Source organism: Phyllostomus hastatus, unplaced genomic scaffold (assembly GCF_019186645.2).
Source record: "Phyllostomus hastatus isolate PE091 unplaced genomic scaffold, TTU_PhHast_1.1 phas_contig_34, whole genome shotgun sequence".
Taxonomy (NCBI): Eukaryota; Metazoa; Chordata; class Mammalia; order Chiroptera; family Phyllostomidae; genus Phyllostomus; species Phyllostomus hastatus.
This window is the reverse complement of record NW_025333857.1, coordinates 35070953-35143041: the sequence shown is the minus strand read 5'-3', so window position 1 is coordinate 35143041 and position 72089 is coordinate 35070953.

Sequence of the window (72089 nt, the reverse complement as noted above, 5' to 3'; positions counted from 1 at the left end):
CTGAGCAACTAGAAGGCAAGGTGTCATTTCCATTTTCTGAGATGGAAAAAAATATAGGTACAGCAATTTTATGGGTGAAAACCTGAATTCTGATTTTGGGCAAATGTGAGATGTGTAAAAAGACTTGGAGCTCTTGACAAGGTTATTAAGTATAGCAGTGTAGAGCTGGGGAGGGGGGGGATCCATGGTGAAGATAAATATTTTGGAGTCATCGACATAATGAGGTTATCTGAAATTATGAAACTGAATGAGATTACTAAAAGGGCAGAAAAGGGTCCTGGAGCATTCCAATGGCAAGAGATGGGGAAGAAAGAAGAACCACACAAAAACCAAGGGAATGTGGTATCAAAAAGTCAAACAAAAGGGAGTTCCCAGGAGGAGTGACCAGATGTCAAATGCTGTTCATGGTCAGATTCGAGGAAGGATCAGAGTTCACTAGTAGATTACACAGAGTGGGGACCAGCAGTGTGAGTGGGGTCGGGGGAGAGGGGAAAGCCTCGTGGGGGTGGGGTTAAGAAAGTAGTGAAAGAATGGGAAACAGTAAAAATAGACAAAATTTAAAGGAGCTTTGCTGTTAAGGAAAGCCGGGAAAATGGTGCAATGGCTTTTAGCAGAAACGGTGTCAAAATAGGTATTTTTAAAAATAAGATCTGAGAAATGAAAGATGGCAAAAATACCAGCCTGTTCCTATGCTGATAGAAACTGGTTCTTGTCAATATGATTACTTTGCCATGGTACTCTGCTATTAACATCCTATTTTATCAGAAATATCTTTATATACACACCAGATAGTTTAATGCTATTCATAGAATAAATGATTTGGGATTATTTTAATATTAAAAGAACCTGGTGGATGATAAAATGCAAGTTCAAAAGTTAAAAAGTAATCCTTTAAGCTGGGAAAGTTGGGCGAATACAGATCAACAACTCAGACGATTCTAAAGAAGGTGGAGGAGATAAAGCTATCAGCCAATAAACAATAACGGTATGTTAATCAAAAGTAATAAATTGCCATGTTAATAGTTTATCACCACAGGGACTATGTCATAGTGGTCCCTAATTCAGTTATAACTTCAATATCCAGGAAATGCATTTTCTAATGTATTAAAAAATAATCATGTTTTTCAAAAGAATCTCCTAAAACTGAAGTGAAGTTTCTGGAATGGCGCAAATCTTGCAGGCACGAACTCATAACTAACACAACTGCATGCACGATATATCACAGTTGTTCACTGTTCTAAATCAAACTTTTAACCTTGTTAGAGCAGTAAAACACCCAATCCCAGTCATTGCTGAGGCTCCTGAATCCTGCCCCCCAGGTTAGGCTGAAGTCCTGTGGGGGCTTACTCAGGCCACATCTTTCAGGGAGACCTCATTGGTCTTAGATCCATGGCCATGGATCACGACCCTTGAAAATGGGTGCTTGAATGCATCTTTGAGAAGTCTAGAAGCTAACCTTTATACTTAAATGGGCTAAACTGTTTGTTTTACTCAGGTCTGCCCTCTATGCTACGTAGAGAAAGGGCAAGACAGGAGGAGTAGCTGTGGGTCCCTGAAAAAAAAAAAAAACAACCAAACACTATTTTTCAGTCTTAAACAATTTCTCCCTCCCCAGACTGAAAATTTCTGTCTTTGCCCAAACTAACACTCTACTCCACCTCCCTTGCATTGGTCAGCTTATGTAAGCCACACTGCAGTCATACACGCTCTCAGGGGCTGACAGCACAAAGGTTTACTTCTTGCCCAGGCTTCAGGTCAGTTGCAGATCAGAGATGGCTCTAATTCATATCTTTGTCATTAGTGGATCCAGGTTGCTGCAGCTGCCCCTAACTGGCCTCCAGGCAGACGGAAGAGAGTAGCACGCCATGAAATAACCAGTACAGTTTTTGTTTAGAAGTTTCATATATCTCTTCTGCTCACAGTGTATCATCCAAAATACTTCACAGGGCCAAATGGATGGGTAGGGAAGTAAAATACTCACTGGGAGAAATGTTTAAGAATTGGGAACAATGACAAAATCTATATATTCCCCCTCGGGGACATTTTACAGAAACAAAGTGTCAAGTCTCCTGGAGGCCAAGTAACAATGGGAAAATAAACCAATTAGCATTTTGTTTCCCACTAACAGTTTGCTATGCTAGCGGGCACTTTTAAGGGTACACAGATGCTAGAGGACTTTTGGAGAGAGGGGTCTAATGACTCTGTAACATTACCAATTAGGCTCTGATCAAGCATTTAACACATATTAACTCACCTAAACCTTAAAAGGTATCTGCCATGAGGCAGATACTGTTTTTACTCCCCCTCCCATTTTTATAAAGAAACTGAGGCACAGTAAGAAAGTCACTTGTTAAGAAAAAATCAAGTAATAACTTATGGGTGCAGGACTAGGAATCTAGGTGTTTAGCTCTAGGATCTGAGCTCTTAACTACTGTCCTGAAGGACTATTGAAAATTAGACTCAGTCACAATTCTTAGGGGGTTCTAGAAAATCAATGGCCTATTTTATTCCATATAATATCCTTCTATACATGTTTGAAGAGGCAATTTTCACTGTTTCCTTTGAAAAAAGTCTTGCTGTGCCATTTTAGATTAAAGCCCAATTAAGGGAATAAAATATCCGTGCTATTGATCTCACAGTAGGCAGGTCACAGCTGCAATCATTTACTCCTCCTGGAAGGCAGCTGTCTTTCTAGATGCTCAGTTGTGTCCTTCATTCACCTGTAGGGATTTCTGAGTCCAGTCCAGGCCCTGACAAGTCTTCCTGTGTGCCAAGAATTACATATGAACTCTTAAGATTGTGCATGCAGATCTCACAGCAGATATGTCTGCCAGTTGCCCACTTCCTTCCATTTCCCCTTCTTTTCCCTACACCTGATATGAGTAACTGGGGTGACTCACTGAATAGAGTTTGTGAAAGCAATAATCCAGCACGCATGGTTACTAGGACTCTCCTTCTCTGTCACCTGCGATTGTGATGTACTGGGGGAGGGTACATCTTTCAGGATGAAATGCCACACTGCATGCCTGTATTTTCCTTCTTATCATACACATGTGAACTTACAAAGCCCAACATAAACACACAAAGACATGTGTGTACACATGCAGGCATGCACACACATTCTTCCTGATCTTTTGTTTTCTAGGAGCTTCCCTTCTGAGTGTTAAATGCCAAGTTGTTGAGCACAGTGCTAGGCAGGGCTGCTTCTAGAAGTCACGTCTGAAACAGAGAGGGATGGTGCCAGTTCTATACATCCCATTTCTTCCTTTCAAAGGAGTTTAAAATTTGAGTACTTAATTAAAATTGGTCAGTTGCAATTCCTTTAGAAACTAATTAGTGTAAATATAAAACAGAAATGTGCTTTCTTCATTCCTCTACACCAGGAGTGTCAAACTCATTTTCATGGGGGGCCATATCAGCCTCCTGGTTGCCTTCAAAGAGCTGCAATAATTTTAGGACTGTATAAATGTAACTGCTCCTTAACTGTTAAGGAGTCAAAATTCCATTGGGCCCTTCGAAGGCAACCTCGAGGCTGGTGTGGCCCCCAGTGAGAATGAGTTTGTCACCCTGCCCCACACCACAACTCACGGCATGTTCTTCACAGCATCAGGGTCTCCCCTTGCTGTTACGTACCTCATCTTCTATCTTTCGGAAACAGTATTCTGTAATTAAAATATCCTAAAACAGGAGAATTTTAAAGAAATATTTCAGATCCATATGGAAAAAAAAGAAACAATCCCTACTCCACAGCTTCCACCAAAATCAATTTCAGGCACATCAAGGGCTTCAATGTAAATTCCAAAAACCTTAAAACTTTTAGAAAGAAATCCAAAAGTATACCGCCATGATCTTGGAGAGAGGGAATGATCTCTAAGAAACAAGAAGTATAAACTATCAAGGAAAAGATTGACCAATCTGACTTACTAAAATTAAGAATTTTGCTCACTGAATGATTATATTAAAGAAAGTGAAAAAATAAGCCAGGATAAGGAGATGGTATTTCCAATACCCTGCAATTATATACAGAAAAATGAGAACTTACCTGGATGAGATAAACGCGGAAGCCCTCTGTGTGGTGGTCATATGGAAGTGGAGGTCACAGGACAAGAAGGACGTGAAAAGAAGGGGAGGAAGAACATCATAGGGAGAGGAAAGACTAAGTTCAAAGGCTGTGAGGTGGAGAAAGAACAGTGTGGCTGGGAAATAGAGAAGAAAGGGGGGCGATGGGCTCGAAGAGGTAGGCAAAGGCCAGAACAAGCAGAGTGGTATAAGGAGAAGCTGAAAAGTGGTTGCATTGAGCACACCTGGCTGCTGTGGACTAGGGACTCAGAGTGCTTGTGGGGGAGACCAGGGCGCCTCCTCCTAGCAGAGAAACTGTCATAGAATCTCAGAGAGCAGCCACAGGGTTAAGGGCATGGACTCAGGAAATACTACCTGGCTTTCTATCCTAGCTCTGCTGTTTATATGTTCTTTGACCTGGGGCAAATTGGTTAGGCTGTCTGTGCCTCATTCTGCAAAACTGTGAAATGGGGAGTAACAGCGGCCTCTAGGCATTCTTAACCTTTTCTACTCTGTGTACCTTGAGCAATCTGGTGAAACCTATGGATGCCTTCTTAGAAAAAATATTTTTCAATGCATAAAATAAATTAGGATTACAAAAAATACCAAATATATCAAAATAGTTATCAAAATATTTAAACAGATCATATATTAAATATATATATATATCTTTATTAGCTATTTTGGTGTATAGTAACTACTATAATTCTGAAGTCATTGTAAGTAAAAATAATTTTCAAGGCATCTACAAGAATCATAATGTGATACAAAAAATCACAATTTTTACAGGTTATAAAGTCATAGATACTGCCAATTCTACTCTGCAGTTTGTTGCTTACATTCACAATTAAAGGAAATATTAATTTTCAGTTAGAGGTTACATACTGAAACATAAGATATACAGGGGTGGGCAAAGTAGGTTTCCAGTTCATAAAGAGAAAGACATGCAGGTTATGATTATTACAATATTATTAACTCAAAAGAATGTCACAGTGGCACTGTAAACCTACTTTTGCCCACTCTGTATGTGCATCTTTAGATAGAGATCTATATTTAAGTCTATGTACCTATTACTTATCTATTTCTTCCTATGATTTCTCTGTATTTCCAAGTTGAAGGACTCTGAATTCTAACCACTGACCTCGTCTTGGTCTGTCCAGGCTTCCATAGCAGGAAGACACCACAGACTGAGTGGCTTATAAACAACAGAAATTTATTAAAAAAAAATAGAAATGTTTCTGGTGTTCCAAAAGTAGAATGAGGGAGCATAAATACACTCTATGCTGGGATAAAATATGTTCCTTGACTTGCCTATGGTTCTTTATTTCATGACTGCAAATACAGTCCTCTGATCTCTGGTAAAAGTGAATCATGAAACTGCGACGGCAGCGCAGTGCTTCAGGGTCCCATCCTCGAACCCTGTTCCTTTTGGAACACTACAGTCTTTCAAGCTGTTAATTAGTGTTTTGGGTTAAACCTTAGGAGCATAGTAAAGGGCTGGGAAATGAGACAGGAAAGGGAAGAAAGTCAAGAAAATGTGTGTAATAAAGCAGGTTTCCACTGTGGGAAACTGGGCCACCCTGAGAGATATTTTAAAGAACATGCTTTCCAATCAAATGTTGTTTCACCCAAGGAGCAAGGAGGCTAACTCTTCTCTTGAAGAACTCTGAATTCTAACCACCAACCTCTTGGACATATACGGGTCCCTGGGTAAACACTGTGATTCACTGATGAAGGGCTGTGTCCCGGGGCCTTGTATCCCCAGCACTCTCCCCTGCAGATCAGGAGAATGCTCTCAGCTGCTGGCAGTTCTGGGAACGCACTGCAGGCTTTGAGTCTTGAGGGGGTATGGGCAAGGCACAGGTAGTGGCACTGCAACTGGAACAACATTATAAACAGACTTCTGGTTAGATAATTTTGGAATGTGTCAAAACAATGGCTAGGCTGTATAGCTCTTCCTGTCCTTTTATGTGTTTGTATAATGAATCACTGAGAGGAGGTCACTTTACTTCAAAACTAGTTTGTCATATAAAGTCTACTACGCATTTTACTTTATCAGCTTTTTAGATGTGTTATGATCTGAAATTACAGCGTCTATTTTTGATAACTTGTGTACTGATTAGCTCACCCCTACTGGACTATACATGCCATGAAGTTAGGACTTTGTTTTTTTTTACTATATGTGATTTATACCTCACATACAATATAATTAAAAATGAAAAAAGAACTGCACCCAAATATTAAGAAATGGAAATTTTCACTTCTCAAAGGAAGAAATCATAATGAAGATTAGAATATTAAGAAGTAAATGGCACTAAAAACACTAACATAAATATTCACTGATGTAGCTGTACTTAGAGGAAAACTTAGTACATAAATATATATATATTTGAAAGCAGAAAGTTTAAAAATTAAAAATTAATGAGCTAAACATTTACTCAAGAAAATACACTGGAAAAAGAATAAAATGATCCCATGCTCTTCCTTGTACACAAATTGTGAGGTATGCACATTCAGAAGAGTTGATGAGACAGCTCTGATGTTTAGTCTCTCTGAGCTGCTGCCCATGTGGCCTTGCCCCGAGGCCGTGGTCCATCGAAGGCCAGCAGCATCACTTCTTATAATGATACTTGCTTCATATCTGTCTGGCAGCATCACTTCTTCTTTTTTTAAGATTTTTTGTTTATTTTTTAAGAGGGAAGGGAGGGAGAAAGAGGGAGAAAAATATCAATCAGTTGCCTCTTGCAAGTCTCCAACTTGAAACCCAGGCACGTACCCTGACTGGGAATCGAACTGGCAACCCTGAAGTTCATAGGCCAGCACTCAGCCCACTGAGCCACACCAGACAGCAGCCAGGGTGAGCATCACTTCTTATAACAATGTTTGCTTACTATTTGCTTGGCATATATTTTCCATCCTTTAGCTTTTTCCCTTTTTGACATCTTATGTCTTCATAACATTTTCTCTAAATAGGATATAGAACTACATCATCATCATCATTATTATTATTATTGCATTATTATTTAGTCCCCTTATACCCTCCTCCTGCCCACAATCATCGCACTGTTGCCCAGGTCCACGAGTTCTTTTTCCTTTTAGCTACCTTTTTAAAAATGCAAACTGAGACTCTGTCTTTGAACTGGCAAGTTTAGCACATGGATATTTATCATGATTAATGGTATATTTAGATTTATTTAATACAATTATACCTTGTATTCCCATTAAATATTGTTTTTTCTTTGATTTCTTTCCTGTTTTCTATTGGCTTGAGTTTTCTTCCCTTCCATTTTCATCCAGTTTGTTTACAACTTATACAACTTGTGACTATTTTTGAACCTGTGAGGTTTTCTAGGATATGTGTGGTCTTGCTGGGGGAAGCCCTAGCTAAATTGTGTCCACAGAGCTTTACCGCAGACAAACTTCTTTAGGTTCGTCACTTCTGAAATGGCGCTTGTGGAGGGGGCGTCCTTCAGTTCTGCCCAGATGGATGCAGAGAACAACCACAACAAACCTCAACAACAAAAGGCTATGAAAGAATGGAAATTATATCTAAAAACAATGAAAGTAAATATCTGATGACTCATTTTTTGCCATTTTAGTAGAGAATAAATGGACTTGTTGAAAACCATTTTGACTAATGACTTTTTCTTGGATTTCTAAGCCTTTCATTTATTATCTTATGAAAATAATCTTTTAATTGCATTGAATGATGGCACAGAAGAGAGAAACTGTTTAGACTTTGACCAACAATTCTCTTAAACAATGTGAATTTATATTTATTTAAACTCCTGGGGACTTGTATGCATGCTACCAGATACATGCATGTCTTTCATCTTTTCTAGAAACGTTTTCAGTCATTGAATATTATATTGAATATTGCCAATACCTGTTCTCTCTGTTCTCTCTTTCTTAACTCCTGTTAGATAATGTTGACCCTTCTTACCATATTTTCCATGGTGCTTAGAATTTCTTACGTTTGTTCCAAGTCGTCAGATGTCTGCAAAATTGCTCAGACCTCTCTTCAGCTGTACCAGGTCTGTCTTCAGGCAGCTCTGATCTGCTAATGAGCTGGCCTATTCAGGTTTTATTTAAACCACTCTATTTTCATGTATAGAAATTCTAGTTCAAGTTTTCTTCCTACCTGCTTGTTGTTTTTTCCAGTGTTCTATTCCCCAATGTGTCCTATCTCTGCCACAATTTCAGACACGCACACACGTGTGTGTGTGCACAATACTGTCTGAGCACCAAGTTTCGAGGGGCGTTAATCCTGTTGGTGGTTGTGCCCAAGGAGTCTGACTCAAGGTGTATCTTTTCAATGTATATTTTGTAATTTTGGCTGAGAATCAATTTTCAATGTCTTGTTTTCCATATAGGCATCCTTCATCTTTCTTTTAGTTCTCTCTCTCTCTCTCTCTCTCTCTCTCTGTCTCATATGTGTGCACATAAGCCTATGTGCATGTATATATGTGATTTCCTGTTAAGTACATTAGGGATTTCACATTAAAAATAAATCCATCCAGCTCTACAACTAGTTGTTATGTGAGAGTCTCTAAATTAGCTTAGATTGCCAAATTGCTAGAATTGGAAGTCAAATTAGATTACTGTCTGCATTTTTCAGATCAACTCTCTTAGTATTACTCACAAATCTATATTTTGTGACACTCATTACTTGGATCTATTCTGTGGGCACTTCAGTTATTTAACTTGGCTAATAAAAGCACTTGGTTGTAGCATAGTGGTTAAAAAAAAAGCTTTGGAGTTAGATTGTCCCAAATTAGAATCCCAGTTTTATTCACTAGCTGGTAACTTTGGCCAAGTTACTTAATCTTACTGATCTTTGGCTTCTTTATGTGCAAAACGATAAAAGATATACCGTATTGAACTGTAGAAAAGCTGCACATGAAGCACTTAGCAGAATGCTTGGCATATAGTATAATTTCAAAAAATGTTAGCTCTTCTGCTCTTGAACAGAGATGGCTTTCCGAGCCATCTTAAGCATCTGTAAAGTGGTAGGTCATCTTTGTTGCATTCTAAGTTAGGATCTAAGAGCATACATTCCAACTCAATTAAATCCAGCTGAAACTGGTTGAGTACTTATTGTACACCATAGGTTATGCAAAGCTCCAATTCAGACTATTCTACTGATTAACTGACACGTTATGTCACCTCCTATGGCCACAGTGTCCTTAGAGTAAAGGAAAGATGATCCTCCAGGTCTCTTCTAGCTCTTAAACATTGTAAGATTCAATGTATTGTCAGAAGAGTGTAATATTCACAATGTATTTATAATGGTTAAACCTATTCCACAAATAGATTCAGAAAGCTATAAAACTCATGTCTTTCCTTTTTTTTTTTTTTTTGGTAAGTTCCCAAAACTCAGCCTTGGAGAATTGAACTTGAGAACACCAGGGAGAGGCTGGGGAGCAACTCTGCAATTGAGCGATTATGGAGTGTCCAGTGCAATCTGATGATGACATTTCAAAAATCAATTCAATGACTCCCATCCATCCTTTATCTCCAGGGAGGTGTACTTCTTGTCAGTTGTAGCTTTTCAAGAAGTTATTGCCCAGATTTTTATAAAAAGAATAAGATACATTTGAGTTGTCATGACTGAAAGAGCTTGGATCAACTGGCACTTCACTCTAGCAGGAGTTAATTCAAAATAGACATTCATCACCTTTATCGTTTTGCTCAAGAGAAGTGCAAAGCTACAAAACATGCTAGCAAAACCCCTACCGAAAAAAAGAACCAACTGTTCAGCAACCACTGAATTATTTGCTGATCTTTTATGCGTGGAATGCAGAAATATAACTCTACTTTCAATATCCCCTTGACTGAAATATGTATTATTTGATTTTAATGTAGCAAATCTAATCTATAGGCTTCTGACAAGAGGAGTAACCTCCCGCAGGCAGCATTGCCTTTGGTTTCTTTGAAACACTGGTATTATTTTCACACTTGTGTGTCTTCACAGCAGAATATTTGCTTTCATTCTATTCCCAAGAAAAATTTAATTGTTTTTTAAGCCTTTCAGGGGAGAAAGTAATAATACAGGTAATCAAAATATAAAACAAGGTTCAATTTCACTATCATCCCCTAACATTGCTCCCAATGTAATATGTACCAAAAGGGACTAATTCATAGATAAACCCAGCAACTATATTATGTATTAGACACATCAAAACAACATTAGTTTGCAAATCACTCCTGAACCCTAACAAAATCATTTCTAGTAACAGAACACAGAACTTAACAGTAGCTTCTTAGAAGAGTATGATTTTTGTCTATCTAGATTAAAATATTTCCCTAGTTAGTTGCCATGGAGAATTAATTTATAATGAGGGTTATATAAAAAAGGTTGTGATAACTCCTTAGAGAAGACTATTTTATGGCTTACAACCAGAGCCAAACAATTCAAGGCCTTTGCTAGTACATCAGATTTATAATAAAAAGCAAGTGACAGTCTTTTGGTTCACAGTATTTTTTAGCTTCGATTGGAAACATGTTTTGTATAAGATTTTTTTTGACTCTGATAGCACATTTGTTCCTTTCTAAATCAGAGCTACACAATTTTTTATTTATTTGTGTGTGAGTGTGCATCTTCTATGCTGTATTTAAAAGTGATCAAATTAGACAAGTAAAAATCCCTAGTCAGCTACCCGGATGAGCCAGGATGGGCAGGCTTACCCTCAACCCTAGGGTTGCATGGCCTCATTCTGAACTTCTGTTCCCCTGTGGACAACAACATATTGGGTCAGGCTGTGTGTGTGTGTGTGCACACACTTGTGTGTATTGGAGGTGAGGAGAAGGAGATAAAAGTGTCTCAAATGTATAATGACAAATGTGAAGGTTGGAGTCAAGGAAACTCATGATGTGCTTGGAATATTGAAAAGTCTTAACTAGAGTGAGGGAAGATACTATTAGATGAATGGGGAGAGCAAAGCTGGGGATAGGTAAATTTGCACCAGAATCTGGAGATATAAGAAAAATCATATTGCTTTATAGTCTAAATTTTTAAAAATGCCTCAGTTTTTATCTGCCAAGGACTGAAGAATATCCATTCTCAGTCACATTTTTTGGGTAATCCTTTCCTGTTTCTGAAAGGATTCATATTGCAGAAAGGCTGATGGGGGGCCTCTCCTGTGTCATCTGACCTCGCTGCTGCCTCCAGTGCTCTTGGCTTGGCTTCTCTCTAGCTGAAGGCCAGGGTCTCTCCATCCACAACAAACCCTGAACAGACAGGCACATTTCCCATGGATCCCGAGGTATGGGGCTCAGGGCCCAGCATTCCAGAACACATATGCATGAGGTCCTACCACCCACTATGGCCATGCACGTAAGCAGAGTCCTCCTCCCTGACACTCATGAGACTCACAGATCCTCTGTACCTCCAGATTGGGCCACATTCCTTTTCTTTTCAAAGTGCCTGTTCCTATCTTCTCTTATATAGGCCCATGCCTTCCAAACACAGGCATTCAAAGATATCTTTAGTGGCATTTGGGGGAAACAAAGGAATCATTAATATCCACTATTACTAAGGCAAAGAGTCCAGAAGACAGATGCTTGGTTGCCCTTCCAGAAGATGAATGGAAAGAATATTAGCTTTTCATTCTTTTGAATCTCCTACAGTAGACTTACCGTAAGATAATAAAGTGGTAGCAAAATGAACCCAACTGCTATCCAAGTCATGTTAAGAAGTTTGAGCTTTATCTTTAGGGCTGGTCTCAGTAGCTTACTGTCAAATGACATGAGAGGAAGGAGCACAAACCGTGGTATTAGATACATCCTTTTGGGAGTCATATATAAGGGTTTCCAGAAACCTCCATCTAGAATGTGAAGAACCATCTAAGGTAGAGACAAATACAGACTCAGGAAAGGAGCCTACATTAGCACACAGGGCAAAGGAGAAGCAGGATGTAACAGGGGAGGACCAAGCACAGAGGGGGAAATGACAACAATGGGGCACAGAGGCCAGGGGTAGGGAAGAACAAGGGAAAATTCCCGCTCTTCAAGCTGATGAAGATGCTGAACAAGGGACTTAGGAAGAGCAGCTGTTACTTTTCAGTGTGGGTTAGTAAAAGCATCATCACACCAGAGGCACTTCAGTGCTCCCCCGCAAGACAGGGAGGAGCTGGCAGTTCTTTCTGCACCTTCTGCTTCAAGAACAGGGTGTTTCTCAGGTCTAAGCCAGATGCTGAACCCGCCTATGTCAAATGAGGAGAGTGAAGCCTACTACAGAAAGTATGTGTGAATATAAGAGATGCTGTGCCTAAAGTGCCTAGCAGAGTTCTGGGCACACAGCAGGTACTTCATAAATGATCATCTTATTTTGCTGTGTCGGCAACTCTCCAAAGCCCACACGCACACATACATACATGACCATTTCCCATTACCATGTAAAACACAATTGTCTTTTTCCTGTTTTTCTTTGATTGCTTCCATTTAAAGAGACTGGCCAGTTCTATGTTTCTTCACATTAAATACACTTTTCTTATGAATTTCCACTAGGGAGGGCAGGTGCTGTACACCACCAAGTTAGTTATAAGAGAATTTTGTATGCAGCTCACTGGAGCATCCATCTCCGCATTCCACACCTGCATAAAGAACTATTTTGGGATTTTACATGAGTCCATGAATGCGCCATAACCCAATCCAAACACTGAGCCAACTGAATTTACTTCCCTGGACACTCAGGCCCAGGATTTGCCATGTGCTTTCTTCTGACCATTTGTCTCTTTGAGAGACTAGATGTTCTCTTGTCTGAGATAAACCCAAAGGAATTAACCAAAGAAGCTGGGCATGAAATTAGAGGAGGGGTGTGTTTCCACGCCTGCCTCTTCGTGGGTGTCACGTGACCTCCATGTGTGCTCCAGAGCAGACAACGACATTCCACTCGGCTGCCGGAGCTGCTGAACTAGTGCCGCTTTCAAGGTGAGACTGACCTCTTCCTTCCCCAGTTAACTGCGTGTTGAGAAACACATGTACTTACTTGTGCATCCTTCACGTGCTCAGTATATGAGCACAACGAATGTTGGTCACAGATGCAGAAGGCCTGATGGAAACAGTGACATCTCCCCAGACCACCAGTCTTCAGGCCCCCAAGGAAGCATTAACCTCTCTCCAAGTCCTTTCAAAGTTGCAACTTTTTTGATGAAAAAAACTCTTTCATTGAGCAACATAACATGCATATAAAAAAGGTTATATGATGAGTGTACATTTTAAAGGCTAATAGGGTGCACATTCATGCAGTTTACCACCCTGGATGGAGCAACAGAGCGCTGTCATAAACATCACGACCCCACACATGTCCCTTCTGCACAGAACCCCCTCTCTGCTGCTAGCAGATGTGACTACTGTCCTGCATTTTTTGTTAATCATTCTTAATTTCTTTTTTAAATGGTTGTGTTATTCAGGGTGTACCAGAAAAGCAGAAACAATGGGATGTATGCAAATATGGAAAACAATTTGTTGTAAGAAATTGGCTCACGTGATTGTGGATGCAGACACGTTGCAAGAGCTGCAGGATGTGTTGGTAAGCTCGAAGAGCTGCTGGTGTGGTTCCTGTCTGAAGGCCATCAGGCTTGAGACCAATGTTTCAGTGTGAGTCTGAAGACAGAAGGGGAAAAACATCTCAGTTCAAAGGTCACCAGACAGGAAGGATTCCCTCTTATTCAAAAGAGAATCAGCCTTTTGGTTATATTTAGACCTTTGAGTGGTTGGATGAGGTCCACCCACATTAGGGAGAGAAATCTGCTTTATTCAGTTGACTGATTTAAATATTAATCTCATCTAAAAATACCCTCACAGAAGCACCCAGATTCATGTTGGACCAAATATCTAGGCACCTCGTGACCCAGTCAAGTTGACATGTAAAATTAACCATCACAATGGATATACCTCCTATGAATGTGTACCTAAATAAGTCTTTTAGTTTTACCTTATTGAAAATTTACATAAATTCTGCCTCATTCTGCATGCATTTTTCTATGGGTTTCTTTCACTCAACATCATGCTGGTGGCATGGTCGATTCATGTAGTTTATTCTTGTTTTCCTCCGTTACATTGTATTTTGGTCTGACAAACTACAATGTATTCATTCATCCATTCTGTTCTTGATGGATATTTGAATTACAGGTTTCTTTTTTAACAATTCTAAAATTATCCACTAGGACCATTCCTCTGCATGTTTCCTGTTGCTTTTTGATTGTTATTCAAACCTACTCTATCCTCATACTAATTAAGATACAGGCCAGCCTGCTATACTAAAGGCCTGACAGGTCTGGACTAGGGTATTAATTAAGGTAAGCTCTAAGGTTTTAGAAGTTATTTCTATCTCCCCAAATAGTGTGAGCATAAGCAATCCTGGGTTGATATGATAGACACTCAGTATTCCTACCTAGTTATGCCCATACACACTTCTTACCACACATAACCCAACCTTCTCTCCCCATGAAAAACAATCTATCCATGTAAAGTAGACTCCTGAGTGATGCCCCACTCATTCCATCAGGCCTGGCTCTGCAGGACCCAACCACCAGTGAAGCCTGTTTATATGCTCACCCTCATCCCCTCCCTCACCCCACATGTGGCAGAGAATGAATAGGATGTTGCAATACAAACTCCTCGCTTACCAATAGGACAAATTAAATGCTGGTGGTCAGGCCTTGTGATTTCCTGTCCTGGCAGTGGAGGAGATCCTTGCTTAGCCCATGTCGCATCTACTGTTTCATGCATCTGGCAGGAACCCTTTTGTCCTTTGCTCTCTGGCTTTGCTGTTAGAAAGTGCTTCCCTGCCTGTTAATTGTCACATGGCCTTATTGAGGTGACCATTGGAAAATTTGCCTCCTTGGTGAGATAACAGTATTACAGCAATTCCTGCTCATCCAGATGTGAGGACTGGGAATTGTTTGAAGGATTAATAAGGACATATTTGTACAGGCTAGGCTTGTGGGTTCTTTGGCACAATTTCCTAAGACTTCTTAGGTTGCTTGCTTCTGGTTAGTTCCATCTTTGAGTGACCACAGCCAAAGCTCTTATGTAAAACAAAACCATTCAAGCAGTGCACTGGCACACTGTTTAGCCACAAATAGGCTACAAACACACCCAAGATACTGTTCCCCTTAACCCCTGTTTGGGGTGATTGGAGCATGCAGATGGTCACCCTGGCTATGAGTAGCCTCATTCATGCACTCCTACGGGCTACATGGATATTATATTATGAGGGTGAGATGTGAGAAAGGCTAGAAAGTACTAACTTAAGCAGAGTTTTTGGTTCTGGAGTTTTAGTAATGATCTCTGTGCTCTGCCATTCTCGCTCTGTTTCAACATATTGACAGCTTCCTTGAAGTCATTCAGAGTAGAGGAATGGAGAGGAAAGCCCCTGTCAGCATGTGAAAACCTGCTAACATATCTGAGGAGACAAACTGACTAACTGACCTGCTGCAGGCCCCAGATCCCCAGCCTGTGACATCTGCACTCTCAGGGCCTGCAGTGCACCCTCCAAGCAAAGGTCACCTTGAATCTGTTCCTGCAGCTCCACTTCTACAGACTGAATTTGTGTTTGTTTTGATACAGATTTATCAAAGATGCAAAACAATGGTGGCAAGCACCGCACAGTTTACTTCCCTTGCACATGACAGTTATCACAGAAGCAATCCAAAGTGTTTGTAGTGTTTGGGGCCCATACTCCTATTATGTTGCTCTTCCTCTTAACACAGAGCCTCCATCTTGTGGTCCATCTCTAGTTCTTACCTTCATGCTTCCGTTCTAGCCAGCTGGAACAAATGAGAGGTGGGCCCTTTCCTTGCAAGGGCATGATCCAGAAGGTGTACTTAGCACTTTGTACTTCTTTCCTTCAGCAAGAACTTGGTCACATGACTGCACCTGGGTGTCAAGGACATTGGGAACTGTAATCTTTACTCTGGAGTGCCTATTTCAAACAACAAAAATTAGACATCGAGGGAAAGTAGCCAGCTCTACCACAGTCTTTATGATTTTTCCTCTGCTTGATCTGCAGTTACTAAGCATGCTGTTAAAAGTCTTCCATGCTGGTGGAGTTGTCAGTTTCTCATTGGATTCTAGTAAGTTTTGCTTTACATATTTCTAAGCTCTGATATCAAGTGTATACAAAGTTAGAAATGTTATCTCTTCCTGGTGAAATTAACCATTTATTAACATGCTGTGATCTTTTTTGTCTCGTACAATTTTTATCTTTATCTCATAATATTTCTTATTATTTTTGTCAAATTCTAATTTATCTAAAACTAATGTTTTTAACCTCCTTTCTTGTGGTTAGTATTTGCCTCTTATATCTCTAGTATGTCATATTTAATCAGTTAAATTTATTATATAGTTTTTATAAACAGCACACAGCAGAAATTTTTATTGATATTCAGTTACCTTCCTAGTACCCTGTTACAGTAATTCATTCATCTAGTGTGCTATCAGCATGTGGGCTGTTTCCAGTGTCTCGTTATCACAAACAGAGCTGCACTTGTTGGCCATGGACTGATACCAACGCGTAGGTGTTCCTGGTGTATGTGTACAGGGTCAATGTCTGTGTAATTTTACGAGATATTCCCCTCCACTGGGGTCGGAGCATTTCATAACACCGTCAGCAGCACGTGAGAATGTCTGTTTCCTCCCAGCCTCACCAGCAGTGGGAGAAGAGGCCCTTTGGTCTTTTGACCAATTTGGTAGCAGCGATATTGTACCTCAGTGTGCTTTTATTACGATTGAAGTTTGTCATCTTGCTCTGTGTTAAACGGTCATTGGCATTTATTTTCTTTATGAACTGTCAGCCATACTTTTTGGCTTGAGGATCTTTGGTTTTCACATCTAAATCCAAGGCCCAGTATGAGGTGATTGAAGGCTGCAGTGATGAACTCTCAGAGGAGCCTGTTTGCACTTTCCTGTTCCACCCAGAGCCAGGGGTGAGACTGGAATGACCTCATCTGTGGGACGCAGTCCGGCCGGTCCCCCTGTGGCATCGCTCCTTAGGGTTACTCCTCTATGCGGTTCTCACCTCTCTCCTCCTTGAGCCCCGGGTTTGTTTCCTGTCCTCCTCTCACGTGTGGTCTGTTGAAACTGGCCTCTGCACCCCCCAGGATGCAGACCTTGATGGCCATGACAGCTTATGTTGGAGAAATTACACAATTTTTTATATTGAGCCTATCATTTTCCCCTCTTTATCAGTTACTTAACTATGGTTTTTAAAAAAGTGTTTTAAAAATAATTTTATCCACTATTTTCAAGGCTTCAGAGTTGTATTCTTACAAATATACCAATGAGTGTTTGATTGATGTCTGTCCCCTCTGTTCACACAGACTACAGCAACAGCTTCTTCGCTCACCGCTGGGTTCCCAGGGCCTAGCATAGACGAGACCAGTAGAAGCTCCACGGTAGTTTTTGAATGAATGAGCATGATTGTGAACAATATAAAGACCTTGGAGATGAATGGGACAGGAATGACACCAGGGAGGGTCCTAAAAAGCAAGTTTAAATGCTAGGAATACAGCAATACCTTGAGACGGGCCGGCAACTCGGGGAGCTGTATGTTTATAACAGGAATCAATACTAAACTGAAGTGGTGGCTGATGCAGCAATTATAAGCAACATAAATCAATGGGAAATGGGCATTACCCATGATTATTGACCAAATTAAGATAATAAAGTTATTCCCATCCCCAATTTACAAACTGGAGGTGACCTGACAAGAAAGGAAATCTGAATCAGGCATCGTTAGGGGACAAAAGAAGAAGATATTGAAAGACTTGCCCCATGTGTGGCTGAATAAGAGGATGATAGAATCAAAAAGCAACCAATGACTTGCTTCATGCAAAGGTGGAACACTGAGAACTGGGTTTATACTCACTCCCCCTGACACACACTCTCAGAGATATAGAAAACAAGAAAAACATTTTAAAAAATGTTATTCAGAGAGTAAACAACAGACAGTGTAGGAAAGTGGCCTCTGAGAGAGGAGAAAGAAGTTAAGTGAGCTCTACCATTGCCCCAGCTTATGGTTTGGAGGGTGTTTCCAGGCTCCAGTGTGAGAAAGGGATACCAAGTAAACCCTGGATGTCTCCCTGAGGTGAGGAGAGAAAGATGGGGCTTGCTGAAGGCCAGCACAGCTGGAGTGCGCCTCCCAGAGCACCGGAGAGGAAGGAACTGCACAGAGCGGGAGCTCTGCAGATCTGCACACTAGCCGGCTATGCTTGTGAGGAAGCTACCAAAGGACAGAGAGCCAGTCACAGGAAGGGACAGGTGGGGCCACCCCTGGGGTTTACACAGGCCTACGGTGGCTCCTGTTCCCACCAGCAGAGCAGACAGCTCGGGTGCTGGGGAACATTCTCAGGAGGGTTTTACCTTCACAGAGGGGCAAAATCAGCCCTACAACAAAGGTTCCTCTGGTCCCACTTCACAAACCTTAAAAAGCAAGCTGCAAAAATATCTAAGAATTTCCAAATAACATATCTGGATCCTAGCACAAAGTTCATGGGCTCTTTTTAAAATATAAGAATAGCCAGCACCAAGTATGTAAAATTCAGAACATCTGGAATCCAATAAAAAATTATCAGACATGCAAAGAACCAGGGAAATATGACCATATGAGCAATCAAGTCATTAAAGCTGACCCAGAAATAACAAACTTGATGGAATTTGTACCAAGTACACTGCAACAGCTATTATAACTATAACTTATACTATCAAGAAGGTAGAGGAAAATGGCAGCATGGTAAGGAGAGCTATGGAGGATATGTAAGTTTTCAAAAGACTGCAATTGAACTTTTAGTTATAAAAACAAGAAGTCTGACGTAAAAAAATGCATAGGATGGGATCATAAGTATACAAAGTCATGCACAAAAAAAATCCGTGAATTTAAAGATACATCAGTAGAAACTATTCAAAATGAAACAGGGGGAGGAAAATATCTGAAAATAATAAACATCAGTTGTGTTTCTAATATACAAGGTCTGTCCAGAAAGTATCCAGCCACATACTATGAAAAATAGACACATTTATTGAAGAAGATACAAGAAACATTGTACACAGGACAATGATGCCTCAGTGCCCTTCAAAGTAGGCACCTTAGGACTTCACACAGCTCTCCCAATCGACATCAGCTGCCCTATAGTACTTTTCTGAATTTCATTGACAGTCTGGAATCTCTTCCCTTTCAAATGTGATTTTAGTTTTGGGAAAAGCCAGAAGTTGCAGGGTGCCAAAGCTGGGCTGTAGCGGTCCTGAGTCACCTGGGTGATTTGATGTTTCACCAAAAATCTGCATGAGATATAATGCATGAGCAGGTGCATTGTCATGATGAAACTGTCAGTTACCCATAGCTGGAGCCTTCTGAATCATCTGAATAGTTTCCATGGACTAATGTTCAAAATTAATGCAAAATTTCATGTAGACTGGTTTCTCTACTCTCTCAGTCACTTTGAATGTGATAGCCACACAGTACACATCTCATTCAAAGGCATCTACTGCCCCCACTGACTTGTACAGTGAAGTCATCATTGTTCATGCATGTGCATTCCAGTTCACTCTCCTTGGCTGCCAGGTTACATCGATGTCACACAAACCATTCTCGTTATATTAACAATGGCTGGACTTTTTCTGGACAGACCTCATATGTATAATTTTAATGGAAGTGTTGTCTTTCTTGATTTTGGTTGTAGTTATTGGATTATAAGTGTTTTCAAAACTTGCCAAACTATACAATAAGAATAGAGTGATTGTTCTGTAGATAAATTATGTCCTAGTTTTCAAAAACTGAGAAGGAAATGTGGTCAGTAACATGGAACTGGACAAAGCTGAACCTCTGGCAACATAATCCAAAGGAGTTAGCCTATGGTACATCCTTGGCCATGTGCAATATTTATTGCTCTCCTTTTATTTACTACCTCATGGGCCAAAAGGTCAAGGTTCCCTATTCTGTCTCTCCTCTTATTAATGGTGGGAACTAGACACATTACTTAACCTCTTTGGGACTCACTTTACTTATTTTGAAAATGGGAATGTAGTTGATTCATCCCTTCATGGATGTAGTGCCGCACTGAACAATACTTACTGAGTGCTGACCGCATGTCAGGTACTATGCTAGACACGGAGTGAAAAGAACACAGTGTTTCCTTTCAAAGGCACTTGACCACAAAATTACAGAATAAGTGAGATTGACAGAAACACTCAGAAGTCACCTGGTCCAACATAGCAAAGTGAGGTCCTACAAGTGAAAATGACTTGCTCCAGGGTTTTGAGTTCATTAGTGAAAAAGCTGTGAGTATAACCCAGATCTCCCTGTATAGAATGCAGGCCTACTATTAATACAGCTGAAGGTAGAAAGTTGTGATTTGGGTTTTTGTTTTCTAGTAAAATGGCATTCCCTCTTTAATCTTGAGATAGAAATTTTAAATCAGTGGATGCTTGCAGAAGGCGAGCTTTATGGGTTGTTATTATTATTATTATTATTATTATTATTATTTTACCTATAGGGTGCTTTTAAAATTTTTAACCCATACTCTATGTTTTAGAAAGCAGGAATTTCACATAAAAGTTGAGATGTTCTGTTTTCCTTAAAGAACTTTAATATGTGGCTCTACTGATACTGAAACTCACATGCTGATGGGTCAACAATCACCAAAAATAGCTGGCAGCTTCTCCAAACATCCGGGTTCTGGAGTCTCCAGTGGCCACAGCCCTCAGCCAGACCACCCCTTCTGTTTATGCTACCTGCTTGGTCCCAGGAGACATTTTGTTTTGCAACCCTTGCCTTGAATTTATGAGATTAATGGGTTTAGTTATCATTCAGCACAGATTATAATTGGGCATCTCAATCTCCCCAGGGGCTTTGCAAGGTAGCCATCAACACAAAATATCAACAATGCGGGCCCCAGCCAGTCTATAATGAGTCTCAGTGGTCAGGAACCTAATGGTGACAACTAGACTTCTCCAGCCACACTCATAGATACAGGATGTAAATCATTAGGTATAAATAAATGCAAAAGGCATTGCTCTCCTGTTTTGATTTGTAAATTAATTTTAAAACCTTGGATTTTACTTGTACTTGCAATTCAGGAGTTTATATAACAAGAACTCATTTATTTTGCCCTTTACTGGCTTTTTCTTTCTGGTTTTACCTTAGAGTTCAATCCAGTTCCATAAACCTGCATTACTAGGCAGCCTCCCAAACCCGGAAAGATACCAGTAAGTCAAAGTGACTCTAAGAACAAGGCTCTCCCTTTATTGGTGCCACAGAAATGTTCAAGCCATTGTCAAACAAGTCTGCCCACATTCTCTACACTGTTTTATAAAAGGATAAAATAGATTGTGCTTTGGACTTGATGGGCTCTGTCTGGATGACTGGTTACCCTTAGTGAACTGTAAACCCCATTATTACAACTAAGTCAAACTGATGCAGCTGTGCCAAAATATGTCTCCACTGTCTCCACATCCCATGGAGTGAATGCCTTTCTGGAAAAGGCACAGCTGAATTCACTGCCAGAGCAAGCTGAGAGCCTAGCACTGCGTTTTAAAAATAGAAGCAGCTCAGTGGGTCATTGTGCAAATCTAACTTGCATGCCTACTCTTGGCCATAGACTCAATGGAACAGGCAGTCTTAGTGTGGTGCTTGTGGATGAAGGGAAAGAGTTTGTTGCATGGAATTGTACCTGCCCCTAGATTCATGTCCAGCTGGAACCTTGGAATGCAACCTTATTTGGAAATAAGATATTTGCAGACATAATTAGTTAAATTAAAATGAAGTCACACTATATTATGATAGACTCCAAAACCAATCACTGGTGTCCTTCTAAGAGGAGATAAACATAGAGAGAAGAAGGCTGTGCAAAGACAGAGGCAGAAGTTGGAGTGACACAGCTACAAGCACTGAACCAAGTACTGAAGCAAGGAAGGGGCAGGAAAGACACATCCCCAGAGCCTTCAGAGGGAGCATGGCCCTACTGACACCTTGATTTTGACTTCTAGCTTCCAGAACTATAAAAGAATACATTTCTGTTGTTGCAAGCCATCATTTTTGTGGTTATTTTTAAGGCAGCCCTAAGAAATGAATACAAATTGTTTCATAAGCATGCAATCTGAAGAGAAGGGCTGCTGATGCTGTTCAGTACTAGGCTTGGGCTGGAAATGAATTCAGGGTAAGATAAGGCCCTTAGAGTGTACTTGGTCATGACAGAGAAAATGAAGTAGAATAAAGACTTAGCAATATTCATTAGGACTGTAATACATAGTCCATAATAGATGATATGTAATATTCAAAAGCCAAAAATTTAAAACCAAGTACCTGAGATGATGCCTTTCATCACCACAGTCTAAATTTGTGGGTAGGATAATATCCCAAGGCATATAGTGTACAAATCTGTAAAACCCACTTGAAAAGCAACCCCCTGATGAGTTGGGAGGAAAAAGGGGAGCAATCAGAAGGGAAAAGAAAAGAGATGAGAAAAGGTAGAGCAACAGATGTCCTTTCAAGGAGAGATATGGAATTCTTACATGACATTGCTTATATGGTTCAGTCTCAAAATAAAGTTGCAGTTAAAGAACATGGTCCATGCAACCAAAATCAAGTTAGAAACATCTTGAGTCTTTTATGTGGACACTGTTGAACAGCCCTGCCCCCGACACATACACACAAAGACACGATTTCCAGCAATACTTGTTTAAATCTCCCATTTTTTCTTGTTTAAAGTTCCCATTTTTTCTTGCCCTCACATGCCACAGTTGCTTTCCTCAAACTTGATTCCCCAAATCCCTCTAACTCTTCCTTTTATGTATGTGCCTTTTTCTAGTCTACTTTCTCATTCTCCTCCAGATTCTCCACCACAGCAGCCTAAGGATCAGTCTGGTCAACCAGGGCCTTCCTTAGGGCAGGATGGGACATGGAGGGTGTTGCAAGGAAGTGGATAGATTGAGCAGGTCAAGACACTGTCCTCTTGACTAAGTGGGGACATCCAGAAATGAGTGATTTTTACTTCTAACATATAGACTGTGGAGGAGGGATACAGATTATATTTTGAAACATTAACTGATGCTTCTTTTGATGACATGCTCTGCTACTCCGATCCTTCTTTTCCCACATCCCGCAGTTCAAGGTGGAGTTGTAATAGCAGAACTGTAAGAGGAAATAAAGAGATAATACTCAGCATTCAAGTTTCAAAATATATGTTGTAAATTGTGAGAGAGATGATAGCTTGAAAGAAAAGGTTTTGATCTTTGTCCCTTAAAGAAAGTAGATCTTCAAATGCATGATATATTAGTGTGTTAAATCCTGTAGCTGAGGTGATACAGGTCTTCTGGGCTTGTTGGAATGGGGGTGGGAGAGTCCAAGGGAAAGCAGAGTAGTGAGATGCTGGCAGATGCACCTGAGCGCTCCTTCCTCTAGGGTGTGGCTAGAAAAGGAATGTAGCCTTGGGGCCAGGGGTCATGTCCCTCCAGGCTACCTCTGCTTTCAGGAACAGTTCTATAGAGTAAGTGCAGAATCACCTTACAATGGTGGGGTGGCATCCTATAGCAAATGACAAGCTTCCTCTGTTAGTCTTTCAGTTTCTGCCTCAAGGGTTATGTAAGAGAAACAAAAGTATAGGGAAATTAACACTTCCAGGGGCAATGGTTATCTGTCCATTGGGGTGGGGGTGCAAGAGCCAGCGAAGGGACCCCAAGAAGTCTCTTTAAATTTTTCACCTTAAGTATCTCAATTGCTCCACCCTAGTCCCAGTTACACATAGCTCTACACTTTCTCTAGGTCTCCGTCTCTTCATTCCTAGCAGTGGTAAAGGTGCTCTAGTGTTACCAGCATCAAGGTATTGCACTCCAGCTCATGTTTCCCTGGCATTCTGCCCACACCTATGTAAACACTCCCTCTACTAAATTGTTAAAGTTACTTGGTTTGAGTATACTGACAAACTGGTATTCTGGTATTCTGACTAATATATGTAGTTTAAGTGTTTGATAAGTAATCTTCAGTGTTATTTTGGTGGGACAGCCAGCCCCCATGAATGGCCAAGTATTCCAGTCATTTTTAAAAGAGTGCTATTCAAATGGAGGAACTTCCCCAGTACCTGTCACGATCAACTGAGACGCATTACTCCTGATCTTCGTGATGGAAAGCTGAGGCTTGCACGGCCTTTAACTTGTACCTTGAGGACTTTGTACCCTATTATAAGACAGACAAACACAAAGAGGACTGAGCACAGTATCACTTTGACAAATTAAAGAATGTATAGCTTCTCAATCAAGGAATTTTTTTCAACCACAGAGTGAAAACTTCTCTCTTAATCTTAACACAAATGCTTTTAAAAGCAAGCATATTTGATTAGGGGAAAAAGAAAGAAAAATTTGTATTAGCCACCATGAGATCTATTTTCCATACTTGCTCTGGTTAGTAAAAGGTTCAGGTAATGCCCTCCAAGGATGATTGATTATAATTTTATTCATAATGTTTGCGCTTTTATTATGTGATTCCTTATGAAGGTTTCTTTATGAAGAAATAGCACTGTCAAATTCATAGTCCCTGAATGAGACATCACTCCAAATATGAAACAAGATTAAGTTTGACAAGCTTCTCCCCTAAAGTGCTTTGTTCTTGTTTTCATGCATATCTAAAATTTATATCACGGGAATTACACACAAATATAAATACAGTAGGTTTTATGATGTGATGATTGGAATTAATTTATGGAAAAATATTTGCTTTTAATCTCAAATATATTATAAGCAATTTGGGGGGAAGATTAGCTATGTACATTTTGAAAAAAGAAATCTAAATAATGAATAGATTATAAACTGGAATGGGGTAAAGATAATACCACTTAGTTGAAAAAAAAAGACCATTTAACTGTGTGACCATTAATTATCTGCCAAGGATCAGAGTGGGTCATCTGATCCTTGGAGGTGAATGCTCTGGTGGGAGGGGATGGAGTCCAGATCCATCAAACTGACCTCTTTCTTCTGCATCTTCATAGGTGTCTTCCTCAACTTCCCATGGTTGGCTCTAGCAGCAATGGAATTAGTTAATTGATTTTGATCAGGACTATGCCAGAACCCGAGTCTCTCAAGTGGTAAAACCAGAAGTTGTCTTGTGTTACCAAACAAACCACACTGCAAGCTACCCAGTCTGAATCTCTTAAGTGCTGACAACCATCCTCTGAGGAGACAGTTCTCTGCAAGAGGAGAGAGTAAGGCTGGCACCAGAAGGGACAAGTGAGCCTTGGCCAGTGTGGCTCAGTTGGCTGGAGCATCATCCAGTAAATGAAAGATTCCTGGTCCGATTCCTGTTCAGAACATGTACCTAAGTTGTGGGTTCCATCCCTGGTATGGGCGTGTATGAGGAGGCAACCAATTGGTATTTCTGTGTTGCACTGAAGTTTCTCTCTCTCTCTCTTCTTCTCTCTCCAAAAGCAATGAAAAAAAATGTCCTTGAGTGAAGATTAAAAAATAGAAAAAGTGATGACTAGAGCATGGTGACCCCAACCATCACCATTATGAAGTCAACAATTCTCCTGTTGGCCTAAATTGTTTGTTTGTTTTTTTCTTTAACTCTCAACTTGTATAATCCTAATTCAAAGGCAAGAGACCTTCACTGGAATTTAGGTTTGTTCATTCAATTATAGGACTACATGTCTTAAATGTGCCTCAGGTGGGTCTGCTTGTTTTAATTACACCACGGGGACCCTGTGGCTCAATGTCAGGCCCAGTCCTCCTCAGAGAGCGTGCTTCCCTTCATGCAACAGTGAAGTAGACCCCCAAAGCTGAAATGAATATTTTCCTTTGAAACCATAGATACAATTCAAAACATAGTGGGCCAGTGTAGAAAAGAGATTATATCTGAGATTACCTTCAAAAGTGAATTGGAGTTAACCCAGCTGTAAAGGCAAAGGGAGAAAGAGATGGTAGGAGAGGTAGGAATGGAGGGAAAGAAGTAGGGAAATGTGTCCTAAACTTTAGTGTGAATCCAAATTCCTGAAGATCTTACTAAAATGTATAATCTCATTCAGTAGGTCTGGAGTGGGGACCAAGATTCTACCTTTTTCAGAAGCTTTTGGGTGACATCAACACTGCCAGACCACACTTGGAGTAATAAGGTGCTTTAGAGTACTTTAAAGGAATGAAAGTGCTCTAAAGAACAGACCAACAATAATGACCACAACAGCAATACCCAACTAATATTATTATGATATCTAAAGAAAGAATACATCAATCACAAGGGTAGAGAAGGGAGTCTGCAGAATAACACAAGGATAAAAAAGAGTTCAAAAAGAAAACATAGTCAGAAAAGCAATGTGCAAAAAGTGTACAGGGTCTTGATAAGAAGATACCCACTCTGCAGTTACCCACTGCTGTGAATATGGATCACTGGGCTCTGAATTTCCAATGATGTTAGATTTTTGTATCCCACAGTTGACTTTCCATGTTTGTGAAGCAAACCTTTAAATTTTATTTGCCTCTTTTGTCTGGCTTTTCAATAGGAAGGAAATGGGCTCTTCAAGTTAAAATGCATAATCTGTTCCCCACAAAAGTTATGTCATTTATAGTAAATTATTAAACTGTCATTATGCTTAGAAAATAACAGTGTCTGTGAGTTTAGTTTATGTGATTTGGCATCCCTAAATCCCTAAATCCAATTGTATTTGAAGCATCAATGAATTGGAGTCTCTGGCACTCCACCTGAATAAAAGAAATAAAACAGAGGGGTATAAATCATCACTTTTAAATGCCACTACATTTAAATGTCATTACATTGGGGTCTATTGGCAACACCCCTCCGCACCCCACTCACATCTGATATTGAAATTCACATGTCCTATAAAATTGTGATATAAGACACTGATCTTCAATTTCTTATTTATGTCATTTTATGATTTTCTTTGTTTTCAAGGTAGTTATTTTTTAACTAATAAAAAGACTAACCAAGTAGATCCTAATATTAGAAATAGCCTTTCTCTATCTTCCTCATTCTCTTCTGATGGTCTTGGGAGGGGGGGTGTTGCTTTATTTGCAATTTGCTTTTCTTCACAATATCTGGACATTTTTAGTTCTATTGTATTTTATTCCCCAATTCTTCTTTATTTCTCCTTTTCTGTCCTTGACAAAAACAGGAGTGTTGTTTGAATACATTTCTACATAATTGGTTGTGTCTGTGGTATTAAAAAGAGACCAGTCAAATTCACCTGTTCCATTTATAAACCTCCTATCAGCATGTCACACATAATTAGGAACCGTTGGAAAAATATGTGCTCACTACTTGAAAGGCAGATACACTTCGGCTAATGGCTGTCACTGATCTCCTCGCTTTTGTGTCCACACGGATACTGTTCCCTCAAACTGAGCTGCCTCGGTGGAATCTTGTCAAATGATTCATCGTGGAATAAAAAGGGGAGTGGGTTGGCCTTTAAATCTCTCATGCCAGTTGACTATTTCATCTTCTGTATAACAGGAAGACCAAATTATTGATAGTTTTGATGCTAATATTTTCCTTTATTAATTTATAAAAATAAGAGGAACAAAAATTATGAAGATAGGTGAAAAAATTAATGGCTTATTATAAAGCCTCCTGGGAGAAAATGAGAATGGACTATCAATTTATTTTCCCCTCTGTGGGTTCATTGCTTCTGACTTTGATGCGATACAGCAGCTGAATTTCAGTTGTGCACACTGGTCATCATGTGAAAATGTAACTCAATTTTCATCACACGTATGTCACTGAAGCATTTGTTGTTGACTTTGGTCCTTCCTCAACAGTGGAGAAGTTAAAGATTAGTTATCTGAGTTTTCTGTATCTCTTGCAAACAAAGCCAAATTTGTGTAAAAAGTTTCAGGCATCTGACTTTCTGCTAATGAACCAAACTTTTAGGCTGCATATTCAATATGTCATATTTACATTGCACATTTATTCCTCATTTTCTTTTTTTCTGTATGCATGCATAACCCCTTTTAAGATAAGATTTATATTCTAGTTTGTGGCAGTTTTAACTTAACAGGATATTAATTGCTAAAACTATCTACTAATTGTATCTTTTAAAAGGACATAAAACTATTTTATTAAGTGGCTAAATACATCCTCATACATTGTTAAGATATCTTTAGATCAGACTATCTTCAGGGGAGGGTTCTGAGAACTATCTTAGTAGCTGAAATTCCATTGCAACAGTGAATATGATGTCAAGTGCCCAAGATCAATGACCCTGAGTGGAGGGCTTTGGGAATACCAGTTCCTATTCCTCAAAGAGGACAAAGTTCAGAAACAGCCCCCCCCCCAATAAAACATGGAGTTTCTTCTTATAAGCTCGTAAGAAATCTGACTTTCAGGTCACAAACATTAATGTACATGGAGAATATCAGGAGAAGAGGGGAAAAGATGTGAGCCAGACTATATCGAAATGGGGTAAGAAGGAGAATGGGAACGAAATGAGTGTGAGGGCCAGCAGAGAGGGCAGAGGATTCGTGAGATGTGGGAGGAAGTCTTTGTTCTATACACATCGCACCATATATGAGCCCCAGTTAAGTAAACATGATGGATGGTAGCATGGACACCAAATTCACTGGCTCATTGAAAAGTAGTTCTGCTGACCAGGAGGCCAGATGGAGGGAAGTCTCTCAAATATACCAGAATATTCCTCATTTGGTTAGAAGTGGTTTCTTAGCCTTTTCCCCCACCCTTAAAGAAAAGGCACTAAGGTGCTAATTAGATCCAAAGGTGGGAGACTTCTGTAGCCAGTGGAAAACATTCACAGTTTTAACAATAGGACAACAGTAAATGGTCACTATTAAAATATGTTGATTTCCTTAAAGACAACAGACAAATGTATCATGATAGTTCCATATCAGGAAATAGCTTACACTTGAGACTGGTAATGGTCTCTCCAAATCCATTCTGACCTTCCTTAGTAATGAGAACTCTAATTTTTAGCAATCATTAGAGCCAACCACATAAAAGACCACATTATCCATTTGGCATGTCACTTAATTCAGACCAATGACAGGCAAGTCTAAGATCATATGGAAATGAGAGGAAATATCTTGGGGATGCCCTGTTTATGCCTCCAAATCTACTCTACACCCCTTTCCATAATGTTTTCTGCCTTGGAAAATGGGCTTTTATAGAATCTGTCAATGGGCTCCCTTGACTTCTGACTTTCACTTGGGCTTGGCCAATGAGACACCAAAAGAAGACCCTGAAGGATGGGATTGGAGACAGACAGCACTACTACTAACTATAAAATCATCAAACGCATCAATCATTTATTTGTAGTTCTTTGTCCCCAGTATATATCCAACTAGGAATTTACATTCAAGCAGTTTAGAGGAGGAAGATGTTGGCATGGTAGGAGGGAGCAGATTCCATTTCCCCCTACACACAAGAGAAAATCCTAGCCGACCTACTGAGGAACAGAACAAACAGCCAACAGTACCCCAGCATATATGAAAATAAGAGACCAAAAATTGTAATGGACACTGAACAGCCAGACAGTAAGGAGAGTGCTTCAGGACAATAAGGTCCCAGGGACCATCGCGAGGACCAGTGCAGCTGCAGCCCCAGGCCTGGTGCCCTCTGGGTCTGCCACAGAGTCTTTGAGAGAGAACAGGGTCATCTGCTCCCTCCCGGCCAAACAAGGTTTAAGCAGCAGCAGGAGAGACATGGTTGTTTGAAGTCGCAGACAGGGGAATAAGGACTAAGTGGCAAACACACAGGGGCTGTGAGCACCCACAGAGCCTGTGGATGCCGGTTTGGGAGAGTTGAGAGTCTCGCAGTGACAGGCCCTGACTCCGATAGTCACCGGTCTGGCTGGAGAATTGGCTGTGCAAGAAGCCAGGCTGCTGTACCCAGCAACAGGTTTAAGTAGGAGGAATTTCTCAAAAAGGAAAAGTGAAAAGAGAAACACTCTTTGAGGAATTCTCCTGCAGCAATCGCTCCGGCCTACTCCCCACCCAGCCAGGCAGTAATCCTGAGGTTGCTCAGAAGGTTGCACGAAAGGCCTTGTGCATCCCCATAGCACTGGGGAGGGTGTGTGCCCAACTTGTGGGACCTTAGGCAGCCTGGCCAAGTGTGCACCTGCACCCCAGCCCACAGCACTAACCCTGGGGAAAGTGCGTTCTCAGGAAGGCCTGGATCCCACACCCAAGGTGCCTGGGAGAAGCACCAGACTAGCTCGGGGGAGAGTGTGCAGAGGCTGACTGAATGCAGATCAGGAAGGGAGAAAAGCCATATCAATCGACCCTCAGCCGGCTGCAGCCAGCAAGACCACAAAAACCGGTTTGGCCAGTATGAAACCAACAAGAGGTGTTCTTTTTTTAAGTAATTTTTAAATTTTTATTATTTTTTATCTTTTAATGCCTTTTTCCTCTCTTTCCTTCTTTCTTGTTTTATTCCTTCTTCCTTGCTTTCCAATTTTCTCTCTTCTTCCTTACTTCTGCTTTTTTTTTAAATACCTACAAGTGAGACAAAAAAAAAACTTGGAACTGTGAAAAGCCAAGAGTTAGACCCAAAGAGAAGGCATCCCAACAGTTGAGATAGTGAGACAAATTTCATTTTGCTATTACAGAGAAGCTGCAAGTTATTGCATATTTGTATTATTATTTTTCCATTATTCTTACATCTTTTATTTTAATAGTATTTTTGTATCCCTCTTCTTTCTGTATAGTCTGCTTTGCTAGGCTGGTTATATTGTATCATTTGACAGGTTTCCCCTGATCTCTCTTTCATAGTGTATTGCTAATTTACTGTCCTTCACTTCACTTGTGTTCTATTAGCACACTACTCAAGGTCTTATACTCCCTCTTTTTGATATCCAGATCACATAGATTCTGTCATATGATTGTTGCTCTAATATTATTGTAAATAATAGCTGTTCTATACAATTGTAAATACTTTACAGCACCCCTCCCAGATCTTAGCCCACTTCATGGTTTCATGAACTCTATTACTGTAGTGGTTAACTCCATTCTCTCACACACTACACCTACTCACTATCCTTTACTCTCACCTTGCCTCAGAATCTGACCTCCCACAATCTCACTGCTTTCTAGATCCAACTCATAATCCTTCCTTCCTTCGACAACAAAAGTCTTATCTTCTTTCCATCTTTTCTAAAAAGGGGCTAGTTGGGTGGAAGATGACGGTTAACACTATACATAGCCAAAGGATCTCCCATCCTTTCTCTACTGGCTGCTACTGTAAATATCATAGAATACTCTCCTTCTGTCTTAAACCATTTTGCCTCCCCCTCCAACTGATCACAAAAAAAAGAGTAGGTGGAAGCAGTGAACACCAGGATACCCACTGAAAGAGGAAACCCAACAACAAAGGAACCATTAATAGATAACAACAGAAGAAGGTGAAGGAGGGAGTGGAAACCACACAAACTTCAATCCAGGACCTATCTGGAAATACAACTAAACAGTGGAGAAACTACCCAGTACAAACAACTGAACAAGAGCAAAAGAGAATCCTCAAAATCTTGTACACACGGAAGAACCAGCTTCGACACAACCTGCCCTCACCAGCACAACAAAATACAAGAGGTGGTGGACAGAGTGACCCTCAGTTAACTAGCTGGTGGGAAGGACCCACCAAAGAAAGAGACAACTACATTCAAGTAGTTTGATTTAAAGTCATTTGAAAAAAATTGTGTGAGTGTGCCAGGCTGTAGGTTGGCATGGTGCATTTCTTCATTAAAAGCCAAGCCTCCTCTATGGTGAGCCTTTAGAATGCTACAGCTCTCCCTATCGCTCTCCAGGTCCCCCCAGGCCTAGTGGTGGCAATGGCTCAGCAAGTTGATAGTCTCAGGTATCTAGTTACTTTTCTCCTAATTCTGCTGACAGTCTTGTCAATAGCCCTTTTATTAAACTCTGCTCACTTACCTTATTTAAGTATACCATTTATTACCTGATTATTTCCTTAAAAGGGTGGGGGTGCACGCTTGCCCCCTCAGTCTTCTTCCCCTGGGCTGGAATGCAGACAGGATGAGTAGAGCTGAAGCAGCTGTGTTGGACAATATGGAAGAGAGCAATGGATGGTCAGCAAAATAAAAAGGGCCCTGAGTTTTTGATAACCATGGAGTGGCACACCAGCTCTTGATTACTAAAACCTATCATTTCTTTTTTCACAGCTTGGTCTTGCCCCTGAATGTTCTCTGTGTCCATTGCTCATGTGCCTGAAGGTCTGTTTCCTCTGTATCAGTCATCTCCACTTCTCAATGGAACCCTCCTTAGCTCTGGAATGGTAGATCCCCTTGTGTATGGCTGGGACTTACATTTGTTCTTCGGTCCTGAAGGGCAAAGTGGCATTGTGGTCTTTCCTGCTTCCACAGTCACAAATGGAAAGTAAAGCGAAAACCTCTCTGGCATTTCCCCTTGATTTATCTATAATACCTTCTTGCTCCAAGACTGTGGCCAACAGTCGGGAGGGCAAGACAAACACGTCTTGCAGCCGATTCCTTACTTTTAATTTCTTCTACCTATAATCGACTGGTACTGGAAGGCATTAGCAGTATCCCTTTTCCTTACATTATACTTGGAATTTTCTCCACTCTAAGGCTTATGGAAGAGCTTCAATATTAAGCCAGACAGGCCTCATGTACTATGGGGAATGTAAAGAAATTTAGAAAATTCAATAGATCATCTTGTAATACACTCAGAAACTATTCTAATTTTCCAATCAAAGGGAAATCTGCCTGTCTTCTAAAGCACTAAAGTCCACTGTTTTAGTCAAGGTAGAACCCCAGGACAATAGAACTTAGGTAGGAATAAGCACCTAGAAACATTTAAAAGGATACGATCCAATTATATTAATATCTTTGGAGATAAGATAGGCATGTTTATTGAATGAACATATGACATTAAACCACCAGACACTGTGAACATGACATTGGGTACTCAAAGAGCTAGAACTCAAGATCACCCTCCTCAGGAGCTTAAAATCTATTTGGGGAGACTGGGGCTAAATACCAAATGTATTTAGCAGTCAGTGTTTAAGACAGTGTTTCTTAAAAATCCATGTATTGTACATAGGAACCACCTGGGGATCTTATTAAACTGCAGAATCTGATTCAGTAAACCTCAGGTGGGGCCAGAAAATTTGCATTTATATCAAGCTTCCACATGATGCTTATGCTGTGAGAACATGAACCTCATTCTGGTAAACAAAATTAAAGAAAGCCAGGGAAAGAGAGGCTTCACAAAAAAAGAGGGGACTGATCTGAATCCTAAAGAATGATTCCACCAAGAAACTACTACATTTATCAGTTCCACCAAGAACTGATAAGTGAATTCAGCAAAGTAGCAGGATATAAAACTAATATCCAGAAATCAGTTGTATTTTTATATTCCAAAAATAAACTAACATAAACAGAAATTAAGAAAATAACCCCATTTACAATTGCTTCAAAAAGAGTAAAACACTTAGGAATAAACTTAACCAAGGATGTAAAAGACCTGTACTCGGAAAATTATGAGGAACTGAAGAAGACACAAATTAGTGGAAGCATGTACCATGTTCATGGACAGGAAAATTAACATCATTAAAATATCCATACTACCCAAAATGATCTATAGGTTCAATGCAATTCTTATCAGGATTCCAATGTTGTATTTCACAGAACTAGAACAAATATTGCAGATATTTATATGGAACTACAAAAGGCCCTGCAAAGCAACAATGATCCTGAGAAAGAAGAACAAAGTTGGAGGGATCACACTACCTAATATGAAACTATACTGTAAGGCCACAATAACCAAAATAGCATGCATTGTACTGGCACAAAAACAGACACATAGATTAATGGAACAGAATAGAGAGCCCAGAAATAAACCCACATCTTCATAGTCAATTAATATTCAACAGAGGGGGTAAGCATATACAATGGGCTAAAGATAGTTTATTCAATAAATGGTATTGGGAAAATTGGACAAATACATGCAGAAAAATGAAACTAGACCACCTTCTTACACAAGACACAAGAATAAATTCAAAGTGGATCAAAGACTGAAATGTTAGCCCTGAAACCATAAAAATCCTAGAAGAAAACATAGGCAGCAAAATTTTGAACATTGCTCATAGCAATTTTTATCAGATATATCTCCCCAGGCAAGGGAAACAAAAGAAAAAAACAAATGAGATTACATCAAGCTAAAAATTTTTGCACAGCAAAGGAAATCACACAAAAAATAAATAAATAAAAAGACAGCCCATAGAATGGGAGAACATATTCACTGATAGACCTGATAAAGGGTTAATATCCAACATTTATAAAGTATGTACAAAACTCAACATCAAACAAACAAACAACTCAGTTAAAAAATGGGCAAAAGACCTGAATAGACACTTCTCCAAAGAGGACATACAGATGGCCAACAGACATATGAAAAAATGCTCAGTGTCACTAATCATTAGAGAAATGAAAATTAAAACACAATAAGATATCATCTCACCCTGTCAGAATGGCGACCAGCAACAATCAACAAAAAACAAGTGCTGGTGAGAAAGTGGAGAAAGGGGAACCCTTCTGCATTATTGGTGGGAATGAGGATTGGTGCAGCCACTGTGATAAGCATCATGGCAATACCTCAAAAGATTAAAAATGGATCTACCTTTCAACCCAGCTATCCCACTTCTGGGAATATATCAAGAAAACCCAAAACACTAATTTGAAATAACATAATCACCCTTCTGTTCATTGCAGCATTGTTTACGATTGCCAAGATATGGAAGCAGCCCACTTGTCCATCAGTAGATGAGTGGATAAAACAACTATGGGACATTTACAGTATGGAATACTACTTGGCTATAAAAAAGAAGAAAGTTTTACCCTTTGTAAGAGTATGGATGGACCTGGAGAACATTATGCTAAGTGAAATAAGCCAGTCAGAGAAAGACAAATGCCATTGATTTCACTCATATGTGGAATCTCATGAACAAACTAAACTGACAAGCTGAATAGAGACAGACTCATAGATAGAGAGTAGATGACAGTTAAGGAGGGAGGACAGGGGGTGGAAAGATTGAGCAAAAAGGAAAAAGGACTCATGGACATGGACAACAGTATAATGATTGCAGGGGAAGGGGCTATAAGGTGATTAAATGGTAATGGAAAAAATACAATAAAATAAATAAATTTTAAAAAAGAATGAATAGAACACAGAGAAGCAAAAGTATAGAAGGGGTGGGTGGAATGAAAGAGGGTGTGAGAGCTAGTGTTTGGAGGTAGGACTATCTCCAACATGCCGAAGAACTGGTGAGTAGACTAACGAAGTAGAGGACTGGTAATAGAACAAGGGGAGAAGGTGCAATAATAGGTGTAAATCAGATTCTGAATAACAAATGAATTGGGTGAATTAGAAGCTGGCTCTGTCAGTAATGTCTTCGAGTTGAAGGCCATCAGTAGGTTTTGATGCCTTAGAAACATCTAGACAAAGGATATACTAACCTGATACAAACAGAATCCACAGCAGAAAATGTAGTTAGTCATTGACTTCCTCCTCAGCCAAGCTAAGAGAGAGGGATTCTTAAAATCCCTAGGAAAAATGAAATAAAGGCCTGACCGACCAGCCTTTCCCACTCCTGTGTGACCACAATTTCGATAAATAATTTGCATATTGAAGTCATAGTGACAGCCACACCCATAAGTCTATTTGCCGTACTTCTATATGAGGTCTGTCTGGAAATGGTTCAGCCACTATCAATATAATTAGAATGGGTTGTGTGACATTGATGTAACCCAGCAGCCAAGGAGAGTGGACTGGAATGCCCATGCGTGAACAATGATGAGTTTGCTGTACTAGTCAGTGGGGTGATGCCATTGAGTGAGCATGTGTACTGTGTGGCATACTGTGCATATTGTGTGGCTGTGTGACTGAGCAAGTAGAGCAACAAGTACATATCAAAATTTTTATTAAGTTTCAACATTCCTCCATGGAAACTATTTGGACAATTCAGAAGGCCACAGCTATGCGTAACTGGTGAATGACTGGTAGCTTCATCATGACAATGCGCCTGCTCATGCATCAAATCTTATGCAGAGTTTTTTGGCAAAACATCACCTCATCCAGGTGTCTCAGGCCCACTACAGCCCATTTTTGGAACCTTGCATCTTCTGGCTTTTCCCAAAACTAAAATCGTTTTTGGAAAAGAAGAGAGTTTAAACTGTCAATGAGATTTAGGAAAATACAGCAGGGCAGCTGATGGTGATTGGGAGAACTGTGTGAGGTCCCAAGGTGGCTACTTTGAAGGGGACTGAGGTGTCATTGTCCTATGTACAATGTTTCTTTTATCTTTCATCTTCTTCAATAAATGTGTCTATTTTTCATAGTGTGTGGCTGGATACTTTCTGGACAGACCTCATATATGTCTTCACTTAAAATATGAGGAAGACAGGAGGGGAGGGAAGAGCCTGGAATAGAATTCTCTGTAAGGAGAGTTGAACATGAAAATGTAAATTCAGGCCATTTTGATCAAAACACAGGAAGCTGGTCATTATTCCTACATAGTCTTTTGTAGTAATAAATGGCAGGCAGCTGGCCAGAGGGCACTTGAGGGAATCAGGTAGTTTTATTTTTAGTTCAGCACAGAAAGGGAAAAGCTCCAACCTGTTTATACCACAGAGACTGCTTGCAAAGCCCTGGGGACTGCTGCTCTGCGTTGGTGGCACATGCTACCTCCCACACAGGAGGATAAAATGACAGAGGTCTTCACCTGCTTCCAGCTTTACCACTGATGAAGGAACATTGTTTCTGTTTGGCACATCTGAAACTTAGCCGCCATGATTTGATGTCCAAACAATTCTGGCAACTGGTCTGTTGAAAAATCTGAATGTTCAAGAGGTTGCCTCATCCTGTTCTTATGCCCCTTTTCTATTTTCCCAAGAACCCTGCCCAGTCTTATTCTTTTTGAGTCTCAGTTTCTTCTTGCCCTTTTTCTTTTGTTGTACAGAAAAGTCAATCAATTAAATAGAAAACAAGATGTGCTCTTACTTTCATGTGGAAGATTATTGAATGCACTGATGATTGAGTTGCAGTTCTTTTTGTTCCCAGGAGATATCCAACTAGGACTGGTTTGGTTTGCAATCTATAGATTTAACTTTCAATCCAGGCTCTGCGGTCATTGAGGGATTATGACCACCAGTGGATTCTGGATCTAGACTCTGCCACCTGGAAGCTCCTCAGTCCTTCCTGGTCCTTGGAACACTGTTTTCAGAGATGCAGCCTTGATGCAGCCTTGAGACCATCTGGGACAGTATAGGTGACTGAACATGGTTAAGGCCTCTATATAATAAACTCTTAAGACTCTGGAGGATGAGTGTGGAGATCTACTCATCCAAATGAGCCTCATGTGTAAGTTTTATTGTTTGGTAAAACTGCCTCTTTCTTGGGTCTCTCCCTAACTTCCCTGTGCAGGGGCTGATTTCAGTTTCACTTGGGAAATTCCCGAGTTTGCAAACCAATACCAGCTCTGTGACTTCAGAACTGCATTCTGCAGTACTTGGGACTCACATGTAGTTTGTGGTTCACCTGTGCCACTGTACCTACTGTCAATACACTCAGAAGAGGGCATCTTTTGCAAGTCACATCTTCCTATCACCCTTCCAGTGACTGCACTGAGGTAGTGTTATTTGGGTGAGGACAAGAGAAGTGACAATGGGGCAGAGGAGCTGTACACTCCTCAAACTGGTACCTAAAAGTAGGCAGGATGGGCAGCTGCCTACCTGGTGCAACTAGGGGTCACTTGAGGGCTTTCAAGTGCCCCCCTCAATGTTCTGCCCTTCAGAGAGCAAAGTGACTAGAATAAGACCCTCCCTGTGAGACCAGCATGTTACCTGAAAAAGGATAACACATTAACTATATGTACTCATTGCTAGCATAGTCTGTCATGGTAGCTAACATCAGAGATAAGGCTTCTGAGATAATAGGACATTAGATACAGAAGTTTTGTCAGCAGCATGACAGCTGCAAGTGTCTGTAAAAAGGTGGCAAGATGAAAGGTTGGAAGATAACCTTGCAGAAGACAACTCCTTCCATGCAAATTACTCCTGTTTCACTAATGACTGGTGTGTAGTTAGTTACAAGACTCTGGAGTCCCATTTACAGGCTTTCATTTATTACTTTCCTTAGTCCAGCTACTTTTACTTACTACTCACCTATGTCCCTTGCTTCATCCCCCGCTGCTTCTTCTAGACATTTATGGATTTTTCTGTCCTCCATGGTGCTAGCACAAAAACATAAAAGCACTAGACATGGAGGGCAGAGTAAGAGAGAGATGATCAAATGTCCCCAGGGACAAAGAAAACCAGATAGGAAGAGCTGAGGTGTTGGGGGTGAGGTACATAGAAGGTGGTGGAAAATAAACATTCATAATCTAATGGTACAAACCTCCATAATGAAGTTGAACAAACTTGGAATTCACAGTTTTAGTTGTACAATCTGAACAAGCCCCCCAGAGCCACTGAGACCTAAAATCCTGCCATCTCCCCTGCCCTTGACAGCTGGCAAACTGTAACAAGGTCTCTGTGTGGATAGCTCTCATTATAAGGAAATGCTTCCTTATGCTTCCACTATGTAAAAATATAATGAGATGCACAGATTTTCAGTTTTACATCTAATGTAAAATTTAAAATGCAAAAGTAAACTACAATATATCAGAAGGTCACTTGCAGAGTGCTATTCAAACCCAAACTATGGGACTTCAGTTACTAATAAAGATTTTCACTTTATCTTGCTTATGCTGATGTCCAGGAGTGTTGTTAAGGTTTATATTTAGAACCTTTTTAAATCCCAAATGTCAAAACAGGAAAGCTCTGCTTTCTCCAAACCACTTTACCAGGTCAAAATATTAGCTATTTATCCAACTCTATTTCCCTTAAGTAAAGCTAAAATGTATATGTTACAAAGAAGAAATACTGTTAGTCCCATATCCGAGTACATTCTGCTCAAGGGGGTACTTCACAAAGAATTTATGCCTAATAAATATACTTTATAGATTCTGGAAAAATATCTAAAATAAAACAGAATTAAATTCATCTTGTTATTAAAGGATCTTTCAAAATTATTAATAAATATTCTCTCTGGTTCCCTAGGCATTTTATTATATTGCTCTTCATTTTTAGAAAGTTTCAACATATATTTCCCTGTCAAAACCAGTAGTCAGTTTATGAGAAAGAAGGAAATCCTACCATTTGTGGCAATGTGGATGGACCTTGATGGAATTAACAAATGGAATTGGTAGAATCATTTTTAAAATTCCATTTTAACTTATTATTGGCATCATCATTCTACAGTTTTTAGTGGTTGTTTTAGGGATAATAGTATACATTCTTAACTTTTCACAGTCTATAAATTTAATATTGTACCACTTCTCATAAAACAGAAACCTTGAAATCATATAGGTTTCTTCAATTCTGGAAAATGATATAATATCAAAAAGTTGATATTATAGTTGTTACATATATAAGATTTAAATGCATTTTAATATCACAAGACAGTGTTCTGATATTTCATTTTAAATAGTCCTATTTGTTTTTTAAAAATTTAAAAGAAAAAATGGTTTTATATTTACTAAGATATTTACTATTTCTGATATACCTTGTTCCCTCCCCAAAATCTACATTTTTTTTCTTAAGTCATTTACCTTCAGACTACAGAAATTCTTTTAGAATTTCTTGCATTGATTATGAATTCCCTCAACTTCTGGCCAAGATGGTGGCATAGGTAGATACACTTTGTCTTCTCACAGAGCCAAAAGAAGGATAACAAATTTAAAAACAAAAATCAACCAGAAATGCAAAAAATTTGAACTGTATGGAAGTCCAACAATGAAAGAATTAAAGAAACACTCATTCAGACGAGTAGGAGGGGCAGAGACAAAAAGTCAGGATGGAGAGGAAATAAGGCAAGGTGGCTGCTGGAGGACCAGGTGGGCGAGATGGTGGCTGGTGGACCAGGTGGTCCCACATATGCATGCAGATAAACCCAGAGGAATCACTGGGGAGAGAGAAAGATGGTACAACCCAGAGTTTATGCAAGGGGAAATAAAGCCTCAAAACCAAACCCTCTGGCTATAAAAACCTGTAGGGGTTGCAGTGGCAGGACAAACTCCCAGCCTCACAGGAGAATTCATTGGAGAGACCAATAGTATCCTAGAATGCACACAAACCCATCCACCTGGGAAATCAGCACCAAAAGGGCCCAGTTTGCTTGTGGGTAGCAGTGGAAGTGACAGAAAGCCAGCTAAAATCTGAGCAAATGGCATTGCTCCCTCTCAGACCCCTCTGCCACATATAGCACCACAGCACAGGAATGTGGGTTGCTCTGACTTGCTGAATACATAATGCTCTTCTGCTTACAACATAACAGGCATGTGGAGACAAAAAAAATATGGCTCAAATAAAAGAACAGATTAAAGCTCCAAAAACAGAACTAAACAGTGAAGAGACAGTCAGCCTATCAGATGCATAGTTCAAAACACTGGTAATCAGGGCTGCTAACAGAAATGGTTGCACATGGTTGCAAAATAGAGGAAAAAGTGAAGGCTGTGAAAAGTGAAATAAAGAAAAACATACAGGGAGCCAACAGTGAAGGGAAGGAAACCGGGACTCAAATTAATGATCTGGAGAAGAAGGAAGAAATAAACATTCAACCAGAACAGAATGAAGGAATAAGAATTCAAAAAGTGAGGAGAGGCTGAGGAACCTCTGGGACAACTTTAAATATTCCAACATCAGAATCATAGGGGTGCCAGAAGGTGAAGAGGAAGAGCAAGAAATTGAAAACTTATTTGAAAAAAATGAAGAATTCTCCAAATCTGGTGAAGGAATAGACTTCCAGGAAGTCCAGGAAGCTCAGAGAGGCCCAAAGAAGCTGGACCCAAGGAAGTACACACCAAGGCACATTATAATTAAGTTACCCAAGATTAAAGAAGAGGAGAGAATCTTAAAAACAGCAAGAGAAAAGGAGACCATTACCTACAAAGGAGATCCCATAAGACTATGAGCTGATTTCTCAAAAGAAACCTTGCAGGCAAGACGGGGCTGGAAAGAGGTATTCCAAGTCATGAAAGGCAAGGACCTACATCCAAGATTACTCTATCCAGCAAAGCTATCATTTCGAATGGAAAGGCAAATAAAGTGCTTTCCAGATAAGGTCAAGTTAAAGGAGTTCATCATCACCAAGCCCTTATTATATGAAATGTTAAAGGGATTTATCTAAGAATAAGAAGAAGATAAAAAATACAAACAGTAAAATGACAACAAACTCACAACTATCAACAACTGAACCTAAAAAAAAAACAAACCCCAAAACAAAAATGAATTAGGCAAACACTAGAAAAGGAACACATTCAACAAAACAGGCACATGGACGGTTATCCGGGAAGAGGAAGATAGGGGAAAAGGTACAGGGAATAAAAAGCATAAACGGTAGGTACAAAATAAACAGGAGGAGGTTAAGAATAGTATAGGAAATGCAGAAGCCAAAGAACTTATATGTATAACCCACGGACATGAACTAAGGCAGGGGTGTCAAACTCATCTTCACCAGAGGCCACATCAGCCTTGCAGTTGCCTTCAAAAGGCCGAAATAATTTTAGGACTGTATAACTGTAACTAGTTCTTAACTGTCGAGTTGAAATTATGGTGGGAGGGAAAGCACAAGGCAGAAGGGAACAAAGGGGAGAGAAAAAAATGGGACAACTGTAATAGCATAATCTACAAAATATATTGTCTTTAAAAAAGAAAATGAATTCCCTTAGATTTCTTTAATCTGAAAGTGTTTACCTTCTTTATTGAAAAATCACTTTTTGCTGGATATTGAGTTTTATATTGTCATAATAGTTTTGTCTTTTATTTCAGCACTTTAAAGGTAAAGTTCTTCGTTTCTGTTCCTGTCTGGTTTTTTTCTTTCTTTCTTTCTTTTTTTTTTGATGGAAAGTCTGAGTTCATGAGAACTATGGTTCCTCCCTATATAATGTGTCATTTTTACTCTGGCTGTTTTAAAGATTTTTTTTGACTTTGTGTTTGAAATCTGTTTACTATGATGTGAAGGCATGGTTTTCTTTATATGTATTCTATTTAGAAATTGTTAAACCTTCTCATTTTATAATTTTTTGTCTTTCAACAAATTTTGGAAAATTTGGCTAATTTCTATTTATCTGTGTCCAATGATTTGTTCTCAGGTATCTCTATTTTTCCTATTAAGTTCATCCTTTTAAAAGACCTCAGGTATTCTATTACTTCAATTCTAGTATTTCTATTTCATTCTTTTTGTATTTTCTATTTCTGTGCTGAAAATATTTGTCCTTTCACTTGTTATGAGAGTGTCTTCCTTTGCTTCATTGGACATAATTATACTAGCTAATTTAAAGTCCTTTCTGGTAAATTAAACATCTGTGTTATCTTGCAGTTTGTATCTTTATATTACTTTTTGTGAGTGACATTTTCTTGTTTTATTCTGTTTTTATTGTTTTGGATCATATCCTGGATATCATGGATGTGATCTTTTTGAGCCTCTCAATTGTACTATTTTTCTGAATAATGTTGACTGTTTTGGTTCAGTGGGCAGACATGGTTATGCTCACACTGAAATCTTGTCTCACCTTGGTTGCCCTGTATCATGTTACAGCTACTTCCTGCAGGCAGGCTGAGTCTGTAAAACGAGTGAATTTACCCCATGCTTTTTTCCAAGTTTTGACTCCTTTCCAAAATCTGCCTGCTTTTGATCATTTTCCAGTCTCCATGTAGACATTTTCTTTTTGCTCAAGTCCATAAATGTTTATTTGTGGGAGTGTTATATAGTTAGGAGTTTCCATCATCATACTGGAAGAAGAAACCCCTGGGGGGTTACTCTTAAAATCCTAAATATGCCTTAGAAATAGAGTATAATTGTTTAGTAGGGAAGGGAGAAAGAGGATTTATGTCTTAATCATAACAATAATGTAGGAATCTCTAAGAAGGCAGTAAGAAAACATCAAGAGCAAGGAAGAAGTAAGAATGATTTTTAAGGATGTCCAATGAATATTAGCACTGCTGATCGATTTCTTCATGCCCTAGCCATATGATTGCTTCTAGAATAACTTACTGTTCTCAGTTAAAAGAAAATGTAGCAGATGTTGGTGCCCCATCCAACTTGCAAAAACTAACACCTGCATTTCTTCCCACTCTTCCCATGTGCACAGTGGACTGGGAGAACTGAGTTATGAAAGCTTCCAGAGCAGCACCAGAATACTGGCTTGCCTGAATACCCTGTGGCAAGTTAACTCTGAGGCATCTGCTCTATACCTATGATTTTGAACGCATAAGTTGTGAGGTAACAGGGTTTTTGTTGTTGTTTCTGACCAATGTTTTTGTAAAATATAATAAAAATCAATGTGTATATGTCAACTTGCTGTAGATGTTTATAAACGTTTGCTCTCAACTGCTGGACTGATCTTGCTTAACTGTAACAGACACTGTGTGAAGCAGCACCAGCTACTGTTGCTCACTGTAGTAACTGGCTTCATAAATATACCTTTTATTGGTTTTGTTTCCTTCCCTGTCTCACTTCTCTACTTTCCTACTAGTTTTCTGGGATCACCTCCCAAATAAATGACTTGTTCTCAAATACTAGTCTCCTGTCTGCTCTAGAAAAATCCAATGTAAGACAAGAAAAAAACCAGCAGAAGTATCAAATATAGCACTAATTGGAGTGGTCAGTAGCGAGTCAATAAACAAATTTAAATGTTCTCTTTTACTCAATGAAAAAGAAACTCATAAACTTTCGACATTAAACCACTGCCTAGAATCCCTGAAGTTGAAAGGAGAAACTAAAAACAAATGTGACTCAGACCCATAATTTCATTCCCAAATGGGAAAAAATCTGATCTCAGAATTCTGATTATATGCTGTTATCATCCATCTGATGAAAGCATACCATTTTCTTTGTGAATCATGTGATTTAATGATTTCTTTCATAATGTCACAGTAGGCCATCAAAACAATAACTATTTTTTCCCTTTGGTTTAAATGGTGGTTTATAATTGGACATGAAATGTTTCTACATCAGTTAAAGTAAACACAGTCCCTTCCGTTTTGTCCAAAGATAACCTTGTTTAACCAGGTGCTTAAGTGTAATTCTTCATTTGGAAAAGAATGAGCTTAAGGGCCAGGGTACAAAAACATAACTTAACTGGGATTTGAGTGTTTAAAGGAAGAGTGCCCGAGGTGAGTTGTCGGCATGGCAGATATCTTCTTTCTCGTAATGACATGTATTATGTAGGGAAACTCAGTAAGATTTTTAGCATCATGTAATAGACAGTATATGGCTTTTGAGCTTTAATTCTGATGGTTCTGGCTTGAATTCTGGTTTTGCTGGTTACTAAGTATGTGGTGTATGAAGGTTTCTGTAATGAGATTTAGTGATTACATCTATCACTTAGGGATGTTGACATTTAAATAATATAACGATGTATTTAAAAATACCTGGTTTAGTTGAGCAGGTAAAGAAATAAAAAATTATTTCAATGCATAGTTATTATATTCTCAATTTTATAGCTGGGAAAGACATATAAAAGTATCATATAATACCAGGGGTTAAGGAATAGTGTTCCAGTAAAGGTGAAACTAGTCTAGTGCTGCTTATAACTGTTCTACCAGATAAAATTTGCCAGTCCAAATGCCCTCTTCTCTGCCAGCCAGAAGGGACATAGCTTAAATGGGGTACAGTGCATTGAACAGGAACCTTTCTAGTTTTCTTTGATTGTGCTCTGTAGAATGAAATAAAGCTCGAGAAAAAGAAAATCAAAGTAATGTCTGCTGCATATGAGGCCACAAGGACACTCAATGTAACCATATCATAAATCATCAAAGAGAAATGCCAGGGAAGATCTATGCTTCTAGGACAGCTTGCCTCGTTTAATATATATAATGCTGCCATAATAGCGACTCTTTACTTCCCTCTTTCCTTTGTTCAGTGGTAATTGTCCTTCTGCTAGACCATTCATCTCTCGCAGAGTTGTCTCCTGACTAGATGTGCACAACTGGCCCTGAGTTATGGGTTCTCAGCCTGCAAAACCCTACGCTTCAGTCTGGTAGTGTTCAAAGTGAAAGTGAAGAGAAACCAAAACACAGAAGAAAAATAATGACCCTTAAGAAAGTTGGTTGCCTAAAAGAACGAATGTTGATAAAAATACCTTCACTTCCTGTTATGCTTCTTTAGTAAAGAATAAATAATTTAAAAATTATTTTTGAGTGATAATTGAAAGAATATGAGAATAGTGATGTAAAAAGTCATTAGGCTGCCAATTTGAGAGCCCAAATATGGCATGTCACAGTCTTTCTACAATCATAAAGGGGTCACAAAGACGTCTTCATGGTGTTGTTTGAAGCCAGCGATTTAAAATAATCAAGTATATTTTCACTCGAAATTTTTGTCCTAAAGCAATACATAACCTACAATATTTCTTAGGATTGGACAAATCCACTAGGACTACTTGCAGCCATGAAGCTGTACTGAAACTTTAAAAGCCATAGTCCTTCTCAAGTAGCTGAATCTCCCACTGGAGAGCTATTCATACACAAAAGAGATTAATAGATTTAGCTGAGAATTTGAGAGAGAAAGAAAGGAATAAAATACAAAGCCTCAACACAAAAGACAATTATGAGTGGGTAAAAATAGAATAAGTGGCATTAGTATTCTGATTTTACTTCGCACACTACTTACAAATCCTTCAGAAATAAACACACAAAGAAACATTTCAATAACATGAGGGATCCAGTGTAAGCATACAAAAGGAAAAAAATTAAAGCTGAGAACAGAAAGTATTATGAGAGGATTAGGTAATCATCTGAGGGTAGCAGGTTAGAAGTAGCAAATATAATAAATATCTTTCCTGATGATGTGTTCAGTCAAACCTTTTTCTTGATTTGCAGCTACAAAAGCAAGATAGATTTCTTATTTTCATTCACAGCAGTATGTCATACAAAGATAAAACCCAACTTTTCAGGGACTAGAACACATGCAGTCTAAACAAAGCATTCACTTTCTCTTCCAAACAACCAAGGCAACAGCAGCCGAAAGCAAAGCAACACCCTGAGGATCTGAAGCATTCCAGTTGTCTTTAAAATTCATACAGCAGCTCCTGAATTTCTGACCATTTAAGTGGTTCCATCCAACTTCTCTTTTCCCGTCTGGTCAACTCCATTTAAACTAATAGCCAATGGAGTTAACTGTCACAAGTCGGGCCCTGCACTCTGGCCTCCCCACTTCTCCTTTTAAAGAACACCCCTGGCCAGTGAGGATTCCTCTGGCCCTTGAGGATGGAAGCAGAGCACTGGGCCTTTTTACTAGCAGCTTACAGTTAAGTCTCTTCTGGTCTGCTGTTGAATACTGGGGGACCAAACTGAACAAACCAAAAACTACAAAGCCCTGCTTGGTTGGCAGGTGTGGCCTTGCATGTCGCTGAAGTCCCTTCAATACATTCGGTCCCATTACTTTCACACCACAAGTGTGTATTTGCTTCCTGCTGCTCACAACACCGCCATTTTCAACCCCACACAGAATCACTTTTCTTACTGGCTATATTTTTTGGGATAGCCTAGATACGGTGACATTGATGTAGAGATAAGACTTAAGAGAAGATCAGTTCTCACAGATAGGAAACAAAGCCCATGCCTGAGTGGTTTGCTTTTTCATTCACAGTCCATAGCTATTCCTGAAGTCTCAGTTCCCTTCTCAACTGAGACCTGCAAAGGAGTCAATGCTTCTGCACAGTGGACCTGTCCTTTTAATTCCACCAGAAATGCCCCTTAACAGTCACGGGAACACACAGCCAGCATCCCATAGAGCTTTTGTCCAGGTTCTTTGGTCACCTGCTGCTCCATAACCCAGGGAAGCAGCCATGTGCAGCATATTCGGTCAGGGCAGGTGGCTACAGTCAGAATGCCCAGGGTGAAGGTCACAGAAGATTTGGTTCGGTGCTTCAGCATTTCTTTCCTCATATTTAGCCACCCAGCTTCGTGGGAACCTCCTTGCTAAAAATACAGCTGAAAGCCCAGTGTTTCTAGTACTGATCATTTGTTCACACACCTCTAATAAACATCTCCACCCAAAGTGCTAATCCAGACAAATGTGACGATTAAAAGAAAGATACACCAGCCTCCACCATAGAAAAGGGACTAATGATGAGGGGGTGATGATAGGGACAACAAACTGTCCAACACAGAAAACAGAATAACAAGACAGAATAAGACTGTTGCCTCGGGGAATCAACGAAGTGAAAGACTGATGTTGCTGTGACTAGTCAACAACAGTCGGGGAGGTCCAAAGAGGACATAAGCTAGAGTGAGGGTCTTTCTGTTAGTGGTGTGAGGAGAAAAAACAGAGTTCTGTGGACCATCATAGGCTTTGAGGTTGCCTAATCCAAGTTCTGGCTAAGCCATATCTTGGCTTTTAAAATAAGTCATTTAAAATAAATGGCTTAACTGTTCTAATTTTTTAATCTGTAAAATTGGGATGATAATACCCACTGCATGTGTAGGTGTGAGAAAGAAAGAGGATGACATATAAATGTTAGCTAGGATTACAGAAATGTTACCAGAGCAGGGATGACTACGACCTACACAGGAGCTACATGTTAGCCTAATGGGGTCAGAGACTACAACACTGACAGACAACCTTGAAAACTTGTGGTGAGGCCAGTTAAGGGTAAGCCTCAGATACCCAGCCAAAGAGTTTGGGTTTGGATTATATGGATGACATAATAAAAGAAATGTTTCTGAAGTTTTCGCTTGAAGAGTGAATAATGGTATCCAACCTTTATGAGCACTTAACTGTGCACCAGGTGCTGTTTGAAGTGATGTAAGCATTTCCCCATTTAACAACACTGCACAGGAGGAACAGAGAAGGGCTGACTCAGGGAAGGCAAGAAGCAATGGGAGAAATACAGTGTAGGGAGGGCATGAGGAACTTGAGTACTATGGTGGCTATCTAAAGCAAGTGATAGAGAAATATGGTAGGTCGTTTGGAGACAAAAAAGAAGAAACAGTCACATGTAATTGATACCATAAGGCTAGAGAGCATGACCCTCAATTAAGGTGAGAAGTCATAAAAAGCAGAAGTTGTGCTTAAGAGAACTTCCAACTCACAGTACCCTTTTCTTGTCAGCCTTGACTTACTTCTTTAGTCCCCTCCACTTGCTAGCTTTTCATGCATCTTTTTGTGAAGCTCTTAGATGGCATCCAGTTGAATCTCCTGCATTTTTTTGGACAATGTACAAATGCTTCAAAACCCTTCACTTTTTTTCAGTTGTTGATTTCCTCCACTCACCCTAAAAATTGATATAGTTGCTCTTTTGATTTTTCAATTTGCACCATATCTTCAACTACTAATCCTACGAAGTATCTGTGAAAACTCTAAAGAAGCAAAAATGCTACAGAATTCATGTGAGACTTACTGGGAAAACCCACTAAACTAAGATCATTCCCAACTTCCCAGAATGAAGAATAATTACAATTTGACACTGCAGTTTAGAAAGAGAGTTGGGAAAAATGTTTTTGAGCTGTGGACATTTTGGGCTTCTCATTCCATAATAATTCTTTTATAGAAAATCATAAAGTGTTGAAAATAGAGGTTTGTTCCTAAATATGACAGATCCTTCCTAAATGACAAGATGGGTCATAATTTTAATGAACACTGTGATATACCTGTCGATTATCTTTAAATGTGAATGTTATCGTGTATGTATGTAAAAGCTGGAAAATGGGTAATTTCAGCCAGTGTATTCTACATATCTGTCAACAGTTGCCAAGAATCTAAATGATCCAAGCTAAATAAAATCTATGTTATGTTTAAAAAGAACCTCACTTGCATATTCAAAACACCTTGAGCTTACAGTCATACAGAGAAAATTATAGAACAGCTGTAGTGAAACACGCCATTGAAGCACAGTGATGGGGAAAGATGTGCGGTGGAGGGAATGGGATACCTTGGAATTCAGATTACAAAAGCTAAGCCTGATGCAATTGAGGGGCCAGGAAAGCCATTGCTTAGCTGTATCATCACACAGAAAGTTACAAATGCTACAGAGAACAATCAGAGTTGTCTGGGCAGATGACTCCAAGAAATCAGTAACTGAATTAGTGATGAGTCTTAAAAATTACAAATAAAGGATCTGAATAATGAAAGTAAGGAAATGAGAATTCAGGAGGTCTCAAGTAGAAAAATGAAATTGCTTTTGGGCACATGTAGAATTAAATAGGGAAAAACAGTCAAGAGAAGAATAATTAGGATCTATTGGGTGTTCTGATTAAGTTAAGGGTAACATTTAAATGACACAGAAAAGGAAGAAAATTGTAAAACAAGCCAAGAACATGCTTTTTTTGAAGCAATTAAGTGTCCATAAGTAGATGAATGAAAAAAGAAGTGGTGCATTTGTACAATGGAATATGACTCAGCCACAAAAAAGAGTGAAATCTTGCCATCTGCAACAACACAGATGGATCTAAAGGGTATTGTGCTCAGTGAAATAAGTCAAACAGAGAAAGATAAATGCCAGATGATTTCACTTGCATGTGGAATCTAAAAGACAAAACAAATGAACAAGCAGAACAGAAACAGACTCATAGACACAGAGAACATTCTGATGGTTGCCAGATGGGAGGGTTGTTGGGTGGATGGGTGCAAAAGGTGAAGGTGTTAAGAAGTACAAATTGGTAGTTACAGAATAGTCTTGGGGATGTAAAGTACAGCATAGGGAATACATTCAGTAATATTGTAATAACTATGTACGGTGTCAGATGGGTGCCACATTTATTGGGGTGATCACTTCATCAGGTATATAAATGTCTAATCATAGGGGTGTACACCTGAAACTAATATAATATTGTATGTCAACAGTAATTTAAAAATAAAAATATTTTAAAAAGTAATAAGTTTAAAAAGAACATGCTTTTATTATAGTATTAGTCATACTGTAATGTACCCACTGTTACTATATTTATCTCCTGATAGACTGTGAGCTTCTTTAGAAAGAGCCTGGTGCGTTTACCATTACAACCTTGTCAGTCTCCCCTCCCACCCCCAGCTACCAGTTGGTCTAGTGCAGGGTAGGTAGGCACTCAACCATGTTTGGTGAATGGTTAAAATTGCTAGAATTTATTTAAAAGTGGACTGCATTAAAATTACTGTAGCAACTTATATTAGTTTTTTAGGGATGCCATAACAAAATATGACAGACTGGGTGGCTTAAACAACAGAAATTTATTTTCTCACAGTTTTGGAGGCTGGAAGTCCAAGATCAACATGTTGGCAAAGTTGGTTTCTTCTGAGGCTTCTCTCCTTGGCCTGACTATGGCTGCCTTCTTGCTGTGTCCTCACAGGGTCCTTTCTCTATGAGAGCATCCTCAGTGTCTTTTCCTCTTCTCATAAGGACACTAGTCATATCAGATCAAGGCCCCGCCCTAAGGTCTGTTAAAAACCTTGTCTGCAAACATAATTATACTCCAAGGTTCTGTGGGTCGAAACTTCAGCATACGAAGTTTAGGGGGACACGATTTAGTCCACAACTCCAGCATATAACATATTTGACTCACTTGTCACCACAATATTAGTATCACTATTTTTTTCAAGAGAGGCAATTTGGATCTCAGAAAGATTAAATAACTTGCCAGTGGTCACACAGCTAGGAAGAGGCCAAATGGGATTTAAACCTAGATTTACTGACCTCAAAGTCTGTGTTCTTTCCAATGTGCTCCAGAAAATGGATAAAATTGAAGTTACTTAAAGGCAAACTGGGAAAGTTAAGCTAAGAAGTATAGTTCTATCATCATCACCATCATCACACTTAGAATGTGAAGGTAACCTAAACATTCTGTGGGACCATTTTAGTCCATAGATGAGGAGATGGAGCTTCAGGGAGAAAAAGTAGTTCATCCCTGAGGGCTCATTTTGTGTCCTAAAAGCTCCAGTTGTGCTTCCTAAGAATTGCTCCCTTAGTCACTACCAGGCCAATTTTTCCAGTCCCTAGCAGGTAAAAGACCAGAAATCAAGGGCCTCAGAGAAGAGAGATAAGAACACACTGAAGCCAGCCTCCTGTAGTACAAAGCATGGTATGGAAATCTATACAAAGACTAGAACTTTACCTCTCAGACCCTATGTTTTTGAGGATAAAAACATGATTTGTTGCTGTTTTTGCTTGCTTCAATATGCTTTTAAAACCAAAGCGGATGTTTTTCTATTAAATTCTGCTGATTTCTTTCTGTTCATTTGAATAGAATTTCTCTAGAATTAAGTGGCAAAATTGCATGTATGTTTTCTTGAATGAAAAGAAGGGATGTGACTTTAAAAATTCCAATGCAGCCCTGGCCATTGTAGTTCAGTTGGCTGGAGCTTCCTCACATAAACTAAAGGATCGCGGGTTCAATTCTCCATTGGGGCACATACCTAGGTTGCAGGTTTGGTCCTCGTTGGTGTGCATGTGAGAGGCAACTGATGAATGTTTCTTTCACATCAGTGTTTTGCTCCTCCTCTCTCTCCCTCTGCTTCTTTAAGAATGTCCTTGGTGAGGAAATAAATAAATAAATACATCCATACATACAGACATTCCAATGTGATCCAGTTGCTTCTCTTACTAAGGAAGCAGTGGTGTATTTTTCCAGTACTAGAGATTGAGGTGTTCCCCTGAACATCAGGCATTCTCCAGGCCTCTCCCATTTGATGGAGACTCATGAGGGTCTCATTTCAAACTGATGCAGAGAAGAAGGTGAATCTGATAGATTCTACTTTAGCCCCTGGCCGTCACTTGCTCTCCCCTACCTTTTGCATATTTCTCAACTAGAACAAACCCTTCTGTAGCATCCTGTTCACGTGGAACAAAAAATCTTTAAGAAGAAATTGCCTCCTCAGAACTAGTTAATGGACTGATTGTGGGGTCTATAATGTTGGGCCCTGCAGCCCTCTGCAATGCTCTTGGTTGAATGTCTACCAATTAGTACAGCATGTTCCTGTTCTTCCTGTGCGTTCCAGCGCCGATTTCTGTGCTGATTGTTGGGGCTCTTTACTTTCTATGGCTTTACTTGTACTCCCCTCTCCATCCACTAGACTCTCCCATGAACTCTAGAGTGAGCTTCCTAGAACAGAACTGGAATGGACACAACAATTTTCCTCAAGTTAATGGTACTACAGCTAAACGGGACTTACCTAACAGGGCTTTTCTTAGAAGGATATACGCTCTCTTTTCCAGTGAGACAGTTTGGAAAATTGATAAATTCTACTTATTTCTAAACCATGATCTTCTTAATAACTCGGAATTCATGGCACACAGCACTTACTGAAACACAGTGAGCCCCCATTCTAAAGCCTGTTGCCATGGAGAGGTTAGGTCACAGACAAGGCCACACAAGGCAAAACTTAAAGCCACTTGGAGAGTACTGATTTAGGGTAAATGGAAGCAAAGAGGGGGTTACCAAGGAGAAACAAGCATGTTCTCAATATAATTCTGTCAATTCCAACATTTACTGAACATCTGCTACCTCCAGGCCATAGGCCACATTCAGGGCTTGGTACTAACATAAAGAATGCACAGTCCCCCCCGGGAGGTATTTTCATTTTTTTCCCCAGATGAAATTCTGGTCATGAGTACAGTGGCATATATTATAAACTCAGAATATCTATAAAAAATCTTTGGTATAACTAATGCAATCATGAGAATCTGCTTTGCTCCATGTTTTTAACTTTGCTTTATAGTTCTTCAAATAATATTGATCATGTTAGAAGCTCAAAATGAAAATTTTGAAGTCCCAACATATGATTCCATTCTTAATTTGTGACTTACATGAGAAATACATATATACATGTGTTTCTATGCATTGTATAGACACCAAATTTAAGATTATAATTTTTTAAAAAGAGTTCAGATCTTATGGTTAAGGAATACAGGATGGAAATGGGACCATTTTTTAATCTTCCCCATTTTGTAGAGAAAAGGAGGGTTATGCACACCTCAGGAAGGAAGCTCTTTAGTGCAGAGAGCATCCTCATTTTCTGCCTGCAGGTTCAGCTCTGGCTTCAACAGAGCTCAAACCCTGTAAATGACAAATAGAACTCATGTAATTAAATAATTACTATGTCTGCAAGCTCTACAGAGAAAAGGTGAAATGCCAGGCATCAACAGATGCCAAATCAGAATAAAAACTGCTTTCACTGAAATTATAAGGTACATCTGTTCCTTTTTAAAAAATTTTATTATATTGTTTCCATTACCATTTAACCCCCTTATACACCTGCCCCCCACCCTCCAGCAATCACCATGCTGTTGTCCATGTCCATGAGTCTTTTTTCCTTTTTGCTTGATCCTTCCACCCCCTAACTCTCCCAGCCCTGCCCCATAGCTGTCATCATCCTGTTACTTGCCATAACCTTGCTAAGAGAAGAGACTCTATCTCACAGAGAAAGCAAAGTGAATAACACTCATGGTGGCCAGGCTTGGACAGGGAATCTTAACAACAAGGAAGAAAGCTACTTCATGAAGAAATTAAAGCTCCTCTTCACAGACTCTGAAGAGGAGCTATTAGTGTTTTTCTCTTTCTGACACACTTGTTCTCTTCTCAAGAGTTCATTTCAATCTGTATTGCTACTGCCATTATTTTTGTTCTTTGCCAAGAAAGATGGATGGTTCAAAAGTCATTTGGGACTGAAGTTATAGATCTGTTTTCCCTGAAGTTTTTCCTCATTTGTCTCATGTTGTATTTTCTCTTTAGAAAGCTGCAAGTAGTGAACAAAGTAAGAAAATGAATTAGAATTATTACAGTTATGCTTTTAATTTTAAGTGAATATCAACTTTAAAAGCCTATAGTGGCATTTCTCAAGAGTAAAAATTGGACTGCTGGCATTGGGATCGTGTGGGGATTATTATTTTATATAAGAACTTTATTGAGAGTCAATTTACATACCACACTTGTTTAAAGTGTACAATTCAATGGTTTTTAGCATACTCACAGAGTCACATAGCCATCAACACAATTTTAGAACATTTTCATCATTCCCAGAAGAAACTTTAAAAAAAATTATTTATTTATTTTTAGAGAGAGGGGAAGAGAAGGGGAAAGAGAGGAAGAGAAACATAAATGTGTGGTTGCCTCTCTAATGCCTCCCACTGGGGACATGGCCCACAACACAGGCACATGCCCTGACTGGGAATCAAACCAGCGGCCCTTTGGTTCACAGGCCCACGCTCAATCCACTGAGCTATGCCAGTCAGAATCCATAAGAAACGTCTTGTCCATTAAGAGTCACTCTTCATTTCTCTTCAACCATCTCAGCTCAGGCAACAACTAATCTACCTTCTGTTTCTATGGATTTGCTTATTTGGGGCATTTTATATAAATAGAATCTTAAAATAAGTGATATTTTATGACTGAGTTCTTTCACTTGTATAATGTTTTCAAGGTATATCTAAATTGTAGCATTTATCAGTACTGCATTTTTAAATTATCAAATAATATTCCCTTGTTTACAAGTACCATGTATATTTTTTTATCCATTCATAAGTTAACATATTTGGGTTGTTTTCACTTTGGATTGTTTTCACTTTGGGGCTATTATGAATAATGGTGCTATGAACATTTGTGTACAAGATTTTTGTAGGCATATTTTCAATTCTCTTGGGAATTGCTGGCTCACCTGTTGGGAACCGCCCTGCCTGGTATCAGAAGCTGTAACCCCCGCCAAGGCTAAGGCTGAGGGAATGACTTTGGAACCATAAGCCACCAAGGAGACAGGCTTATCTCCCTGGCAGGAGCACAGCTTCTGCTCCTTTTACTTCATCTATAACTGGCCCCCAATTCTTGGTCTGTTAGCCAATAATGGGTAAGATTCCCCAAGCGGGGGGGCATGATCTAACACAGGCACGATCACGTGGGAGGCCCCCAAGGAAGGACTTTGGAGGCTATAGCCTCCAAAAAGGGGGTGATGTACCCTTACCCCTCAGCTTTGACAAAGCCTGAGTCCACATTGCCTGTGAGAAAATCTCCTTATCTCTTGGTTGCCTTAGTTCCCTTGCTCTACCTAAGCCTGAAACAATGACAGGGTGGTGCCACCCTGTGCTGGAAAGGGCAGGTTCCCCAGGTGATCAGGCCTAAGAAAGAATATGTAAAATCCTGTGAAACCTGCTTTGTTTAGAATGCTCTCAATTGAATGATAAGGGTCCAAGGAAGAAGTAAGTTTGTTTCTTAAAGTTTTACAGCTCTTTAACCCTGACTCAAAATAGGCCCTCAGAGTTCCTTGTTATCTATTGTTCGATCCTTACTTCCTGGCAATGAGTAATGAGCTTTACCTGAGTTCTTATGCAAATGAACCCAATAAAAGCCTGCTCAGGCGGGGAAACGGAGCGCTCCCCACTAGAGAGCATGGCCGTTTTGTCCCTATTTCTCCATAGGACTAGGTTGTCTCTGTGTATGTTTTTCTCATGTTTCAACGAGTCATCTGCAGTGCTCTGCGGTCACTGCAGGTCAGTGGCTGCAACACTCACCTGATAACTTTATGTTTAATCCTATGAGAAACTTCTAGACTGCTTCCAAAGTAGCTGCGCCATTTACATCTCCACCAACAGCATGTGAAGATTCTGATTCATACAAATCCTTTTCAACATTTGTTACTCTCTTTTTAAATATAACCAGCCTAGTAGTTATGAAGTGCTATCTCATTGTGGTTTTGACTTGCATTTCCCTGATGGTTGGGATTACTACTAAAATGCATATTCCTGGCCTACAACCTGACCATGAATTAGAATCTATGAGTCTGCATTTTACTGAGTCTCATATCAGTTATTTGTCCATAACAGATATTTATAATCTTTCATAGTTCCTATTGATCTGCTATTTGGGAGAGGTTGGTTGGGTATTTCTGGTTTGGTATCTCGAATGATTAGATGAGATTATCAGTCAGGACTGCTGAAATGGGGAGGCATGACTTGGACCAGAAGATCCATTTCCACAGTGTGCTTCATGCACATGCAATTGGATCAGTCACATAGCGTGCCACACTCAGCAGTGTTTCATGTGCTGGCTTAATGCCCTCCTGTTGCCATCTTGAAATTCTGAGTAAATTATCTTGGAACTTGTGCTTTGTAAGTAAAATCCAACAGGACAAGGGAGCATGTGTGAGCAGAGGAGATGTGCATGGTATCTGTGCCTGTGTTCCTCAGGGATCCTGAGTTTTCTTATGATGGCTTATAATACTCATAGCATAGAATTTTGGTGGATCAATGATGTGTGGGAGTTCAGTGAGACTCAAAGCAAGTACAGGGTAAGAATGTTATGTTTGAAGGTGAAGGAGAGGAAGAAAGGAGGGACAACACCAGCACAATGACCGAAGGCATATAGTACAAAATGGACCTCCTCCCTGTTCCCCTTCAGATATCCAGGAAGGCTGCCAAATCTTCCAGATGCTTTGTGGGAATAAGCCTATTTTGTGTGAAAACCAGTGAAAGGGTTTAGTTTGGAGTATGGCTGGGCATGGGGGAAACAGAGAGAGTACAAGTGGGTGTAGGTATAAGGGATAGGAAGAACCATGATGACTGTCATGGGGGAAGATGTTGGACCACCACTGGCTGTAGAATGGGAGGATTGGTGTTTGCATCAACTCTGAGATCTCCAAGGGTCATGGAAACCTCCATTTACATTTGAGTTTTACTTATAAATTCTGCACACTGGATGTAATGTGTAGTTTCTTGATTCCAAATGAGCAATGCCTACTTATTGTCTATTGCCTATATTTAGACATCCTAGTGATGACAATTTTGTGAGACATATATCCATCTTATCAGGCATGTGAACATGCTACTCATTTTCTAGATAGGAAGAATTAGAATATTCTATTAATTAAATTATTCCATTAATTAATGGAATAGTCTAAATTAAAGTGTGTCACATTGCTTGAGTGGCCACAAGGTCTCAAGGACAGATTTGGGCCAGGGAGCACAATGCTGAGCCTAATGGAAATCCATTGATCTCCCAACTCCAGTGTTAGTTAAACCCAACAGACAGAAAGGAAGAGGAACGCCTTGCTGAGGCTGTGGGAAGCTGCTGGTGACTAGCACCAACATGAAACACTGGCAGTTGAGGAATCTGAGGCAAAGGGGAAGAGGAATGGAGTGTTCAGATCTCTGGGAGCCATTGCTGTGGAGCCTTGGCACAGTCTGCCCCGCAACCCACCATCATTCACTAATTGGCAGAATTTCTTCATTGTTATGCTGGCTGCATTGAAAACCCACTGCAGTGGTAAACCTGCTTGTCAAAGCTGGGCTCCGACAACGCCGTGGCTCTTCAACCTTCATGGCCCTAATGCTTGACAGCAGGATGTTGTACAGCCAGGTCAGCAAGCGCAGGGTTCAGGGATGCAAAGGATCTTACCTCCATGCAGTAGAGTCATATTTCGACAAGGCCTAGCTTTGCCATTTGAAATGACCAGCAGAAAGAAAACCATACCATAGCTCTGAAACAGAAGCTTTGCTTCTTGCACACAAATTGAAACAATAAATTGCTTAGAAAGAAAACTGTCCTTGAAATTTATTTTGTATTTCAAAATCAGTGTATTATTTGCTAGGGAGGAAAATTTATTATTATTTTAACCTGTGTTACATTAATGTTATGTATCTGGCTTTATATGTATTTTTGCTTTAATTATACATGTGCTTTGACTGGTTGCCCCATATAACTCAACATGTACTTTGGCTTTCAGACTCATCTACCCATTGTTTATTCAACCCCTCCGTTTGGATGCCTAACGGGCACCTCAAACTAAACACTTCGAAAACCAAACTCCTAATTTCCCCCACACTCCTGTCCCATCCGTCTTGCCAAACCTGTCTTCATCTCATTATACGGCACCTCCATTCATTGTTACTCAGGTCAGTACCTGTGCCCAACCCTTGTACTCTGTGCTGACCAACTTTTTGTCTGAAAGGATCCTCGCAAGATACCCACATGCCTCACTCAACTTTGTCACTAACATCTCCGGTCTGTCAGTGTATCAGGCCTTCTGTGACCGCACTATGTCCCCTACCTTGAGAGTCTTTTCCCCTTAACTGTTCCCCTTAACTGTTCCCCTTAACTTTTCTCCTTAACTTATTTTTATAGCATTATCATCATATGAGAAGTTATATACCTGTTTATTTACTTCTTGTCAGTGTTCATTTGCTAAAATGTAAGCTCTTTGAGGATAGGGACATTCGTTTGCCCACTGCTGTATGCACAGCACAGAAGAGTACTTACACATGGTAGGTACTCAATAAATAGTTGTTGAATGAAGTAATGAACCAATACATAAAATAATTGTTTGAATGTTGTTCTAAAAAACGATTATCCAGGGGCCAGTGTTAATTTGCAAGCACAGTTAAGTGCTTTGAGGAGACACAACAAATGAAATTCAATGAGAATCTCATCAGAGAAGACGAACATGCTGATTTCTTGGGGTGTTTTCTCTCTGGTTATTCTTAAGTCTAGAGAAAATAATGTATAATTTTAGTTAAGAAACATTTATTGAGCATTTTCTCTGTACACAGCGTCATGAGGAACATAAATGTAACACAGACCATTTCTTTTTAAGGATATTACAGTCTTATGCATTACTACAGCAAATTAATTCACTGTAGTGAAAATCCTCAAACGCCTACTGTTCTATTTAACAAGTATAAATCATAATCAAGTAATTAATTTGTTGTTATATATGAAAAATGGAACATGTATCATAAATAATTCAAACAATACAGAAAGATATAAAAAAGAAAACAAAGCACCTCGAGTATCAACAGAAATAACCATTGTTACTGGGTGAACATCTACACGGAAGAACTCACAGACATTACACAGAAAGAAGGAAACGAATCAGTTGCTAAATATGAGACGGTGCTATGCGTGGTGTTTCAAAAATGAGAAGTGATTAATGTTTCTTGATTTAACAGAATAAAAAGAAAATGAAGTAAAACAGAAGGAATTGTTTTTATGGAAACCTTTCTTCAGTACTCAAGATGTTTATTTCTAAAATATCCTTTTAAGTAAGAAATCTCCCCATGAAGACCACTGAGTTGTTTACGGGCTGCGGGGGGTGGGGGGGTCTCATTCAGTTGTTGGCAGTAGCACTGGGCGCCTTGCCATGAACGGGGGTGGGGGGCAGGAGTGCTGCTCTCCGGCCGCTACACCTACTGCTGCCTTTTACAATTTCAGTTTTCTTTAATGTCTTTCCATGGAGTCTTGTAACTTCTCCAAACAGGTTCTTCACAATTTTTGCTAGATTTCTTTCCAAGGATCTAACATTTTTCATTGCTATTTTAAATGTCATATAGTTTTAAAATTACAACAGTTAATTGATATTTAAGAATGCAATGAATGTTTTTGTATGTTTATCTTATGTATGCCCATTTTGCTTTCTTTTCTTATATTATCCTAATAGATAAATTAAATCATCAATCTTTAAATAATGAGCAATTTATTATTCCCTTCCTAACCTCCTTGCCTTTAAGCTGTTATTCTTGAGTTAGGGAACTCACAAGGGCCTTCAGTCAGTGTTGAAAGCATGCCGTGACAGTCAGCATCCTTATTCGGGTTTTCGTTTTGAAGGGAGTACTTCCAATATTTTTCCATTAAGAATGAAGTTTTCTCTCATTAGGCCAGATCTATTTGTAAATTCAAGTCTATTTTATAATTGTTAATTTAAAATAACATTTGTAGTAAATAAAATGGGGATTAGGATATTTAAAAAGAATGAAGTTTTCTCTAGGTATTTTAAAATAATCTATATCAGGGTAAATATGTTTTCTTCTGTGTCTAAATTGCTAATCAGGCATGTTTTATCAAAATATTTTTCTCCTTCTGAGGAATCAGTTTAAAGCTTTTTTTCTTCAGTTCATTAATGTAGTGAATTATGTTTATAATTTTTCTGATATAATACTATTCTTGGCATTTCTGAGATAAACTCAGTTGTATCTATGATATACTAGCTTCTTTATGTGCTGCTGATTTTTAGCTTGATAACACTTTATTTAGACTTTTTACGTCTATTTAAACACACGCAGATACAGTTATAAACAAGCTATCAGTCTGTGTTTTACAGTTAGTATGTATTGTTGGCTGACTACAGAATTTGTCTGATGACAAATGATGCCACTCTGCAGATACTCCTGATATCGATGATGGAAATAATAGAGTTTACAGAGTGTCTTTCTGTATTAGAACAATGCCGTTTTGAGACTATGGTTTAACAGATAAGGGAAAGTCATTTCTGATTACAGAGTCAATCATACATCCTGTAACTACAGCAAGCCCACAGGTCTTCAAATATCTATACAGCCAATAAAGAATAAAAATATGTTCAAAGCAGGATAATGTTCTAGGATTCTGAAATACCACAGTGAAAATTACTTGTGGGAATGGGATGTCCTTGTTCACAGAGCAGAATTTCGTACCTTTAAATAGAATATCCTGTCTCTCCAAGAATACATTTCACCGTAAGTCCCTAATGCTGCCGTGGAAATTCAAACCCAAAATGTAATTGATGGTCCCCAGAATTCAGCATGTCACTCGTTACTACAATAATTACACTCACTGTCGTCCTGATATTCCTGCCTTTCACCTTGCCTCAAACATCAGGATTCGTGGTTATTTTCCAAACTGACCTTATATATGCACTACAATGGGAGTCAGCTCATTTTAAGGCCTTGGTCATAGTGTTTACTATAACATTCATCTTTCTTCACCTTTCTTTGATTTAATCATTATTTTAGGACTTAATATTATTGTTTTGTCATCACTTTTTTATTCTATGATATTCCTTTACGACTCGCTTTCACATACCAAAAGGTATGTGATAAATTAAAACCAATACTATAAAAGATAAAGCAACTCCAAAACAACTGTAAAAAAAAACAAAGAAAATATATAAGTCAGAAAAATAAATACACATTTACAGCAGCATGGTAATACAATTTGTGGGTTCAAATCTTTTTTTTTTACAAGTAACAATGATCCTCAAATTATGAAATATCAAAAAAATTCAAAAGAAAAAATGAGCCATGAAATTTTATCTCTTACATAAAAGGAGAAATTTTCTCACTACTGTCCTCCATTGTATTAGTTTTACCCTTTGGCTTCTATGAGAATTACAGGGGCTAACAAGTGAATCGCTTTTGCCACAATAAAATCTGAAGGGAGGGTGCAGCAGAAACATGTCTTGGCTGTGACATTGACAAAAAGCCTACACCCGGAAATGTCACTGCACACGGAACATGATGAAAGTCATTTACGTTCAGGACTGAAACAAAGGCTAGGAAACCACAGAAGAGCCTTCAAATGAGATGTGACGTAAGGGCCAATTTTGTTCATGTCTGTGGCATACCATGTGGAGGTACATGCCAAATCGAAGTATTTGTCCTGATCCACTCTCATCAGTCATTCATTTTTAACAGTCTTGCGCTACATCTATCTATGTGATTCACTATGTGGCAGCTACATTTCTGGATGCTAATAATTCCCATTTCTGTAGCTGATCTATTTCATTAGTCATTTATCCAACACATTTCTATCTGACTGAAGGGGAGAGCAATGATAATCATTCCAGGGAGTTGCAAGTGAAAAAAAAAATTGTTCTAGCCTATGGAAGGCAGCTTTTGCTATTCAGCATAAGGTTTCCCAAATAATCCCTTGCTTTAAAAAATCAACCAATATTGAAGTAGTTTCTTTTACTTTCTGTCCTTCCAGACCAGCTTTGGGGTATTAATAAGCTTTCTTGGACAGCCCATTTCACATAGCAAAGGAAAGGACTTTCAAAGCAGTCCACACATTTAAATTAACATTGGCCTTCTAAGTCCACAAGAAGCTATAGAATTTTAAGTGGGACTTTATTGGTTTGTTCTGTGCCCTGTACAATTACCTTGAATTTTAATAAAATATTAGCACTAATAAAACAGTAGAAAGCACTTGACCTAGAAAGAATATTGAAAAGTTTAACTTTATATCCCTTATTGGTAGCACACCTATAGTCACTTAGGCTTTTCACTGAGGATATATTACCAAGACCAGGATCAAGACTCCTAATACCATGACACGAGGCAGACCACGGGCCCTTCATCATGGGCACCACTCCTAGGTAGAGGGGAGAATGAAGAAAACTCCTGATTATCTGAAGCTACTGAATTATCCCAGAATGGATTGAGGCAATTTTTCCCCATAATAAAACATATTAAGGTTAAAAATCGAGATTAAGTTGAGTTATAGAAAGGTAAAGAACATTATTTTCTTTCCCACTATGAGTAATTGGCCAAAAAATTAATACCCACTATATTTTCCTTTTGACTCATGATTTTTTTGTCTGTTATTGCATAACAAATACCATCCCCCAAAAGTGGCAGCTTAAACCAACTATAAATATGTATTTCACACAGTTTCTGAGGTACAGGGATTCCAGAGTGGCTTACCTGGGTGCTGGGTGGCTCTGGACCAGATTGTCTCATCAGGCTGCAGTAATATGATGCTTGGGACAGCAGCCATCTGACGGACTGGCTGGAGTTGGAGGATCTGATTCCAAGACAGCCCACTCAACCCTGGACAAGCTGGTAGTGTCTGTTGACAAGAGGCCTCGGTTCCTTCCCATGTGGACTTTTTCATAAAGCTGTTACAGTGTTTTCATGATGTGGTGTCTGACTTCCCTCTGAGTAATCCCAGAGAGCACAGAGTAGAAGCCACATGGCTTTTAATATCCACCCTCGGAAGTCATATACCACCATTTCTACACTATTCTATTGGTAATAACTGGTCAACCCTATATAACGGGAGATGTGAGGATTACTGTAAGATGCCTTAGAGGATGCTACCACAATGTGCAAACTAGAACTACATATTGTTTGGAAGGCATTTCAGCAGCAACTATAAATATGGAAATGATATTTCAAAGAGTGTACGTTCTGATTGGCATACCTCTGAGAACTCAGTTTTGTATTTTTTTCTTGTTAGCAAAACACAATCTGATAAAAACAACAGGGTTTTCTACAGTACAGAGTTCCTCCTTTCCATTCCACAGTGTAGGGCAAATGTCATCTTACCAGGCCTTACGTAAAGCACAGATTCCTTGTTAAAAGTCACAGAGTATGTTACAGAAGAATTAGGCTCTGGCTGAAGTTATTTCATACACATGAAGTATCTATTCTATATTTTGCTGTTACTACAATAAAAGCCAATAAAATGACATGAAAATAAACATCTGAATAGAAGAAAGAGATGTAATAGTTGCAACTGGTTTTCAGTATAATAAAATACAGACATCTTTTTCCAAGTAAAATATGTGGTGAAAGGAAGATAAAGAAAGAGGAACAAAACAAAGATGGACTTCCAACATGGCCTTCTGCTCACTTCTTTAATTTTACAAATGAGGAAACCAAGGTCTAGCAAATTTAATTGACTTATTCAAAATTACACAGTAGATTAATCAATTATATATTCAAAAGTAATTTTACAGGACTGCCCTCCTTTCTCTTAATTAAATTTGTATTTATACAACATCAAACAACAGATCAAAAAAAAGAAAATTGAGTTGAATCAGTTATTTATTGTCACCTAGATAAATAATAAAAGTGATTGTTTGGTAGACTTCAATTTTTCACAATTTTTTTTAGTAACATACATTTTTGTCCAGCAATTTCACATTGTGTTATGAAGACAACAAAAATCACTAAAAGAAATATTTCTTTCTGATTCTACAACTTTAACTCAAAGTAGTATTTCAAATTAAAGAAAGCCTCTGGTACCCTTAAGAAGATATTCCTATAGAACAAAATACTTATTTCTTTTTCCTTTTAAAAATGCTCTTATAAAGGATACTTCTTTAGTGTAGGAAGCACTGATCCTAGAAAATAATTTCACATTTAGACCAGATAAAACTGTTATCTGCTGGCTGAATGTCTCTTTAGCTGGCATTGTATGAGTGTGTTATAGGAATTGTTTTCCAAACCGTAGTGTGACTCATTGTCTCCTTTTAACTCTGCATTTTCTAGTCCTCTGTGTCATGTAAAACTTTCTGATTGTCATAATTTTACTTTTCATGCCACATTACTCTAGAAAACAGTCTCCTAAACAAACAATTGCTGTCAAAGGCAAAGGATGCACAATTTATCTTGGATTCTAGTGGATGAAAATAACTCATAATAGTCTATGTCTTGGTTTAGAAATGTCACTGCCTCACATGGAAACTGAATTAGCATATGCTAAATGGCAACTCTCAGTTTCTAGGACAAGGTGGCAGAGATCCTCGGACTAATTGATTAGAAAATGTGAAAATTAATGGGCTCTGTAGGTAAAGAAACACTGTAATGATTCACAGGCACCAGAATTTCTTCATAAAATCGAACATTTACTGAATACCTTCCACTGATCATGGATAGTGCTATTGTTAGGAGTTCAAGGTTGAGTTTGGAATTTAGGGCTCACCACCCCTTCTATATTCCAGGGTTTTTTTTAATGTATTAAACACAGAACACAAATGAAAAATGGTCAAATATCTTAGAAAATACTCACTACTCAGGGCTCCTCTAGAGCAGGCTTTATAACATGCCTAAGGCCAAGAGGCTTAAGTAAGTCTCAGCCTACATTAACACACACAAGCCTTCACCCTATTGGAAAGCCAATTCAAAACATATCCACCAGTGTCAGTGTAGGAAACAAGAAAGAATTAAAAAACATCATGTAATTATCACCATTATCACCAATGCTTACTACTTAGCTGCTAAGGCTACCCTGCCCCCATATCTGGGCCGTTGAACAGATAAGAAGCTGTCCCATGAGATGAAAGTGAGCAAAGAATAAAGGGTTTGGCTTCTTCTTATGCAGAAAAAACCCTGGTCCAGACCACCTCTATAAGGTGGGTTATGAGCCCTGCCTGGGTAATCCTACTATTGGAGAACAGAAAGACCCAGGGAAGAAAGGAGGGAAAATACGTGTGTGTGTGTGTGTGTGTGTGTGCATGCACAAGGGGCCCGCCCTGAGAATACTGCAATCAGAAGCAGATGATGACATTGGTCATTAATGCTTGTCTGCTCCCTGTGCAATGGCCCTACCCACTAGTGAATTGTAACCCAATGAAAGTCAGGTTCAGACAAAGAAAAATCTCCCCTCTGGTAAAGAATTTGAGTAGTGATCACTGATATTTCCTTCTAGGTTCCTCTGACTGGGGAAAAGAAAGTTGGGAAGAAATTCTGTTTTCCTTTGGGCAACGGATAACTCCAAGGGAGAAGGGGTCTCCTTTACCATTAGGTATCAATGTGCTTCTTAAGGAATTTGGAATCAGAAAGTTTAGATTCAAGTCAAAGGCCATCACCATCACCACTATGACCAACACGAGAACCCTCACCACTGTCACCACCACCACTTAGCTAGAAAAACATCAGCAGTTATTCATCACCTAGAAATCTCTCAATGCCATATATTAAATGTGAATGCCACTCCCTGCTATGAGTGATAAAGTCATTCTCCCCGTAGGTTCAACCAAGGAATTCTTTGGCTCAATACTAAGTATGGGAGTCTCCTGAGATGGGAGTCTCTTAGAGGTCTCTCATCTTTTGTGAGAGGAGGTGGGGTGCAAAGGGAAGTTTGCAAGTCTAGATTTGGTCTTACGGTACATAGTGGGCGTGCCTGGGCTGAGATATTGACGTCAGGGGCCCGCTGAACAACAGTTTTTTCTAGGTCCTCCTGGGATTTCCCAAGACTGGCTTCTACCCTGATCCCTTAAACGTGTCCCTGTTTCCCCAGGTTGAAACTTCCATAGCTGTGGCATGATTCTTCCTCTGGCTCAAAGAAATGGCCTGTTTGTCCCTTGAAGTTGCTGCCTTGATCTCACTGCAAACACAATGCTGCTGGCTGGCTAGTCATAACAGTGTGTCTGTTTCTGCCAGGGAATGTTAGGCTCGTCCCTTGAATGTCAGTGTTTAATGTCATGTGCACTGAGGGTCAGCTCCTTTTGGGGCTAGCTGCTCACCTGGGTTGGCCTTGTGGGCTTTGGCACACATGTTTCTAGCTTCCTGTCCAATTTCTACTGGTCTGCTATTGAAGTCCCAGCATGCCTCTTGTTTGAGGCTACAGTTCCCCAATCCTGAGAGGTCCACAAAGTTGATAAGCCTTTACATTGTAAACAACTCAACAGCACAGCCAGAGATGGACAGTGGTGGTTTTAATTAGGAAATACTCTCTACTTGAGCTCAGTGTGGCTAATAAATATATAAAACTTGCTTTTAAAGAAGGCGAGATATATTTCTCTATCAGAAATGTCCTGGCCCCATCTGGACAGCAGGTCTAGGTCTTCTTTCTAGTTAGCCCTCTTAAGCAAAGATCTTTGTTAGTTTCTTTGTAGTGAGCACCTATTACAGTATCCCTATTGCTTCACTGACAATATCATATTGCAACTATAAGTTTAAGTCTATTTATTAATTTCATTGTAAGAAAGGCCAGGACAGAGTAAGCCTTCAATAAATGTGTTGTAGACTGGGCACATGGGTAGATGAATGGGTGAATGAATGAATGCTACTGTTGGGCTGGGGTATCACGGCACATAAATATGAAAGATCCTTACATGTCCATCCCAAAGTATCATGGCACTTTGGGAGGCCTTTAACAAATCCCAACTCACAGGGTGAGGTGTCAGTTCTGAGACACATTTGCCCCCAACATTTTACAGCTCTGAAATGGGGAGGTGTCTCTGGACCCCTGCCAGCCAGGAGGCAGTTGAAATGTGGTTGCATGGTGCATCGACGTATCCGAAGTAGTAGGGTGGTATTGGTGGCTTGGTAAGAATGCATGGAGAAGGTGGAGGGTGATTTTAAAGAAATGTGACATCACCAACACTCTTGACACCACAGAGGACAAATCACAGTCTCTACCACTTTGAGTTGAAAAGTTTTCAGAAGAGACATCTGAATGTAAAGAAGTTTTAGAGATGCCTTAAGCAATTTAATTTGTTTATGTTTTCCTTTTTAAGGAATGCACAAGAGTGCTATATCATAATAATCTATGTCTAAATAACTCTAAAATAGCTCCTTCAATAAGAAGAAAATAAAAACTAAGTGAGAAAAACGTTATGTAAATTGAATTGATAGTAGTTTTTTCTTTCTTAGCAATCTGTAAAATAATGGTGGTTCTTATAGTCAACGACACTATATAACATGAAATATGGGGTATTTGCTGTAAAATTAGTGGATTTTTTCCTCTTTGGGGAAACAAATGGGATTAGTAAATTGTAACTGTTATCTCTTTTACTGAAGTAAAGACACAGGGAGATCTGCATGTACCTTTCTCAGAAACATAAATTTCACTTTGTTGCAATAAACAGAAGGCATGATGCTTGCAAATTCCTGGGGAGAAGTTTCTCTGTTCAAATTGAGGTTTTGTTACTGTTTAATATTGCTGATGAAGAAAAGCGAGGGATCCACCCAGGGAAGCCACATTGAGAGCAGCCAATATGCTTTTGACAGCACTGCTAATCACGTCCGCCCTCCCCACTCCTCACCTCCAAGAGATGTAAGCAAGCCCGACCAAAGGTACCCTCACCCCCCTTTCTCACCCACCCTAACTTTGAGACAAATGTTAGTTTGTTGCCAATACCTCAAAAGCAGGTGGTTAGTCCACATCTCAGACATCAAAAATAAAAGGGAAATAACAGTAACAAAGGAAAAATCATGTGAGCAGATAGCTAAACCATCAAAGAGAAGTGGGAAGATCTCTTGGATAGTTGCAAAGCCTTTGCTAAGTCTCTTTGTGTCCTGAACTTTCCATTTTACTATTTATTTTAAAGAACCAAAATTAGATCTTAGCTTAGCTATGTCAACCCTGATATTGTGGCAAGGGCCAAAAATACACAAAAAGGTGCCCATTCTAACTCTACCATAGCTGCAGGGTTGTTACTGTGCCCCAACCAGGTGGGCCCACCCTCTCCACAGCCTTCAACTTCTCCTCACCCTCTGCTTTCCCTTCAAAGCAGTGGGAGGCGGTGTCTGCAGAGGTGTGAAGGGTAGCCTGTGAACACGCGGACAGCGCATGTGACAGCACCGGGTCCTAGATGTAATACCCCCCATTTCAGCCCATCCAGACAGTGGAAAGGTATGACTAGGTGAATAATAAAAGGCTCCCTCTCATATGGATGTGCCCCAGTGGGCAATTACAGTGAGGTCTGTAATTCTCAAAAGTATCATTTAAAGTCTTGCCTTTTTAAACTCTCGTAGTAGACTGTGAAAGACTGATTTACCACCTTTTTTGGCGAGTTGTCTCTGGAAACAGTCACCCTATTCCACCCGATGCTTAATAAAGAAACTAATGTACAAAAGGGTTATAGGTTCATCTCCAAATTCCTTATTTGTTCCAAGAAGAAAAAATAGTATTTATTTTTGGGGGGATCCAAAAAACAAACAAACAAAAGAAAGTGAGAAGAGAAAAGAAAATATTTGATATCCCAGGGGTGCCAAGTCTCAAAGCTTCAAAATGCTCTCCAGCAGCATTCTTCCACCTCTGTCATCCTGTAGCGCCGGTGGCCTCACTCAGGTGGCCAGCTACTCTCCATAATTGCTTAAATATGCAAGTCTGTATGTTGAAGAGAAGTAGCTACACATGCCACTTAAAAATTTAATTACTATATCTGTTCTCCAAAAACAAACCGGGTTCCACGGGGGAGGTTGGACACCACCCTGGGCGGGTCACACGGGCAGGCAGCTGCTTTGCACCAAAGGGAGGGCACGCGGGGGCCGTGAGGTAGCGTCTCGTCTGAAGGAAATGAAATACTGCATGCAGAGGGCTTATTAAAAGCTTCATGCTTGAAAAATCGCTAGGAAAGGCAAGTCTTGGGAAGCAGACTGTTTCCCCTTTTGCTGGTCATGTTAACTTTGTCACTGGAAATATGAATGCAATTTTGACATTTGTATGGACTTAAAGGAAAAAATAGTAAAGCACGAAGCCAGTTTTTACTGAAAAAAACATGACGGAGAACAAAACTACTCAAGTCAGCACTTTGCCAGTGACTCAGGTGCAGCCTTCTCTCCTGGGGCTCTGCATTCCACCTCATCACAGCTACAGTAAATTAAAATAATAATGATAATAATAATAATAATAATAATAATAATAATAATAATACCAAAGCAGCCCAGTGTCAGCAGAACCCTGGCTCTCCGTCTGAGCCGCTCCGACAGAATGACTAGAAATTTTGCCAAGATACTTCAGGACATCTTACTCTTGGCAGCAGCCAGACAGCTTACTGTGTGCCCCAGATTTAACTTTTAAAAACTCAGCTGAGTTTTCTTTAATTTTAAAATTAAAATGGATGTGAAAAATTTTTGAATGAGTAGTTCATGCACATGGTACAGAACTTAAAAGATGTAAATAGTAGGTGTTGAAATGCAGGTCTCTCCAGGCATCTCCTTGACAACCCCACTGCCTTTCCCAGAGGCTGCCCTCCGCATCTCCCTTCCAGATCCTTCCAGAGGTCTGTGGCGTGTGCAAGCACACCCAGCACAGAACCTTTTCTTTTGTTTTCATATAGGTTTTTTGGGAGGTACACTCAAAGCGTTTTAATTTAAAAAATATAGTGTATTTGATGAAAGGGACACTTATTTTAAACAACCCGATGAAATGGATTGTTTGCTAGATTCAACTAGATGTTTTTTAAGTATTAGTCTGTTATTAGATGACCCCCAAACTTAAAAACAATGTTTAATGTATAGATATGTCCACACCAGATGGATCCCAATGTGAAAATGTCTCTCCCTCCTCTTATTCTTCATGGGACTGTGTCTTCCATCAACAGAGCTTCCTCTTTTCCCCCACTGCATTCCCATTTTTACACAATCTCATTGACGTTCACCATTTCAGCCTTAAAAATTCTTAGAGTAGCCCTGGCTGGCATAGCTCAGTGGATTGGGCGCAGGCTGTGAACCAAAGTGTCACAGGTTCAATTCCCAGTCAGGGTACATGCCTGGGTTGCAGGCCATGACCCCCAGCAACCGCACATTGATGTTTCTCTCTCTCTTTCTCCCCCTCCCTTCCCTCTCTAAAAATAAATAAATAAAATCTTTAAAAAAGAAAAGAAAAAAGAAATGTCCTTCTCACAGTTCTGGAGGCTGGACAGCTCAGGGTTAGGGTTTCAGCGTGGTTGGGTCCCAATGAGAACCCACTTCTGGTTTGCAGATTGCTGTTTCTTACTGTGTCCTCACACACTGGAGAGAGGGAGAGAGAGCTCTGGTCTCTTCCTCTTTTCATTAGGGCACTAGCACCATCATGGGGGCTCCACCCTCGTGACCTTGTCTCAGCCGAATTACCTCCCAAAGGCTCCACTTGCAAATACCGTCACACTGAGGGCTAGCCCTTCAATAGCTGACTTTTAGGGGAGACACAAATATTCAGTTCATAACACCTAGCAAATTTCAGTTTGTCTGTGCTCATCTTTTTCATATTAACTTGAGAGAAAGAAGCTTGTTGCGCTGATCCATTCAAAACTTTAAGGCCTAGATACATAGGGGCAAAACACTAGAAAGTGTCAGACATGAAGCAGAATGTTTAAGCAGAAAATCTCTAATTATGATTTCCTCTCACTTACCAAAAAAGAAAAAGGAAACAGGAAGCTGGAGAGATCTGAAGACTTGGCTGAGGTCTGGATGCCAGCCAGGGTAGAACGAACAGCTCAGAATCCACCTCAGCTCCAGGTAAGGGCTCTTCCTACAGCAGAGCACCTACCGGTTCTGTCATGCTTGCCAGGGTCCAGTCCTGGGGTTCCAGAGGAAGTGATCTGACTTCTGTTGGCCTAAAGAATTATGCTTTTTGCCATCACTACCTAAGTAAGCTTGAAAATCTACTCTAAGAAAGAGAGAGAGAGAGAGACAGAGAGAGAGAAACATCAATGTGCGGTTGCTGGGGGTCATGGCCTGCAACCCAGGCATGTATCCTGACTGGGAATCAAACCTGCGACACTTTGGTTCACAGCCCGTGCTCAATCCACTGAGCTACGCCAGCCAGGGCTGACATTTCTATTATTCAAACCACCCAGTCTATGGTATTCTGTTACGGCAGCCTGAGCTAAGGCACTAGGGATTTACTGATTTCTGGACAGCAAATACTTTAGCAACTCAAAGACGTCATTTCAATGGATGCAAATTCATTTTTGTTTTATTCAATCACATCAGCCCTTTCAGCATTAGTGCCTCAGAAATGCATGTTTCATCTTTAATCTTCGGCAGGCCCTACCTATTCTTAGTACACATGCTGGGCACAGGGCACATTTCCAGCTCCTGGGTCCTGCCACTGAGCTCACTGAAAACTAAAAGGTGGAGCATCTTCCCAAACTCACCTCACCAACCAGCCTGAATTGTCTGAAGACCTAAGACAAAAAAGGACAATGGGCTTCAGATATTGCAACTGAGTGACATGTGAAAACTTTTTCCCAGTGTCCTGGCTGGTATGGCTCAGTGGACTGAGTGCTGGTCTGTGAACCAAAGGGTTACTGGTTTGATTCCCAGTTGGGGTACAGGCTTGGGTTGCAGGCCAGGTCCCCAGTTGGGGTACTCAGGAGGCAACCACATATTGATGTTTCTCTCTCTCTCTTGATCCCTCCCTTCCCCTTTCTCTAAAAATAAATAAATAAATAAATAAAGTCTTAATTTTTTTCCCCCAGGAATTAAACCAAGGTCAGGAACCACAAGCCTGGCCTTCTTAAGGAATGCAATAAGATGTGGAAATTGAGTATGAGGCAGTATATATTTTGTTCTTCTAATGGTTACATTTGTAACTTTGAATATGTGCTTCACTCAACAAATCTGTACACAGGACAAATTATGTGCTAAGCATTGTTCTGGGTGCCAGCAATATAGCAGTGAAGAGATCACCCTACCAATAAAAAATAAAAAATAAAAATCCCTGCCCTTATAGTGCTCCATTAGCCTAGTTAGTGTCTCAACTAACTCCATCACATTTAACATGAGGATATTGGTGCCCTACTCTCCTCACAGCTGTACTTGTGCTTTGTACATCAAGATTTTTAATGTTCCCATTCTC